Raw genomic sequence first — 72089 nt, forward strand, 5'->3', positions numbered from 1 at the left:
CAACATTTGTTGTTCTTCCTAAAAACTCATCCTGCTTTTATAACCCATAAAACATGAATGTAACATGAAGCTGTGCACTAAAGCAGTACACTGTGAAGTCTGTAGAGGGATAAACAGTTCCTTCAGCTCTGGGGGCAGTTATTTCTCTTAATTTTATTGGACTCCTTCATCATTGCTTCTATAGTCCACATTCAGACTCCCTGCTCTCTATGAAGCCTGTGGGGGGGTTAGTGACTGAAGGGGTTAATCAGACTGCCAGAGGCAGAGGATGGACATACAATGTCAGAGCTGTAGAGACTGGAATCACAGAGAGGAAGAGACTCCCTGTCACACTTACAACTGTGACACATCTGCATCCTGCTTGTAGGCTGGTGATGTGAGGGCACCACAAACCTAGTGCTGGGTGAGCACTGATTTTATGGATTCTTTAAATGCTATATCTAAAGCTTTGCCCCATTGTGTGATGTAGTTGGGAAATGTGACCATGTTGGACATCGCTGAGCCTTATTCATGGTGTGATATTGTTGGGTAGATTTCTGTGTATAATAGATCATGTAGTCTTAATACTATATATGCTACCAGGTTTTTTGTTTTTCTTTTGTGTAGATTTGTGTAATTCCTCCCTCTGGTTTATATAGAAAGTTTACTTCCTGAAACATTGAACTGATAAAATTCTCCTGATCTGAGTTATGCCATGCTTGACATCAGTGTAGCTGACTAGTGTAAATTACTTTGTCATATACTTGTGGTTGACTTCCATCAGATCAAGGTAAAACTTTGTATTCCGTAGATGTGTGAATGGGGTGTCTGGCATCATCCTCTTTAGTGATGATCTGCTGCTATGATGTGAGTGGTGGATGTGTGTTCCTTCAGGATACCACAATGAAGGTTTCTGAAGAGGAAAATGTGATGTGTGGTGCCAAATAATAGGGACCTGATTAATTTCAGGTAAATATGGTTTGTATTTACACATGGAGGTTTTTGGAGGAGGATTTGAGGAAGATATTTCTGCAGTTTTTTTCACCCAATGCTAAAAGGAATCAAAATTATAAAGGAGGAACATCTACTTTTCCTTACTCCTGGATCCACTTCTGGCTTCGGCTGAAAAACCTGCATGAAAATCTGCCTCAAAACCTCCCCCAAAAAACGGTTTGAACTTGCCCCATGTACCACTGAGCAAGCTGTTACTGGTGTCTTAATATCGGATGGGTTTGTGAAATGCATCTTCTCGTTTAGCATTCTGCAAATCTGAACCAGTAAAGAAGCCTGGTGAGGGGAGGTGCCCTTCATGGTGTGCCTAGATCAGAGCTGATCTCCAGGAGAATAATGCTGGGAACATCTGTAATATACAGAAAGCCTCACACTGATGTATTTGTGGTCCCAGCTCCCTTATCAGATACCAATACTGATCCTCCTCATTATGACCATTTCCTAAGACATATCTGAGTTATAGTATGTGTTGCAAACCAAAAAGTTCTTAAAATAATATATTGGAATGATCTGATGATGTAGTTATGGGTGCATCGATCAGACCTGTTCCTGATTTCAACCTGTTCAATGCTTGGTTTCCTAGAGAAAGAAGAGCTACCAGAGGGGCTTTTCTCTCTGTAGTAAATATGCAGACCTGGCTGATCCGAGCATGTTTATGGGATAGTCAGGGGTCAAAATTGAAAGTCTTAGTGCTCATTCAGACGGCCATATGTAATTTGCGGTCTGCTAATATCTGTTACCGCAAAAAAAAAATATTGGAATGTGTGTTTCCGTATCTTGCAGATCCGCTAAAAAACAGAAGAACCATAGACTTAAATGGGGCCACAGTGTGGGCGGACAAGTATAGGAGATGCTCTCTCTTTGATGCTGGCATACGATGTGCTATCTGTAGATTTTGCGGTCCAGTAGAATTGAATGGGTCTGCATCTGTTTCGCAAAAATACAAAAAAAACTGATGCGGAAAGAAAAATACAGAATGGGTCCTTATTCTTAATGTAAGATCTTTTTGTAGATTGTACAGCGCCATCATTTATCGCCTTACGGCTTTCCATCATCAATGAAATGGTGGTGTGGGGCCCCATAGGTCCGTGTTAACGCCCCTGAACACCATGACTGACAAGTTTGTGGGATACATTTGTAAAGTGGTAAACCTCTGACTGCAATGTTTTGGCACATAAACCAAGCATGACTTATTTCTTAATATTTTGTGTGCAGGATGAAATTTTTTCAATTTCCAGCATCATCTGCCAGTTTTTTATGTTTATCCAGAATATAAATGGAATGTGGAGGTTAAAAACTAATCCCTGAGATCAATCCATTGCTCAGTGATTGAGAGGCTGCTCTCTGCCGTCCTGCCGTCTATTGTGAATATTCTCATTTTTCATCCGTACCCCTGAATGTTCCCACTGACCAGCATTCCTGAAAGAGATCCTAATATGAAATGCCTGTGTGTGCCACCCGTATGATGTTGGTATCCACTTAATTACTTAATAGGACAGAAGGAGCTCTTGTCATTTCTGCTTCACTTGGCGTTCATTGCTCTGTCATCACATCAAGAATATTGAGCAATTGCGTTACGGAAGAATTATGAGGACTATGCATGTGCAAGTGATCTCTATGGGCTTTTTTATGTGTCTGACAATATATTTTGTATCTGGTTTATTAATCCCATAGTTTGGGTACAGGGCCTTTAAAAAAGTATTCATACCCCTTGAACTTTTCCACATTTTTTTTCACGCTACACTTACAAACTTAAATGTATTTTATTGGGATTTAATGTGATAGACCAACACAAAGTAGCAAGTATCTGGGAAATGAAAAGAAAATTTTAAAATTTTTAATAAATAAAAATACAGAGTGTGTGGCATGCATTTGTATTCAGCCCCTCTGAGTCAATACTTTGTAGGACCACATTTTGCTGCAATTACAGCTGAAAATATTTTAGGGGTATTTCTCTGCCAGTCTATAACTTAAAATCCCAATAAAATACATTGAAGTTTGTGGGTGTAACGTGAAAAAAATGTGGAAAAGTTCAAGGAGTATGAATACTTTTTCGGGGCACTATATGTGACTGTAACTGGTTGTCTTGTAAGAGAGAAAGTCCGTATATTGTAATGTTAAGCTTTCAGTAGTTCCAAATGGGATTTTCTGTGGTATGACACTATATCTTAGTTATTCTATGATGAACAGATCTACAACTTTTTATTGACTGTGCATTTACCATTTTCAAGAACAGTTTGCGGTCTGTGAATGAAGGCGTCTTGTGTCTTCATCAGTTGGACATGGTCAAGCCATGCAGTCTCTTGCTGTAAACAGCATCTTCATTTAAAGACAACCAGCCAATATTTAGAAGATATTGAAAGAATACTATATTATATAATCGTAGAACATTTCACAAATTGCCTTTTTATTCATCTAGTCTTCTGTACAAATAAAAAAGGTTGTCCTAGGTGTATATTAGGAGGCCTCACTACATGTAAAGCATGGAAACATCCATAAATCTATATGTTCTGCGCATCATATCAATTTAATGATCGCCTCCTCTACAATACAGTTGGTGTGGGGTTATTTCATGTTTGATAAAATGAATTTTTTGCTCCACCTCTGATTTGGATCTGGACTTTTCTTGTAATGGAGAAATGTAGTTACCTCCTGACATCTCAGGAGTGATTATGTTTGAGAATACATTACAAACTGCTCAGAATCTCTCTGATATAGTCATCATCTACTATTGACTCTGACACCATGAGTAAAGAGATTTTTGTGTGTGTAATGTGTGTCACAAGATTTTTTTAATGAGTTTTCCTTTTCTCTTACAGCAGTTACACACCCATCATGGCAAGAGACTTAAGAGTTTCCATGGACCAGGACCTAGCAGTTGACATAATTCCCAGGGAGCCTAAAAAGTTACCTAAACAGGCTCGAGAAGACCCAGCAATGAATGAGGACTGGTCCTATCTGCCTTATGAGCACAAAAAACCACGGCAGAGGTACATGGAGAAAGATGGCAAATGCAATGTTCATCATGGCAATGTCAAAGAGACCTACCGATACTTCAGTGACCTCTTCACCACATTAGTAGACCTCAAGTGGCATTTTAGCCTATTCATCTTTACCCTTGCATACACCGTCACGTGGCTGTTTTTTGGGCTTCTTTGGTGGTTTATTGCTTACGTCAGGGGAGATCTTGAACACGTAGATGACAAAAGTTGGGTCCCTTGTGTGGAAAATCTTAATGGTTTTGTGTCTGCATTTCTTTTTTCAATTGAAACTGAAACCACCATTGGCTATGGATACCGGGTGATAACTGAGAAGTGTCCTGAAGGAATTGTCCTACTGTTAATTCAAGCCATTCTAGGCTCCATTGTGAATGCCTTGATGGTTGGTTGCATGTTTGTAAAAATAAGCCAACCTAAGAAACGAGCTGAGACCCTCATGTTTTCAAATAACGCAGTCATTTCCCTCAGGGATGGGAAACTGTGTCTTATGTTCAGAGTTGGAGATCTGCGAAGTTCCCATATTGTGGAAGCCTCAATCAGAGCCAAACTCATCAAATCCAAACAGACAAAGGAAGGAGAATTCATCCCTCTCGATCAAACGGACATCAATGTTGGTTTTGACACTGGAGATGACCGTCTCTTCCTTGTCTCTCCTCTGATCATTTCACATGAAATCAATGAGAAGAGCCCATTTTGGGAAATGTCTCGCTCCCAGCTGGACACTGAAGTCTTAGAAGTAATTGTAATTTTAGAAGGCATGGTGGAAGCTACAGGTAAGCAGTACTTACAAAACAAAAAAAAACAACTTGATTAATACAACTTTATGGATGATTATAATCTTGATCATTTTTTTTCTGGCTATAACTTTTTTATTTTTCTGTTGTGGGGGTGCACTGTATATAGGGAGTATCCTGGCTGTATATAGAGGGGGTATCCACTGTCTGTTTTAAAATTGGTCTTCATTACAGATATGGAAAGCTTTTTTTCCTTATCATCCACCATGACGGCTACCATAGAGAGATGAACTTTGTCCTCTATAGGGGCAGGAACACAGAGTTTAAAAGGCCACCACCCACTCTCACCATCAGTGTTTTCCTGTCCCTATGGAGCACCTACATAGAGCACCTCCGGTGGGAAGTATCGTTTTAAGAAAACAATTGTTAGGTACCTGTATTGTGCGGTATCGTTTCCTATCTCCCTCTGCCCTCCTGCGGTATATTCCAATGCTGGGCAGAGGTGTAGCACTTGAGGGAACTCGTCCCTGTTATCGGGGGCCTGTTTTCCCTCCATATCCCGGGGTCTCCCTTCTCTCCAGTGCGGAAGCAGACCACCGTGAGCACGGCACGCCGGCATCCCTACCTGCCGCAGGTCCGACGCTATGGCATTTCCGGGTGGGGGTGGAGCTAGGCTACAGTGGAGAGCACGTGCGCACGCATACCAATGACGTCAGACACCGCTCGGCATGTAAAGAGCAGCACATTCGAATAATCCTTGCCTCCACTGTGAAGTCCTGTCAGCTCCAGGAGATGTCTGCTCCAGATACCCCGGAAAGCCTCATGGAATCGGCAGACCCCCCCCCCTCGGCCACTCCAACAGTGAGTTACCCTGTGGGGGATAAGAAACAAATTGTTTCTTTCTATGTGCCTTATACTTGCCTAATGCATAGTTGCTCCTCTCTTATAGGGGGCAAAAGCTAAGATCAAGGCCAGAAACGCAAGATGTGCTACTTGTGCTAAAAGGCTACAGGAAGGCTATACAAAAAAATTCTCTGTCTTGTATTAATAATCTGGTAAAAGAGGAACAGCCGTCTATCCTCATGGAGGTTAAGTCCATGATACAGAGCAAAATTAAGTCCTCCTTGGCCTCGCTTAAGTCTGTTTCCTTACCTCCGCCCAAAAACCCCAGAATATCTATTCCATCCTCCTCTGATGATGAGGACATGGACTTGGGTGCCTCCGACTCCAGACAGTTTGATCAAGACGAAAACTTGTCTGAGGGCGAAATTGTGGAGGACGCAAGAAAATTTTATTTTTCTTCTGAACACATTGATGACCTTTTGGGAGCCGTACGGTCTACTATGGGCATCGAGGATGTCCAAAAGCCCAAATCGGTTCAAGATGAAATGTTTGGGGGACTTAGAACAAGAAAATTTTAAGTCTTTCCCGTAAATGAAAATAGAAGGGACATGATCGTAGACGAATGGAGTGATCCTGAAAAGAGACTGGGGGTCTCTAGAGAATTTAGACAAAGATTGTTGTTTGACCCAGCCGAAACAAAAATCTTTAATGAGACACAAAAAATCAACGTTTAGGTCGCAAAGGTGGTAAAAAAGACTTCCCTCCCATTTGAGGACTCTTCACAATTATCTGACCCAATGGAGAGGAAAGCCGATTCTCTGCTACGTAAATGCTGGGAGGCCTCCATGTTGGGTATTAAGACCAACATAGCAGCGACATCAGTTGCCAGAACTATGTATATCTGGCTTAATGAGCTTGAGAATCATTTAAAAAACAAGACTCCCAGGGAAGAAATCCTAGGTTCCATCCCCCTTCTTAGGTCCGCCACGGCCTTTTTAGCTGACGCCTCTGCGGAATCTGTCAGATTCGCGGCGAAGGACGCAGCTCTTTCAAACGCTGCAAGAAGGGCATTATGGGTTAAGTCCTGGGGGGGAGACAGAGCGTCGAAAGCCAAACTGTGCTCCATTGCCTTCTCTGGAGAGTATGTGTTCGGGCCTGTTCTCGACACAATCTTCGAAAAGGCAGCGGATACAAGAAAAGGATTCCCAGAAGAGAAAAAGAAAAAACCTTTTCGTCCCTACTCTTCCCAGTCAAAATCCTATAGAGGTAAAAGGAAGACGGGATGATGGAGTTATCCAAAAGGAGGCAAAGGCAGGGGTTTCCTCCTTAATCCCCAGAATAAACAGTCCGATAAGCAATGACGCCAGCATCGGGGGAAGATTGAGGAATTTTCTATCGCCATGGCAGAAGGTGACCCAAAATCCTTGGGCCCTAAATATAATCCAAAGCGGATACGGCATAGAATTTTCCTCAAAACCCCCAAAAAGATTTCAGGTGACATCCCACAGCCCAAGCGTGTTAAAAAAGATCTGGCAGGGAGTCTTAGACTTAAAAATTTCAGGCGTCATAACAGAGGTCCCAAAGCCAGAAAGGGGGAGGGGGTTTTACTCGAGACTATTCCTGGTCCAAAAACCCGACTGATCCTCTCGTACCATCATAAATCTCAAAGAATTAAACAAGCACAAAACCTCAAGATGGAGTCGATCGTGTCCATAATTCCCCTAATCAAAAAAGGGGCTTAAAAGACTTCCATCGACCTCAAGGACGCATACTATCACCTCCCTATACATCAAAAATCGCAATCCTACCTCAGGTTTGCGCAAAAAGACCAGAAAGGCATAATAAATCATTTTCAATTCACAGCGTTGCCCTTCTGCCCCAAGGGTTTTTACGAAAATTATAATAGAAATGATAGCATACTTCAGACTAAACTGTCTAAAAATGTTTCCTTATTTAGACGACTTCCTCGTTGTAGGAGAGTTGATAACATCCAGACTGATCGACTATGTCATACAAGAGATGTCAAAACTGGGCTGGCTAATAAACACGAAAAAATCTTGTTTAATACCAGACACGAAAAAAAAAATTCTGAGGGTATTACTAGACTCAGTTTCCCAGTCGTCATCCCTCCCACTAGAAAAGCTAGAGGCTTTCAGGGTAAGGATACAAAAATTCCAGGCTCAGAAAAATTGCTCGATAAGAGGAGCAATGAGCATACTGGGGTCGATGACATCATGCATTACGACCGTAGCTTGGGCCCAAGCACACTCCAGAACAACACAAACCTGGGTACAGCGGAATTGGGACGGAGAGCAATCCTCCTTAGACGGAAAACTTTCAATTCCTCACCATGTAAAACTAGATCTAAATTGGTGGAAGGAAAGAAAGAACCTATTAAATTGCGTAACCTGGGAGACAGTCCCAGAGATCCAAATCATAACGGACGCAAGCGGCCAGGGATGGGGTGCGAAAGTGGATGACTCAAACTGGCAAGGCAAATGGTCAGACGAAGTAAAAACCAGATCGTCAAATTACAAGGAATTGAGAGCCGTGTGGGAAACCATAAAAGTATCTCACAACTTATTACTCAAAAAACACCTAAAAGTATTTTCAGACACTACAACAATGGTAGCCTATCTAAAACACCAGGGGGGCACAAAATCTCCAGATCTAAAGAAGCTTGCAGAACAAATCTTCCGGTGGGCAGAAGTAAATGTTCTTTCCGTTACAGCTGTCCATTTTAAAGGCTCTGAGAAAATAGAAGCCGACTACCTAAGCAGGAAGACTCTAGACCCTGGGGAGTGGTCTCTGTGCCAGGAAATTTTTCTGAAGATCTGCAAAAAATGGGGAACACCCCAAGTAGACCTCTTCGCGTCAAAACAAAACGCAAAAGTTGATAGATTCTGCTCCCTAAATCCCAGAGACCATCCTTGGGCAATAGACGCTTTCTCCGTCAAGTGGACGTGGGATCTAGCGTACGCCTTTCCTCCCTGGGCTCTAATTCCCAGAGTCTTGCAAAAAATATCGAGGGATCCCGTATCAGTAATACTGGTTGTCCCATATTGGCCCAAGAGAAGCTGGTTCTCCATCCTAAAGGAGCTAGCCATGGGAAATTCCATACCAAGTGAACCTTTTATTTCAAGGTCCAATCATACATCAGAACCCCAGCCTATTCAGATTATCGGCATGGATCCTGAGGGCGAAATGTTGAAAAGCAAGGTCCTTTCAGGAAAGGTTATTAATACTCTGAAATCCAGCCGTAAGAAAGTCACCATGGCTATTTATCTTAAAATATGGAAGAAATACTGCTCCTGGCTAGGGGATGCCTCTCCCAATAAATCTCCCCCTTGCATTCAGAAAATTTTAGATTTTCTCCAAAGGGGCCTGGACATGGGACGTAAACCAAGTACGTTAAAAGTTCAAATTTCCGCATTGGGAGCTTTCTATGACTCTGACCTATCCAGCCACAGGTGGATTAGGAGGTTCATACGGGCAGCGTCCAGAATAAGACCATCCCTTACCCCGAGGGTACCACAATGGGACTTAAACATAGTATTGAGAGGTCTGACGAAGCCCCCATTCACACCTTTGTCAGACATCTCTATCAAACATCTGTCGTACAAGACGGCATTTCTAATCGCCATTACATCGGCCAGACGCTTAGGGGAAATCCAGGCCCTATCCTGCCGAGAACCCTACCTTTCGGTATTTCCAGACAGAATTGTACTTAAATTAGATCCGGGTTTCCTTCCCAAGGTGGTATCAAACTTCCACAAGGACGAGGAAATCATTCTGCCATCCTTCCCTACAGACATTATTAGCCCAGATGAGACACAATTCCATCTCCTGGACGTAAGAGAGGCCATTATCCTGTATCTGACAGTCACCAAAGATTTTAGGAAAGATAATCTCCTAGTTCAGTTTGCAGGGCAGAACAAGGGGAAAAAAGTTTCCAAGGCCTCTATCGGGCACTGGATTAAATCTACCATCTCATGCTGTTACTCCATGGTAGGTCTGTCTAGCCCGACCAACATTAGAGCCCATTCAACCGGGGCAATGGCATCCTCTTGGGCAGAGAAGGCTGGCGTTTCACTAGATACCTTCTGCAAAGCGGCTACCTGGTCAAGAATAAACACGTTCATAAAACACTATTGTGTTAATGTTTCAGCTGGGGCAGATTTGTCCTTTGGTCAAAAAATTCTGCAAGCTGCTATTAGCCCCCCTACCAAATAATGTGGTAGTTCTTTATGGTAGCGGTCATGGTGGATGATAAGGAAAACCGTAATTAGACTTACCGGTAATTTTGTTTCCTTGAATCCACCATGATGGCTCGGTTATTCCCACCCTGTACATATTTAAGATCTGTGTATGACGTAATACTCAGGTTCTTTGCTCGAAATTATTTTTTATATATATATATATATATATATATATATATATATATATATATATATATATATATATATATATATATATATATATATATATATATATAATATATTTTATTTTTGGGTGGATATATATTTATCACTTGGTCTATACCTATTTAGATAAGCTTTATTTTATAGACACTTAGGCTGCACCCACTTTGGCAATTTTGTAAAACACTGAGGGTGAGAGTGGGTGGTGGCCTTTTAAACTGTGTTCCTGCCCTTATAGAGGACAAAGGTCATCTCTCTATGGTAGCCCGTCATGGTGGATTCAAGGAAACAAAATTACCGGTAAGTCTAATTGCGTTTTTTTCTGTACAGGAGATAGAATTAGATAGAATCTGAATTTTCTCTCTGCTCCCTCAGCCAGCGAATCTGACAGATTCCTCATCTCTGCTCTTTGACCTTATAAACACTCATTATGGCTCTGTTCTTATCTTACTGATAAGAATGTTGCTTAAGGGCCCTTTACAGGGACCGACAATTGAACAGATCATCGTTAACCAGAGTTATTAGTAACAGCCGTTAACGATAATCTGGTGGTGTAAATGCAAAACGCTTCTTCATCGGGTAATTGTATCTTTTGTGCAGCACGAAGATCATAGTTTCCCACTACAGATCACTCCTCCCCATCAGTGGCATACCGCCAATGGCAGCAGACCACGCAATTGCAATGGGGCCTGTGAGGTTGGGGGCCCGGCCAGGCTGAATGTCTCCGCCCCCTCACTTTCTCATCTTGCAAGCCTGTCTACACAGCAGCAGGAAGGAGGTTTTGTATGCTAATACCCACCGCTCGTACTGCTTCCCTGCCTGTAAGCCAGATACGGCTGGCCAATAAGCAGTGATATGCCCTGATGCTGTCTCTGCTTATTGGCCAGCTGTATTTCAGCATCACCACATCTAGACTCTGGCGCTGCAGAGGCGTGTCTCCCACTGCCGGCGCCATTGCAGTGAGGGGACAAGAGACCCGTAGTTCTTGAGGATAAAAGTTTTTTGAAATCGCCCTCCAGTATGACAACCACAGCCATGTCCAGTAACTGCCTCAGTGACTGGCACATCGTCGACCTCAGTAAGTAGGAGGCTGCAGGCCTGGTGCAGCAATCTTAATCACTTTGTGTGTGACTGTACTAGTGTAATAGTCAGTCACACACTGTGCTGCAATGTGTAGGGAGCTATACACTGTGGACTCTAGGTGGTATATATATCTATAGTACCTTTCATAGGCCTAGTACTGTTAGTACAAGCCACAAAAGCTATTAGTAATAGGACAATGAGAGGCAGAGAATGAGACCCCCTTAAATTACTGCATTTCCCCCATAGACATATGCTTTAAGTTGTAAGGGGGGGTTCAGTCTCTGACCCTCAGTCCACTATTAAGCTAATAGTCTTTGTGGATTGCACTAAATAATAGGACAATGAGAGCTTATATATATTGATCCTCCCGTCCCGTGCATCTGCATGCTTGGCTCGACCGAGCATTGTTATGTAGTGAATCGGAGGAGAGCAGAAAGTCACTGCCAGACTTGTCTGGCAGCAGCTGATCTTCCCGTGAACAAAAGAATCAGGCAGTTGAATCCAGTATGCCCAATCCTTATCTCCCCTTACACTGGCCATTGAGGAAGAATCGGGAGGACACTATAAACTTTAGTTGTCCAAATCCGCCAAAATGGCGGGTTTGCCCGATATGCATCTAATGTGTATGGCCAACTATAGAAACAAATTTATGACTAAGGAAGGAGAAGAAGGGAATGACGTGATGTCAATTATATAGATCACTGCAAAATCAGGAAACCAAAACAGTGATCAGTTAATAGCTTAAAACATAACTTTTAATCATGTAGTATTAAAATTATAGACCCTTGGATAATAGTTATAATGGAATAATCAAAAACATAAGCAGCAGTAGGTAAAGACTATAGTGCACGGCGGCACCAGAATCAGTAGATAAAAATAAAAGTGCACGGCGGCACTAGAAAGAAGCAACCATAGTCCTATCGCTCTGTCGTCAGGATCCAGGAAATGGCCCGTGTCCAGATATCTAGCTTCTCTTCAGTGGGACAGTTGACTGCTTGGGGTCACAGGATCTAGTATAACCCTAATAAAGCCCTGTGGTAAAGGAACAAAGCTGACCCTAAATTCTCGAAATCGGAGCAACCTCACCACAGGGCACTCGTCCTTAGAAGGGCGACCCCGTCCGGAACCTTTCCCTGTATACTGGCTTTGGTATAGCCCTATCCTAATCCCAATCCCTACATGCACGTTTCATGTTCGGATACAAAAACAATCATCAGGGGAAATCAGGATTTCTTTTTACAGAAGAACAAAACTCAGGGAACTGATAAGTCCCTGATAAGGATTGCCATTCCCTATATGGGCGGTCGGGTGATAGCAGTTATAACACTCCCTTGTGACCATCTATTAGAGATGCAAGGAGGAGGGAAGGGGAGTCCTAGATACAGCTCCCTAACCTCACGCTTACGGGGGCGTAGTAACAGCCGTGGGCAATGGATCGCACCCGCACTGTGTTTAGCGCCAGCTTTTAAATGCTCAATAGCCCCAAAACCAGGCCGTAACCGCAGCGTGTCCCACGTCATCACTCTCTCACGCAAGACTTCTGATGTCAGTCCGCGCATGCACGAGAGCGCCTGGATAGAAGACGTAGTGACTTGACTGACATATATGATGATGTCAGAGCGCACTACACAACAGTGTGATCAACAGTAAGATAGGTGCCTCCCCAGCAACCGGCACAGTCTTTAATACAGACCGTGTACCCTAAAAGGAATTTAAATCGTAGATATATACTCAAACTTGTTAAAGGGGATAGGTAAATCAACTCGTGTTGTATATACCTGTGAGAGATGTATCAAATCAGGTAAGTCTGAGTTCAGGAAGTGTGATCACTCTCCAAATATTAATTAAAGAGACCAGTATTCTTAACTCCTAACTGAAGATGTGTTTTTTTTGGGGGGGGGGGGGGGGGGGATTAGAGAGGTATATTAGGAAAGGGGATTATCAGATAAAGCAGCTAAAGTTTAGCTGCTCGTTTAAGCCAGTTGGTGAAAGTGCGCAATAGGAAGATCCATCGAGCCTCACGCTGCAGTAGGATAGGATCCCAGTCCCGTCCCCCCCTCAATAGGTGGTTTGACCAGTTCTATACCCACTACACTGATGCACCGCGGATCTCCCTGATGATGTTCGTGTACATGTCTCGACACTGCTGTCTCTGTTATTGGCAATATCACAGAGATGTTCCCCTACACGTCTTCGCAGTTCTCATTTCGTTTTGCCTATGTACTCGATTTTACAGTCACAGGTAATCTTTTACATTACGCCACGACTACGGCAGGTTATGACGTCGCGTATTTAAAACGAACGTTGTAAATTAGTACTGGAGAATGCTTTGGAAGTCTTCATCGTACCACAAGCTACACAGCCACTACACCTGAAACAACCCAGTGGTTTGCGATCTAACAAAGTACCAGGAGTGGGCCCTTGGGAGTAGTGGCTGTGGACCAAAACATCCCTGAGACTTTTGCCCCTTCTGAACGTAATATGTGGATAGTCATGTAAAACCCCATAGATGTCCGGGTCCATAAGAAGAACTGACCAATGTTTCCGCAGTACATTCCTTGAGTACGGTATTGATATCGCTTTTCGGTATTGCTTTTAGGTATTGATATCGCTTTTCGGTATGCCTATCGCAATACATTATTAGGATAACCTCTAGAGAGAAACCTCTCCCTAAGGTTTTGGGCCTGCCTCACAAACTCAGTCCTCAGAGCAATTCCAGCGTAGACGCAGATATTGTCCGCCTGGAATACACTTCTTAAAAGTTATAGGATGACCACTGGACCAATGTAGGACTGAGTTTGTAGAAGTAGGTTTTCTGTATATTGTAGTACATAATTCATCCGACTGACCCCTACAGATACAGATGTCCAAGAATGGTAAAGTATTTGCGTCCACCTCATAAGTAAAGCTTAGGCCAATTGCATTGGAACTGAGTTTTTCAACTAACTGTGAAAAGGCAGATCTACAACTGTTCCAGATAATAAAGATGTTGTTGATGTACTGGGCCCACAATAAAATGGCCCCGGTACTCGACAACAAAACCTCACTGAAGACAACAGTGGACTCCCACCAGCCCAGAAGTAAGTTGGCATAAGATGGAGCTCAAGAGCAACCCATCGCTGTACCCCTGAGCTGGTGGTAGATCTTGCCATTAAAAAAGAAATTGTGTGAGCAAGTATTGCAGCAGCCTAAGCACAAATTTATAATGCTCAGAGTACTGCTGACCCCTCATACTCAGTGTTGGACTGCATTCAGGCCTGCCTCGTGAGGAATTGACGAATACAATGCCTCCACATCAATGCTAGCAAGCATCGAATGTTTGCCAATAGTAATGCTCTTGTGTGCCATATTATGAATCCTGGTAGATTATTATTCCATTTACTATTAGTTGAGTTGCCCTATTTACACCCTTTCATTTGGTCTCTTTAATTATTTATGATTTGTTTTTCCCCATTTTATTTGGCGAGTGATCACACTTCCTGAACTCAAACTTACCTGATTTGATACATCTCTCACAGGTATATACAACACATGAGTTGACCTACCTATCCCCTTTAACGAGTTTCTGAGTATATATCTATGCTTTAAATGCCTCTTAGGGTACACTGTATGTATTATGGTGCTGGTTGCTAGGGATGCACCCTGGTTAGCCAGCGACCTATCTAACCGTTGATCGCACTGTTGTGTAGTGCGCACTGACGTGCTGACCTCATATGTCAGTCACGTCACTACGTCTTCTATCCAGGGGCCCTTGTGCATGCGCAGACTGACATCAGAAGTCTTGTTAAGAGAGTGATGACACTGGACACACTGCTGTTACGGCCTCGTGTTGGGGCTATTGAGCATTCAAAAGCTGGCGCTAAACACAACGCGGGTGCGATCCATAGCCTGTGGCTGTTACTACACCCCATAAGTGTGAGGTTAGGGAGCTGTATCTAGGACTCCCCTTTACTCCTCCTTGCATCTCTAATAGACGGTCACAAGGGTGTGTTATAACTGCTATCACCCGACCGGGTCAGCTTTGTTCCTTTACCACAGGGCTATATTAGGGTTATACTAGATCCGGTGACCCCAAGCAGTCAACTGTCCCACTCCTAGATATCTGGACAGAGGCTGTTTCCTGGATCCTGACGACAGAGCGATAGGACTATGGTTGCTTCTTTCTAGTGTCTACTGATTCTGGTGCCGCAGTGCACTATAGTCTTTACCTACTGCTGCTTATGTTTTTGATTATTCCATTATAACTATTATCCAAGGGTCTATAATTTTAATACTACATGATTAAAAGTTATGTTTTAAGCTATTAACTGAGCTATTAACTAGTTCTGTTTTGGCAACTATAGAAACAAACTGCAACCTTCCAGTATTTAGTTGTGTACTTTTGTGCAGTACATCAGATCTATACGCTAAATGAGAAGTGAACAGAGCCTACAGTTCATGTATATACATGTCATATGTAGAATATTATGTCTAAACTGGCATATAAATATAATACTAATGGGCGACTTCTGTAATATGAGGCAGGACAGGTGGGACAGGACAGCCAATTGAGACGTTTAAGCACATGGACACACCCCAAACCCTATAACAGAACCCAATCTGGCAGCCATTTTACATTATTTGTTTTGCCAGTGTAGGGAGAGGTTGCATTTTGGAGCAGGGACAGTTAGGGACACAAAACGCTAGCTAATAGGGCCACAAAAGTCCTTTTAAGGACTGGTATAGGTGTGATATACTTATAATATACTTTCTAACATAGAAATTCTATTATAGTGCATTTGTATTGTGCAGCAGTTGTGTGTGGTTATGCTGCGATACCGCAGCTATACAGAGGGACAAACTCTATTGGAGTAACTAATTGCAACGGGTGTGATATACCTGTTGCCGCAAAAAAAAACAGATACCTCAGACTGATGCCGTACAGTGGTGTCCGTTCACCATACAGTTCCATTGTAAAAAAACATTTTTTTATGGACTCTGCAGGATACAAAAACGTGGATGCTGCACATTTGTATACATCAAACTGATATGAAATAAAAAATTTCTAGGCTCCAGCAGGGCACATTTGAGAGTTTCCTTTTAAGATGCATAATAATGGCCCCTGATTAAAATACATATTTTTTGTAGGAATTTTTGCTAATGATCCCCCTCTGGTATATTACTATCCATGTTGTGGGACTATTTGTGTACTTCTAGTAAGTGTTTGCTGGCTGCAAATATGACCTGAAGGTTTTTTAGGTTCGCCTGCCATTAAAGTGAATGGGGCCCGCCGCGAGCATGCAGTTTGCGAACATTGGATCGCGAACGTGCGTTCGCGAATCATCCCGGCCGATGTTCGTCAATCACTAGACTTTACTCTGTCAGGGTACATTCACTGACAGTGGAAAGAAAACAAAATGGGTACACTGTCAGTTTTTCATGGCCATTTTGCATCCTTATGTGCATCTATTTTCTGGCCTTGTATATGTTTTTAATGTCCGTTTTGCATCTTTTTTTTAACAACGATTATTTTTTAATCATTGTTGTTTTTTTTTTTTTTTTTTTAACATCCCAACCCTGCAGTGCCTTCACAGTATACATAGTGCACCACTGACATCAAATGGCCCCCATAGTGCCCTAAGTATGATTAATGGCCGCCTTCAGGGCCGGACTGGGACAGAAAATAGGCCCGGGCATTTTTGACTGAGCAGCCCAATCACATGAACCCCAACAGGCCCCACCCCCTTGCAGTCTATGGGCGGAGCCAAAACCGGAAGCACAATTGAGAGGCAGGGCTAGCCACCAGTAAGATAGGAAGGCTTCAGCCAACACACAAGCTTCTTTGGGGGTCCCCAGGTGACATTAGGGGTCTTAGTACGATCCGGCCACCTAATCCGGCAGAAAATGCAAGGAATCGACTGGACACAAAGCACAGCATGCAGCGGTTTATGTCCCGCTGATTCTCTGCATTTTTCCCAGATTGTGGCCGGATCTCTGCCGTACCCCATTATAGTTAATGGGGCTGGCGGGCAATCTGTCTGCATCCAGCAGTGCCGGATCCAGTGAATTCTCAGCTGGAACAGCCTGCCAGGATCACTAACGCAGATGTGAAAGTAGCCTAATACAGCGCCCCATACCTCTTATATCCAGTGACGTCTCCTCTGATGTAGATGTTCTCTTTCTTCATCTTCTCCATTCAGACCAGACCACCGTGATTACTTTCAGCCATCTCACGTCTCTGCAGAGTTTGACAGACATCTTAGTTTCCTACTTTTCCATCGTCGTCCAATTAACATCCCATCATGCACCCCCAATACTGAGAAGCTGTGCTGCCCAGAACTATACTGCAAAAAGAACTGTGCTAAGCTGATGCTGTGCCAGGGTGCCCCCAAAGTAATGGGGCCCCCAAAGTCCCAACAATAGTAATTATTTCTTTGCCGGAGTGCATTTAGTAGTAATAGTGCTCCTACAGTGCCCCCAACAGTAATTGTGTCCTACAAGTAATAATGCTCCCATAGTCCCCCAGTTGTAATAAAGCCCACCATAATGCCCCGATAGTAATAATTCTCTTTATAATGTGTGACAGTAGACCCCCCCCCCCTTATAATGTGCACCAGTACAAAAAATGCCCTGTTTTGTGGCAGTAAAAAAAGAAATACCTCCTCTTAGTGCCCCCAGTAGAGCCAATGTCCCCAGAGTGCCCTCGTGTTCCAATGACCCGTACTGTGTGCCACTACAAAAAACACTTAGTGCCACCAGTTGAGCTTAGGTGCCCATAGTGACCTCATAATTTGTGCCAGTATAAAATACTCCTATATAGTCCCCCAGGAAGATGCCGCCATAGTGCTCCTTCCCAGTCTCCATAGTGCCCTCCATAATGTGGCACTATAAAATTCCCCTATAGACTGCCCCACATAGATACCCCCATAATGCTCCTTTCCTCCCTTCCCCATAGTGGCATCAAAATGGGTGCCAGTATTAAATGCCCCTATATAATGCCCTCATAGTGCTCTTGTCCCCCACTTCTCCATAGTGCCCACCTATAATGCGTGCCAGTATATAGGGCCCCCAGTAGATGCCCCATAGTGCTCCTTCCCCTCTTCTGCATAGTGTCCCCCCCATATTGTGCCAGTATATAGGGCCCCATAATGCCCCCCCATATTGTGCCAGTAAATATGGCCCCATAGTGCTTCCCCTCTTCTCCATAGTGCCGACCCGCCCCCTATATTGTGCCAGTATATAGGGCCCCCACCCCCCTTCTTGCCACAGTATAGTATAAAATTAAATAATAAAAACAATAAACTCATATACTTACCTCCATGCTGCTGTCAGCGATGTGATGCAGGCCTCTTCCGGCCTGTGTCCCGCGCTGTACGGCTCGAGCGGCGCGCGCGATGACGTCATCGCTCCGCCTGCATCGGCCTCTGATAGGCTACAGGCCTAGTGCCTGCAGCCTATCAGAGGAATGGGCAAGGGAGACGCCTCTCCCCTGCTCCATTCATCTGTATCGCTGTCCTGAGGACGGCGATACAGATGAATATGGAGATGAGCGCTTCCACAATTGAAGCGCTCATCTCCACTCCTGCCCGGCTGCTGCCACATTAATAAAAAAAAATAAAAAAACTCAGCCGGCGGCCCGGCTGATTGTGTTCGGCCCAGCCCACCGGGCAAATGCCCGGTCTGCCCTATGGCCAGTCCGGCCCTGGCCCCCTTTGTGTCCCCAGTATGATTAGTGCCAGTATGATTAATGTCCCCAATGATTAAAGATCCCTTTAGTGCCCCCAGTATGATTAATGGCCTTTTATTACGATTAACCCCTTAGTGACCACCCATACCCCTTTTTACGATAGTCAACAAGGGGCATTAGGCTTAGCCACCGCCTTTTCGCGGTAACCCAGTCTAAGGCTCAGCTCTCACGAGAGCTGCGCTCCGGCTCTAACAGCACCGACCTGCAGAAGTGCTGATCCAGGCTATTTAACCCCTTACATGCTGCCGCCAATGGCACCCGCCGTATGTAAACAGTGATAGGGGGAGTGGACTACCCCTGTCTCCCATCAGCACCCCAGAAATGAGATCACAGAGTGCCGATGTGTGTGTATAGGCAGGCTGGGAACTAGTATAGGCCCCAAGCCTGCCTTGAGCGTTCTCCAGCAGGCTGCGCCTCCCTGGCACAGCCTGCTGGTCAATGTCAGCATAACACTGACACTAAAATGCAATGCACTAAAGGAATAGTGCAGTGTATTTTAGAAGCAAAATATGGCCTGTTATAGCCCCCTTATGGGACTATTAAGCGGTTAAAAAAAAAAAGTTTTAAAGTTATTAAATTCCAATAAAAACACTTTTCAATGAAAAAAATAGCAAAAATAAAATCTCCCCCACTTCTTTGGTATCGCTGCATCTGTAATGACCCGCACTACACAGATATCATGTAAATTATCCCTTACGGTGAACACTTTTCGGGAAAGTTGCGAGGTCAATGTAGAAACGGCACAATATTTTTTTTACACCACAATAGTCGTGTATTCAAATGATAAATCACTGGTAACAGGAGTCATCCCAAAAGATTGGAAATTAGCAAATGTTGTGCCCATTCACAAGAAAGTTAGTAGAGAGGAATCAGGTAACTACAGGCCAGTAAGCCTGACATCAATAGTGGGAAATTAATGGAAACCATACTTAAGGAGAGGATTGTGGAACATCTAAAATCCCATGGATTAAAAGATGAAAAACAGCATGGGTTTACTTCAGGGAGATCATGTCAAACTAATCTTATTGATTTTTTTTGATTGGGTGACTAAAATTATAGATGGCGGAGGTGCAGTAGACATCACTTATCTAGACTTTAGTAAGGCTTTTTATACTGTCCCACATAGAAGGCTTATCAATAAATTACAGTCTTTGTGCTTGGACTCCCATATTGTTGAATGGATTAGGCAGTGGCTGAGGGACAGACAACAGAGGGTTGTAGTCAATGGAGTATATTCAGACCAAGGTCTTGTTACCAGTGGGGTACTTCAGGGATCTGTTCTGGGACCCATATTGTTTAATATCTTTATCAGCAAAATTGCAGAAGGTCTCGATGGTAAGGTGTGTCTTTTTGCTGATGACACAAAGATTTGTAACAGGGTTGATGTTCCTGGAGGGATACACCAAATGGAAAAGGATTTAGGAAAACTAGAGGAATGGTCAAAAATCTGGCAACTAAAATTCAATGTTGATAAGTGCAAGATAATGCACCTGGGGCGTAAAAACCCAAGAGCAGAATATAAAATCAGTGATACAGTCCTAACCTCAGTATCTGAGGAAAGGGATTTAGGGGTCATTATTTCAGAAGACTTAGGCTGAGTTCACACGGGTGAGATTTCCACGCAGGTGCAATGCGGGAGGTGAACGCATTGCACCCGCACTGAATCTGGACCCATTCATTTCTATGGGGCTGTGCACATGAGCTGTGATTTTCACGCATCACTTATGCGTTGCGTGAAAATCGCAGCAAGCTCTATATTCTGCGTTTTTCACGCAACGCAGGCCCCATAGTGAATGGGGCCACGTGAAAATCGCAGCATGCTCTATGGGGCCTGCGTTGCGTGATAAACGCACAATATAGAAGTGAATGGGGCTGAGTGAAAATCGCAAGCATCCGCAATCAAGTGCGGATGCGGTGCGATTTTCACGCATGGTTGCTAAGATGACAGTCTATTCACTGTATTATTTTCCCGTATAACATGGTTATAAGGGAAAATAATAGCATTCTTTAATACAGAATGCTTAGTAGGTGGTCAATTAAAGGTTAAAAAATAAAAAATAATTAACTCACCTTCTCCTCTTGATCACGTAGCTGCCGGTCTCTTCTTACTTCTTTAATCATGAGCTGCCGGCTAAAGGACCTGTGGTGACGTCATATCACATGGTCCAATCACATGATCCATTACCGTGGTGATGGACCATGTGATCTGACATCACCACAGGTCCTTTAGCCGGCAGCTCATGATTAAAGAAGTAAGAGACCGGCAATTGACCACCTACTAAGCATTCTGTATTAAAGAATGCTATTATTTTCCCTTATAACCATGTTATAAGGGAAAATAATAACATCTACACAACACCGAACCCAAACCTGAACTTCTGTGAAGAAGTTTGAGTCTGGGTACCACAGTCAGTTTTTTATGACGCGCGTGCAAAACGCATTGCACCCGCGCAATAAAAACTGAACAATGGAACGCAATCACAGTCAAAACTGACTGCAATTGGGTACCTACTCGCGTGGGTTTGCCGCAACGCATTCCGGACACTCTTGTGTGAACTCTGCCTTAAAGGTAGGCAGACAATGTCATAGAGCAGCAGGAAATGCTAGCAGAATGCTTGGGTGTATAGGGAGAGGCATTACCAGTAGAAAGAGGGAGGTGCTCATGCTGCTCTACAGAGCACTAGTCTCTAGGCTAGGCCCAATCTCTGTTTCTATCCATCTCTCATTGATTTCAGTGTAAATTCCAGGACAGAATAGTGTGGTGTCTCCGCTGTTCTGTCCTTCAAAAAATAGTTTCACGTTTTCCCATCTATAGTCTATGGGTGCATCAAGCAATATGTTTCAATGCTTTTTTACCGCACTGAAACATATACGCTCAATGTAAAGCAAAACCAAGACATGAAGAGCCTCGATTAATTCTCGCCATTTTTCTCCATTACTCTATTGGTACTTTTCCATTATTGTTGCGGTGATGATTGTGACTTCGATACTAACGTGTACCAGAGAATGGGTTCTGCAGTGATTTTCATATAACATTGTTTGGCCACAAGAACCTATAAATCATTACTTGACCCCGGTGAGGCTGGGGTTAGCTTTAAAACTAACTTTATTCCCTGTTTCAAGGGACATTAAGCAGGGCAATAAATAACACAAGCCGTTCAGTAGCACAAGAGCAGCAGTCTGCATGCTTAACCCCTAGTTTACAGGCAGAAAGCAAGATGCTTGTTAAAATGTCACTGGAATCTCTTAAAGGGAATGTGTCATTAGAAAATGACCTGTTGTTGAAATCATAGATATATATAAATTAATTAATTTTTTTAAAAGAATTTTTGACCACGTTTTCAATTTTCCATGTATTACATATATTTAAGCAAACAAAAACAAAAAATCCTGGCGTTTTCGCACTGGGCACAATATCTAATAAGTGCTGCCACTTCTTGGTCTGTACAGATCACTTCACTGCAGTTAAAAGGGTTATCCCCCCCCCCCCCATATGCCCAGGCCCCTCACACACAATGTACTTGCCTCACTCCCCGGTACCTGTGTCGCTTCTGAAGCCCGCACGCGGATGAAGACATCTGGTGTCGGGGTGTAGGCAGCCAATGGCAGGCGGTGATGAGGACGAGCCTCCCTAGCATTGCGGGTGACACTAGGGAGGCTTGTTCCCGTCACGGCCTGCCATTGGCTGATCCCAACTGCCTAACCTCCCCCCTGTCACCGGATGTTTTCATTCGCTAACTGGGAGGAGAAGCAGCGGTGGCTGTGCGGACTTAAGTGACGCATGTGCCAGGGAGCGAGGTAAGTACATTTGCATGTGAGGGGCCTAAGCATATGGGGAGAAGGGGCATTTCAGAATTCGGATAACCCCTTTAGCTCATTCTAATAATCCTGTCTTTAATAACACCTCTGTGTACAGATAAGACAAATCTTATCTATTCTTTCCTTGTACAATGGCCTCTGCACAGGAAACTCTCCCATAGAAGTCAATGAGGTCCCCTCCTGACCATTGTCTCTATGGCCCATGGGGCTGCCATAAAGCAATTTTCTTAAAGAGGACCTTTCACCACTCCTGACATGTCTGTTTTAATAGCTTCATACATTCCCCATGTAATAACAATTCTGGAGCATCTATTCTTATGGCTCTATGTTGTGCCGTTCCTTTATTATTTCTACTACAAGTTATTAATGAATTGCTAGCAGTCTGCAGTAAGGGTACAGAGGGGTGGTAACCAATTGGGGGGGAGGGGCCTGCACAGACTCACTCTATCCAATCAGTGCTGCCATTTTCAGACTGTGCAGGTACACATCTCTAACTGGTTACCTCCCCTCTGTACCCTTACTGCAGCCTGCTAGTAATTCATTCATAACTTATAGTGCAAATAATAAAGTAATGGCACAACATAGAGCCATAAGAATAGATGCTCCAGAATTGTTGTTACATGGGGAATGCATGAAGCTATTCAAATAGGTATGTCAGGAGTGGTGACAGGTCTAATGCTTTCTAAATGCTGTTAAGGACAACTCAGGCAAGATGGCTGCCCCTATAATAATGTTTAGAATAACAAAATCTATAATCAGAAAATAAAAACAATTAGAAAAAACAGATGTGTTAGTATCTGATTTTAACTGGCAGATAAACTTTTGGTGACACATTTCCTTTAAGATGTAGGTGGCAACGATATCCATGTAGCTGGTTTTGTGCATTGTCCCTTTCATGTGTTTGTTTTTTATTATCCTTGTAGGAATGACTTGCCAAGCACGCTCCTCCTATGTGGATAGAGAGGTTTTATGGGGACATCGGTTCACCCCAGTCCTTACGCTGGAAAAAGGATTTTATGAAGTGGATTATACGACTTTTCATGACACCTATGAGACCCCCACCCCCACTTGTAGTGCCAAAGAGCTAGAGGAATTACAAAGAGGGGATCGACTCTACACAGCACATAGGAACCAGGGAACGCTTAATGGAGCCCCCAGGTCAGAGAAGAACATCATTGGGGTACAACCAGATTAAACAAGATGACTTGTGTTGCAAGATGTTGCATATCTCCAGCTAGAGGCAATGTGATATGATTTGATTTCTAGGCCCTGACAATCTGTCCTGATAGAAATGCGGGAGAAGACTTGTGGGTGGGATGAAGTAGGCAGAGGAACTTTGGGTCTGCTACTGAGTCTCAGAAGGCAGGTTACATCCTGCGGTCCATGGTGACACCGTTCAGCCTGTGGTGACTTAATTTCCTTTGCAGAGGGAGGAATAGTCTGTTCTGCTTCACTCACCAGCACTCAGAAATCCAGTATTCTGGTCCAGGTATTTTTCACTGTGCAGTAATAGTGGGATGTGTATACGAGGGGCATTTTCACTACTGTTATAATAAGCATCTAAAAATAAAGCCTTCACCCATTGTAAAGTGTCTCCTGTGCTTTGCTAGTGCAGAATGACCTGGATAGGACTGGTATCCAGGATGCTCAGTATGTGTTCACATAGCACATCAGTGCAGCATGATATTTAAAAATTAAGGGCCCTGTTATTGTCTGCTGTTTTGAGGCCCCCCCCCCAAACGATTAATTCGGCGTTCCTGATACTGTATGGGGATGAATGATTTGTTAGTACAATTGTTTGTCCCCGTACAGGTCAGCAGCACATGCTCTGTTTAAATGATGGGATGTGCTTCAGAGAGAAAAAAAATAATATATGCCCATATAAAAAGTGTGATCAAGGCAAACAAGCTGATGGCTGGACTTGTTAATATGAGGCAGTGATCGGGAATAAGTGTTTGTTTGTTCTCCCGATCATCAGAGTCTGAAACAGTCAGGGACACCCCTCCGGTCTCATTATTGTCAGTCTGGGACATGCTTCCTGGCTCATTATTGGCAGTCTGGGGACACACCTCTTGGCTCATTATTGGCAGTCTGGGGACACACCTCCTGGCTTATTATTGGCAGTCTGGGGACACACCTCCTGGCTCATTATTGTCAGTCTGGGACACACCTCTAGGCTCATTATTGGCAGTCTGGGGACACACCTCCTGGCTCATTATTGTCAGTCTGGGACACACCTCTAGGCTCATTATTGGCAGTCTGGGGACACACCTCCTGGCTCATTATTGGCAGTCTGGGGAAACACCTCCTGGCTCATTATTGGCAGTCTGGGGACACACCTCCTGGCTCATTATTGGCAGTCTGGGGAAACACCTCCTGGCTCATTATTGTCAGTCTGGGACACACCTCTAGGCTCATTATTGGCAGTCTGGGGACACACCTCCTGGCTCATTATTGGCTACCTGGGGAAACACCTCCTGGCTCATTATTGGCAGTCTGGGGAAACACCTCCTGGCTCATTATTGGCAGTCTGGGGAAACACCTCCTGGCTCATTATTGGCAGTCTGGGGACACACCTCCTGGCTCATTATTGGCAGTCTGGGGACACACCTCCTGGCTCATTATTGGCAGTCTGGGGACACACCTCCTGGCTCATTATTGGCAGTCTGGGGACACACCTCTTGGCTCATTATTGGCAGTCTGGGGACACACCTCCTGGCTCATTATTGGCAGTCTGGGGACACACCTCCTGGCTCATTATTGGCAGTCTGGGGACACACCTCCTGGCTCATTATTGGCAGTCTGGGGACACACCTCCTGGCTCATTATTAGCAGTCTGGGGACACACCTCCTGGCTCATTATTGGTTCAGTCTGGGGACACACCTCCTGGCTCATTATTGGTTCAGTCTGGGGACACACCTCCTGGCTCATTATTGGTTCAGTCTGGGGACACACCTCCTGGCTCATTATTGGTTCAGTCTGGGGACACACCTCCTGGCTCGCAATGCGAATAATATAACTTGAATAAATCGCATAACGATTTTAACTTGTACCTGGTTTACAATGGTTGGCTTTCTTGAATTAGCGAAGATGGAGAGTATTTTGTTTTGACTAATAAATATATTCGTCATCCTCGCTAATTTAAAGTAATTTAGTAAACCAGGTCTAAGTTGAAATCTCAATGCGATTAATTCAAGTTATATTAATTGCATTGTGATTTTAGCTTGTAGCTGCTGCTGGGTCTCTAATGGAATGGGTCAGCTTGCTAGAATTAACAAAGTTAACGAATATGGAATCTAGTAGTGCTAATTTGTAATCGCAATGCGATATTTGCTATTATTATTAACCGCATTGCGAATCCAACTTTTATAATCCACTATTCTTAGATATAGTACTATATTTGTTATATCCGACCGTTAATTCTCCCAATACCACCATTATCAAAATCGCCTAAGTTGTAATCGCAATGCGATAATATTTGCTATTATTAACCGCATTGCGAATCCGACTTTTATAATGCACTATTCTGACATACAGTACTATATTTGTTTTATTAGTTAATTCTACCAATACCACCTATAGCAAAATCGCCAAAGTTGGAATTGCAATGCAATAATATTCGCTATCTTCGTTGATGTAGAATACTTCTATCTTCATTGATGTAGAATACTTTGCTATCTTCGTTGATGTAGAATACTTTGCTGTCTTCGTTGATGTAGAATACTTTGCTGTCTTCGTTGATGTAGAATACTTCGCTATCTTCGTTGATGTAGAATACTTCGCTATCTTGATTCTTTTATTAACAAAGACATAGAATATAGCGCTCTATTCGTGTTAAATCTAGATCTCCAAGATTAAAGAATAGGAAAGTTGCCTTATTATTAAGTTATAAGGCAATTAAAAGTTATAATTTATAACTTCTAATTCTAAGCTTAAAAATCGCAATATGTGAATGATTAAATCTCATATTAATCGCGATAAATACAATAATGACAAATATTCAATTTCGATGAATATAAGACGAATATTCAAGCGAATATTCGCGAAATCAAATATGGCACCTCCTGCTCAACACTACCCAAGAAGACTGAGGGCCACAATTCTTAAGAGATGTAGAAGGACATATAGGATGACTGCCATGCCTGAACTGGGAGGAATGATTCGTAGTAAAGGAGGAGCTTGGTAGTTATACAGATTTCTTCCTCTACTATCGAACAACTGATTCATACAGATATACAGTGTGTGTGTGTGTGTGTGTGCTGAATATGTATCCAGGTAAAGATGATGGGAGCTGTTGAGCAGTCCGACAGTAAGGCCGTCCGCTCTAAAGGGTGTATTAGACAGCCCGATTTAACAGGCGATTGTTAGGAAGGAAGCGTTCCTTCCCGACAATCGCCTGCTCGCTAGCGGAGGAGACTGCTGCCATTACATGCAGCGATCTCCTTCTCAGTATAGGGAGGAGCAATAATTATACCATCGCTCTTCCCTATACTGAATCATTGTGATTAGATATTACTGTAGGGGCGTAACTAACATAGCGGCAGGCTGCTATAGGGCCTAGTCTTGTGATTATCTCCTCTTCTACTGGAGGTGAAAACTTGGTCAGGACTCTGCCCTCTAAAGGAACAACTTTTAGCAAATGAGGCAGAGGAAAATTGGCACAAGGGTCATTGAAAGGGGTTTAGGCAGAAACCCTTCTGTGCTGTGTGGGGGGCCTGGTTTGATTCTTGCTATGGGGCTCTTGCTTCTCTATGTACGCTAGTGCACGGTGTGCCATCTGAAAACTATTTTTTAACCTGTCAAACATTTGGATTGCCCAATGAACAAGCAGTTGGTGGCAGTATTATGCCTCATTCACACATTAGTGTTTTGGTCAGTGTTTTCCATCGGTGATTGTGAGCCAAAATCAGGATTGGAGTCTCCACAGATATAACGTGTAAGGGAAAGATATGCACCTGTTCCGTGTAAAGAGCCGCATCTGGTTTTGGCTCAGTCACTGATGGAAATCACTGACCGAACACTGACTGTGTGAATGAGGCCTTAGACTGCCAGATGATCGTTAACGAACGCTGCTATGAACGCTAGTTAGCGATCATCTGCGGAAAAAGGTAATACATCATTTATGGTCCTGCTTGACATTTAGAAAGCTATAGATTGTGTCGTACAATAGCAAAATTTTCTACTTAATAGAATTCTATTGAGAAGCTGAAGTTTTCCGTCTAAGGCCTCTTTCACACTTGCGTTGTCCGGATCCGGCGTGTACTCCACTTGCCGGAATTACACTCCGGATCTGGAAAAACGCAAGTGTACTGAAAGCATTTGAAGACGGAACCGTCTTCCAAATGCTTTCAGTGTTACTATGGCACCCAGGACGCTATTAAAGTCCTGGCTGCCATAGTAGTAGTGGGGAGCGGGGGAGCAGTATACTTACAGTCCGTGCGGCTCCCGCGGCGCTCCAGAATGACGTCAGAGCGCCCCATGCGCATGGATGACGTGTCCATGCGATCACATGATCCATGCGCTTGGGGCGCCCTGACGTCACTCTGGAGCGCCCGGGGAGCCGCACGGACGGTAAGTATGCTGCTCCCCCGCTCCCCACTACACTTTACCATGGCTGTCAGGACTTTAGCGTCCCGGCAGCCATGGTAACCACTCTGAAAAAGCTAAATGTCGGCTCCGGCAATGCGCCGAAACGACGTTTAGCTTAAGGCCGGATCCGGATCAATGCCTTTCAATGGGCATTAATTCCGGATCCGGCCTTGCGGCAAGTGTTCCGGATTTTTGGCCGGAGCAAAAAGCGCAGCATGCTGCGGTATTTTCTCCGGCCAAAAAACGTTCCGTTCCGGAACTGAAGACATCCTGATGCATCCTGAACGGATTTCTCTCCATTCAGAATGCATTAGAATAATCCTGATCAGGATTCTTCCGGCATAGAGCCCGACGACGGAACTCTATGCCGGAAGACAAGAACGCAAGTGTGAAAGAGCCCTAAGCAGACAATTGTCATCACCTTTTGTGCAAATTACCCTTGAGAAACAATGGATTCACTTCACCCCCTCTTCATCTCTCCCACCTTTGTTTCTGCATTTAATGGTATTGATCCAGACTGTCACCTAGACCTATTGTGTTAATGGGAGCACTTAAATAAAGGGAGCGGTAATGACCCTCATCCCTGCTGTATGCATGCGAGAGCACAGTGTTTGCTGTGGCGATTCCAGGTCAATGCTGTGCGCACTGAATGTATGGTAGGGTTCCATAGAAATGGCTATATGCAAAGCTGGAACAGCCTCAAGCTGCTTTGTGAGCACATCACAGGCCCAATGTGTCAGAATACAATGGGGAAAATGTGTTCATTTATCAGTCACCATATTTGTAGAGCCAAAGCTCCACTTTTATAATGTAAATGAATGTGTCAGAAAAAGTGGATTGGGCTTTAGTCACACCAAGCACAATGTATTAAGGTTATGGTGCACTTTGGAAGATTTAGGAAAATAGGGCAGCACTGAGGTATCCCATGTCCTTTAGGGGGTTTTCCAGGCTCCTGATATTAATGTTCTATTTTCTGGATAGGTCATAAATATCCAATCCAACACCCCACATCTCCACTGATCAGCTGTTCCCTGCAGTCTCTGGCACCGTAAAAATCACTTTGAACAGAGCCAGAAAGAAGTCCTGGATGTAAGTTTTTAGCTTATCAAAGCCGTCACAGGTAGGAGTCCACCCCGCTCAGCTAATCCTGGCATAGCACATTGTTACAGGGTACCCATGTGCTATGTCAGCATTTAGCCAACCTCAGGGGGCACAGGCATGAGCAGCGATGTGTGCTCCTGCCCGTAGTCCGTGTGCTGCGGCCCCATTGATACAATGCAGTGTCTGTACTCTGTACACCATTGACAAGTCAGGGATGTGCCAGAATAGAGAATTTAAAGTGTGGTTGAAATCAGGGCTTTAGGTGGAAATTTCTTGAGTAAAAAGTCTAAATCAATTAATAAAGTATATTAGAAAAATTTATTTTTGGGGCATTTGGGACATTTTTCTTAAGTTTATTTGCTCTTTAAACAATAGGTAATTTTCTGATGACACCTTTCCTTTAAGCATCTGTCGGACATTACTGCTTTAGGCTACTTTCACACTAGCGTTCGGGTGTCCGCTCGTGCGCACCGTTTGAAGGGGCTCACGAGTGGCCCCAATGCATTCTCAGTGGAGGCGGATCCACTGAGAATGCATCCGCCTGCCAGCGTTCAGCCTCCGCTCCGCTCAGTGAGCAGACACCTGAACGCTGCTTGCAGCGTTCGGGTGTCCGCCTGGCCGCGCGGAGGCGAGCGGATCCGTCCAGACTTACAATGTAAGTCAATGGGGGCGGATCCGCTTGAAGATGACACCATATGGCTCAATCTTCAAGCGGATCCGTTCCCCATTGACTTACAATGTAAAGTCTGAACGGATCCGCTCAGACAACTTTCACACTTAGAAAATTTTCTAAGTTTTAATGCAGACGCATCCGTTCTGAACGGATGCGAACGTCTGCATTATCGGAGCGGATCAGTCTGATGAAACATCAGACGGATCCGCTCCGAACGCAAGTGTGAAAGTAGCCTTACATTGTCTCACTCATATCCACATAAGAGCAGTCATTACCTAGCCACAGCCAATGGACTTTAATGTAGATTTTTTTTTACACTGGCTATGTCACATAATGCTTTACATTAATTCTCCCAGGGGACATGCCTCTGTATTCTGAGGTCATCCATATATAAAACATACGTGTGTGCGTGAATACATCATTGCTGAAATAACGCTTCAGAAAATGATTTTACTGACTGCCTGCTTGTCTGAGGCTTCCGGTAGACATTTATGTGTGGATGAAGTTTAACCCCTTCCCGACTGCCCACTGGGTATATACGTCCTACCTGCACATGCCCCTTGCAGATAGCACGTATATGATCTTTCAGCGCTGGGATTAAAGCTCCTGCTCCTACAATCTGGCAGGAGCAGGTCAGGTCCCGGCTGTGAGACACAGTGGGGACCTTGAGGAGAAGACAGGAACGGTTTATTACCGCTTCAGCCTTGTCCTGTGACGGGAGGACAGCACTGCACAGGCTCATGGGGAAGAGGGAATCAAAGAGTGAAACAGGTCAGCACTTCACCTTGTGTTGCACGCTGCACAGGAGAGGAGCAACCTCCGGTGGATATAGGTAATGAATCCCAGCAGCTGTGTCTGTTCTAAAGTACCGTAAGTTTCTTTTTATTTCATCAAAGCAAAAAGTCCTACAACCATGACGCGTTTCAGCATGCGAGCCTTTCTCAACAGGTACATCCAAGAAAATAAATCAAACTATATATAGGGTCTAGTACCGCCCATTAGGGACGTCTCCACCCTTTTCAGTGGGTGGTGTTTTGAACAATTATCAATCAACTAACGAAACAAAGTAACATCAAGTGAAACAAAGTAACATATGGCAGAGATTATTTTCTACCTTATTGGAGAATCTATAAGTCCTTTTCATCACAAGGCAGAGGTCTAAAGAGAATACATAAGAGGTATATTAAACATTTATATATGTTTTAACATATTAACAAAAATCGCACAAATGTGTGACCTCATAATCCCTATTCAGGCCCCTCGGGTGCAGTGTATCTAGGGTATGTATCCAAAAAGCTTCTCTTCTAAGGAGAAGCTTCTTGACATCTCCCCCTCTCCTTGGTCTCTTCACCTGTTGTAATACTTGAAATCGCAATTGCGCGATAGTGTGTTTGAATTTGTCGAAATGATACGGAACCGGTAACATCAGTTTTTTTTGTCCTAATATCAGATTTATGCTTACTGATGCGATCCCTTACTGCCTGCATTGTCTCACCCACATATAACAGGCCGCAAGGACATTTAATAAGATATATTACATTTGCCGAATCACAGGTAAAAAAACCTTTTGCTCCAAAGCTTTTACCAGTGTGTGGATGATGAAACAAAGGGCCTTTAATTACGTGGGAGCACTGTAGACAATGCAGGCAGGGGGATGTACCCATCCGTGGCGTGGTTATCCGCTGTTGTTTCAATATGGCTTTTGTGCTGCCCAAATCTGCATATACCATTTTATCACGATAATTGGGATTCTTTTTATTGCAGATGAGGGGTAAATGCTTGAATTCATCAACCTTGGGATACGCTTTATTCAACAGGTGCCAGTGTTTCCTGACTATATTATCAATACCCACATTAAATGGATGAAACTTGTGGATAAGAGCAATTCTGGACAATTTACCTCCATCTTGTGAGACGCTTTCACCTTCTATCCCTTCTCTAGCTTCTTTTAGAATAGTCTGCGGATAACCACGTTCCAAAAATCTGTCATTTCTGTCCTTGTATTTTGTAAAACCGGGTCTGAGACTATTCGCTTTACTCTTTGATATTGCGATCTAGGGATAGCTTTTTTAAGGGACAAAGGGTGGGCACTTTTGAAATGTAGTATACTATTTCTGTCAGTGTCCTTGCGATGAATATCTGTAGATAAACGACCCCAGGGTCCTTAATGACCCTGGTGTCCAGGAAACTCACCATATTAGTATCAAAGGTAACAGTGAACTGTAAACCATCAACTGCGGTATTAAGATGATTCATAAAATCGGATAAGGTCTCACGGGACGCCGCCCATATGCAAAAAATGTCGTTGACAAATCTTTTCCAAATAATATTTTTTGGAAATAACTCATTGTTGTATACATTGTTTTCTTCGAATGCCGACATAAATATATTTGCATAGGGCGGGGCCACGTTCAACCCCATCGCGGTACCACGCCTCTGGAGGTAAAACGTATCCATAAATAAAAAATAATTTTTATAAAGGACAAGATGTAATAACTCGCAGAAAAATTCTTGTTCCATTATTGTATAATTGGTTCCACTAAGTGCGGCTGAAACAGCCTGTATACCCTCCTGATGACCAATGGAGGTATACAAACTAACAACATCAATAGTCACCAGGAGGCTCTCAGGGGGAACAGGACCCAAATCAGCTATAATCCTTAGAAAATGGGGTGAATCCCATAAGAATGATTTTGTGGATTTTACCAAAGGGGTTAAAACTTTTTCTAGGACAACAGCCAGTCCCAGCGGTCTTGTAACACACCAGAGTTGTGTTACTACACGCCTCTACCCTGCTACCATCTTCTAAGAGCTTTATACTGTCATCTGATATGATTTTGCTTATGTCCTCCACAAATGTGCATACAAAACCATGTTAAATGTAATTGTTCCTGTAATTTGCCTGGTTACCAGTAGGTTGCAGCAACACTTTGGCAAGGTACAAGTCCCAGTTTAGTGTATCTAGGCTGGAATGGATTATTCCAGCTTAGCTCCCCCTCTATTACTCTTACTATCACTACATTCAAATTTATTGTAAGTGAGCCAGCCGTACCCAGGTAGGAGACACCATGACACAATTACCACTACTCTACACAGACCCTGTAAGCCATTACACCACTATGGAATTCCTAATCTGGGACGTGCGTTAGAACACCTTGGAAGGGCCATGGGATAGTACCCTGTGCACGCTGCAATTGGCGTCCTGACAAATACAGAATATTAACAACCCGTATCTTGGCCATTGAATAAAGTGGCGTCACGAACAGGATCTGATTGTGTGCCTATCACTGCTACAACAGAATCGAATTGTGTGTCTAACACTACTACAAGGCCTAAGAACTGTGTTGAAACCCTGGAAATTGACTTTATTGCTTTTATTGCGGTGCCAGACAGTGCTAAACCAGCACTTCAGGTGGTTAATTCACCATGTTTTTGTAATGGCGCCGCTTCTTCATGCCCTTTGGAAGCGGGAAAACACAGGAACGCCCTCTCAGGAGCGCAAAAATGATGACTACGCCCCCCTAGAAGCGGGAAAACTAAAGCCTGCCCACCAAGAACCTTGCAATGTGAGCCAAGGGAGTGAAGACTTCTCCCCATGGGCTCCACCCTCACTTCCTGCATTCAGCTTCATTGAGGAGCTTTCAAAGATGGTGCTCCCAAAGCCCAATTGGGATCAAATGTCTGTGCGAGGAGAACCAGTCTATGAGACTCGCCCACCAGAGATCCCGGTCTCCTAGCTTGTAAGGAGAGCTGGCCCCAGTACCTTCGGATTGCCCCCAGAGCTGGTGGATTCCTCGTCCGGTGGCGAGACTGCCGCCTCTGCTGATGTAAAAATGTCCACTGTTCTCAAACCTGCTCCTGCAGAAGATGATGTCGATACTGCAGTATGGACCCCGGAGGCTGTGGATCCCTCTGCGATGGCTGAACTAACAGACCAGACGTCCACCAAGATGGCCGCCATGCTCAAGCCTGCTCCTGCGGAAGCAGTTGACAAGGCCACATAAGTCCCAGAGACATCACCGTCAAGCGATCTGTCGTCATCGCCAGCGACCGACGTCCCGGCCCAGGAATCTGCTGAGTCCTCGGAGGAGTTGACCGCCGTTCCAAAGATAGCCACGACCGCCCTTGATGACCAGCAGGAGGAACCGGCCGCGACATCAGCTAGTAGCAGTCCCGCTCCCTGAGGCCCCGGTCCAGCCAGTAGCTGCCCCTGCACTGCGCCCGGTGGTACCAGACTGACTTACTAGGCGCAGAGAGGCCTCGCTCCGCATGCCGGCTGGCGCGGCGGAGGCGGCAGAAGTTTCCACCGCCGCCCAGCAAGACCGAACCCAAACAGAGTCCTCTGAACCCCGAAGTCCCCCTCGAAATCTCTAGCCATGCCCAAAGTCAATAGGAATATAAAACGGCAGTGGAGGAATGGGTGAAGCAAGTCCTGGACGACCCCCAGCAAGGCAATCCTAAACTCGAACGGCACACCAAAACGGTGCTGTGGTTCTCTGTGGAGAGAGGAGTGGGCTTCCTGCAGGACAATTATTCGGGAGCTGAGTTATTTGTGGGCCGCCGCTCTGTTAAGCGGAACTATCTGCCGCAGGCCCGCCACAATCTGTCGGGGATCAGGTAGAATATACCCCTATGCTGTAGGTACAAGGCCCCTTTGCTGCAGGAGTGATCGTCTTGGCCAAACCATTAACCCCTGCTTTTACCCCAGAGACCTGGCAGGAAGACCCAGGCTCTGCTGGGAGAGTCTGGTGCTTACAAGAGACCCCGGATAGACAATTGCATTTTTAGGCAACGGGCACAACCTGAGCCAGAGCCCCTCATCCCTGACCTGGCAGCACCCCTAACACTATGGGTGGGTCAGATTAATAACTCTGTCCTAACTTTTAATCCCAGGGTGCAACCCTATGTTCTACCACGGAAGCTTCTACAGTCCCACCTGGTTGAAATTCCAGAGCCCCTTCAGCCAGAGGTTTTGCCCACCTCTGCATCGGCTAGGGATTCTGGTTTGCAGCATGTGGCAGCTGCATTCTCTAAACTAACTGCTCAGCCAGTACCAAAAAAAAAAACACAAGAGGGCAGTGGCGCACCACAACAGCTGTGACATTTAATTATCAAAAGCAGGAGCGCCCTCTAATGAGCTTTAGCAGCTCAAGCAGGGAGGGGGACATGCAAGTCCTTCTCTAAATTCCTCCTTGTCCTTAAAAATAAATAACTATTGGGAGAAACAACATGGACTGCACTTGATGGGTGAAGATCTGTTGGCAATTTGTTCTGTGTGTTGCCCTTGTTTGCTCTTCACCAAGGATGGACATGGTTTGTAAGGACTCTCCCCATCTTCAAGTCTTTACATCCAAGTTTGCGTATTGTTTTATCCCCTTTCTCAGGTTGAGAGCCTCATGGAACTATGGTTCTCACTTTTGCTGCTATTTTATGTGCTTTTATCTACTGTTTTATACTGTTCCTTGGATTACAAATATACCTTCTATTGGATTACAATTAACTCTTTTGTTTCCCGTGGATTACAAGTGACTTTTGTGTGTTTCCAGAGGATTCCAACTTTAAAGCACTTCAAGAAAAAGGACTCAAGTCATATATGAGCGCATTATGATATTGATTGCACTAATAAATGCATAATATATTTGCACAGTTTTTTCCCAAAATGTTTACAGGTTATGCAACGTTACAAGCCAGCACCCAAAGAAAAGACACTAACGTGTTCCTGAACTCTTTGTGACTTGTACTGTTATATTTTTGCACTAATTTTACTTCAATGTTTACAAGTTATGCAACGTTCAAGCACTTTTGACCATTGTGTGTATTCTTTTCTAGGTGCCGCAATGTGAATCCATGCACTTGTTTGTGAAATTGAACTTAACTTTTGCACTTAGCCAGATCAGTAGCACCTTGCTTCTGTGTGCCTTGCTTTATAGCTCTGTTCTCTTTTTATACGGACTGCCTCTGCAGACACTGAATACTAATGGCCTACCCATGGTGTGCGGGTAGGACAAGTGGTAATTCCCAGGCAGGGTCAGAAACTACAAGGGTAACCCTGCTGCTTTGGGAACGGCTAGGGGAGTAATATACCCCTCCTTCCTGTTTTGTTATATGTGCCAGGATTGGTAATGGGACTACTAAACCCCCATCCTGGTATGTCTTCCAGGAGTTTCATGGGATTATTATACCCTCCTCCTGTGACACTGCCAGAAGTGTTTGGAGAAGCTGTTACCTCCCCCTTCTGTGCCTTTGCCTAAGGTATGGCGACTCCGCATTAGAGCCGTTTAGCTACCCTTAGTCACCATAGTGATTGTGCTATAAGCCTTAATTTTGACTTTGGTGCAGGGAAGGGAATACAGGATAAAGCCACCCTTCTATTTGTGGGCAGTTCATTACACAATGGTGGGAATACAGAGTAAAGACACCCCCATGCTTCCTTTGGTGTTTACAGAGCTCAGAACACTTCAAAGTTAGTCAGTAGTGATTGCTCAGTGCAGACCTTTGGTTCACTGGGTATACCAAGAGGGAAACTGTTAATTAGGACACCCTACTCATGCGGGCAGGAACCTTAGGGTAGCGGTTTGTATGTCTTATATGTACTTCATGAAGCACTTTGTATTAAATTTGGTACCCCAGAGCTCATTTCTACCATCCTAAGCACAAGCCGAGGGTGGCTTGACTCAAAGTAAGGGGGAATGTAACACACCAGAGTTGTGTTACTACACGCCTCTACCCCGCTACTATCTTCTAAGAGCTTTATATGGTCATCTGATGTGATTTTGCTTATGTCCTCCACAAATGTGCATACAAAACCATGTTAAATGTAATTGTTCCTGTAATTTGCCTGGTTACCAGTAGGTGGCAGCAACACTTTGGCAAGTTACAAGTCCCAGTTTAGTGTATCTAGGCTGGAATGGATTATTCCAGCTTAGCTCTCCCTCTGTGAGCAAAGTGGGCTGTTTCCACATCCTGCAGCATGGGTGGAGGAAGTTAGTCAGTGTAGCCCACCCCCTGCTAGGGGTAGGGTGTGTGTGAGGAGTTCCCCTCATAGTGAAGACAGCAAGGACCTGGTCTCGTCTGAGACTTGGTGATATTCCCAGTCTGAGCACCTTCAGCCTCCGCTGGATGAAGAAAGCAGAAACTACAACCTCCAGAGTTCCAGGAAGAAAGCATCCCCTGAGAATCTATCTGTGAGTGAAGTCCAGAGACCTAGAAGAAGCCATTCCTCCTCAGCTAGTCTGTCCCTCATACAGCAGAAGTTGCAGAAAAGTGCAGAAGATTAATTCCTGTCACATTTACAAAGCTACCAAGCAGACTACTTATCATGCAAGCTCCAAATTTAAAGCAGAAGTATTCATTCCTGCCAATGATTGCTAAAACCTGCTGGGACCAAGAGACCAAAGCTGTATACTGTTTGGACGCAAGTTACTTCAAGTAAAGAAACGTTTGAATTTCATCTAAAGGTCTGGACATCATTTCTTCTGCAAAATTTCTCTATTACTCCTACTATCACTACATTCAAATTTATTGCAAGTGAGCCAGGAGTCCAGCCGGACCCAGGTAGGAGACACCGTGACACAATTACCACTACTCTACACAGAGACACTGTAAGCCATTACACCACTCTGGCATTCCTAATCTGGGACTTGCATTATAACACCTTGGAAGGGCCTTGGGATAGTACCCTGTGCACACTGAAATTGGCGGCACGACAAATACAGAATATGAACAACCCAGTCCTGGCCACTGCAGTCACGTGACCGCTGGGGTGTCTGGGTCAGGGGCAGGAGCAGAGTTGCAGGGTCTAAGGGGACCCTGATCACCTCTTTTCTGTGTGTCATGCTTCTATGGATGTCCCAGTTACAGTTGAAACATTGAAAAAAAAAAAAAAGTCGTTGTCCTCCAGAGGTCTTTTAATAACCTCCTGGGGGACATATTATGTGACAAAAATAAAAGTAAAAAAAAAATAGAAGTAAAAAAAATAAAATAAAAAATACAAATAAAAAATGTAAAAACATTTTTTTAAATGCAGTCGCTAACGGAAACCGTCGCCACGTTCGCTCAAACCTATACATGTTATATATGAAACCGATCGTCACAAAATAGGAACCCCATTACAATAATTAATTTTTGGCAGTTTTAATATTTAAGAAATAAAAAGCTATAATAAAAAAAAAATACTTTTAAATTAAACCTAAAAAAGGAAAAAAAATCTCTAAAAAAAACCCCATTCTAATAAAACATTCCAGAACTGCAGTGGGCCTTAAAATTTATTAGATGACATTGACATAATGCTGTTAGTGTCATCTAATACATTCCAGAACTGTAAGGGTTACATAACATCATAAATCAATATAATGCTATGTGACCCCCGTCAGTGCTGGGAGGTCAGGCCGTGAGGTGCGTTGCAGACTGGCAGCGTGACAAACGCTAGTCTGCAAGGGGCCTAAGTGTTAAGTAAAAAAAAAAAAAAATTAGCAAAAATTATTTTGGAAGGTTTAATCACTTTATAATGGAACTTTCTAAAACACTGCATACAGAAAAAAAACCATCCAGCATACCTAAAATCTCATAGCTTTATTGAATATGTCCAGAATATAAAGGTGGTGATCACTTGCGCGTTTCAGACCTTGGTAGGTCCTTTGTCACTTCTAATAGACTGTTTTAAAATCCCTACTGTTTAAGAGATCTGCTTACTATCTATGAATGAGGAGGTTCTTATTCACATTGATGGGCTATAGATTTACCCTGATCTGATTCACACAGCTACAGTTTGTTACAATGTATCAGTGGAGGTAGAAGCTGTTTCATGAAGATCCATGGAAAATACGGGCTGTTATGGAAGCTGATGTGCAAGGTTATGTTATTTGGGAATTGCATTTTTCTATGTTTCTGATCATATATTTAACACATAAATTGTGATTTTGATTCTAAAGTTTGTTCAGTTATAGCCTCATTTCTTCTAAGGGAATGACCCCATGATGCAACTGGCCGCATGTAGGCAAGCTATGCTCGCCCATAAAAGCCAGTGGCCACATCATTTCACAGCATAATGTGATTATGTAGACTGTATGTGGGACATTTGACATTATAGGGAGTTTATATTGCTCATATACAGTATTTGCACATTCTTGCAGTCCCACACCTTCCATGCAGTTACAGCTGCCGCCTATTGTTTCTGCCAAGTGCGGTGTCAGTGAGGAGTTGTGGCAGCAATCCTCTAGACAGATCTGTCTAGTCTTCCTCCCACCTCCTAGTCAGCAAGAGGTGTCAAACTTATCTGCAAGACTGTTAAGAGACATGAGGCACAAGTGCTGGCAGAATGGAGGCAACATTTTCTCCAAGGTTTTCTTGTGTTCCTAGATTTAAAGGTGCAGGCGCACGCATCTAGACGTTTTTAGTTTTTTATGAGGCAGAAATAGATCTAGGTGTGGTGCCAGCAATCATTGCGATACAACATGTAGGAGCTGCAGAGGAGGCCATCAGCCCCTCTGCCAAGTAAGAACACACCAGTAATCTGAATGGAGCACGGTAGGTGAGGGCCCTGTGACACATTTTGCATTAAGGCCAGTAGCTTCAGGTTATGCCTTTGCTAATACCAGATATTAAAATGATAGCATTTATTAAGAATAATGAAACCTCTGAAATTGAGGGGATTATTATTGGGCATAGTATGTGAGTGGACTGCAGTCTGGCTGGAAGTCATCCAATTCCACGTAATGCACCGTAGGGACCAGGGCTTATCATGAGTTATCACACGTTGCCGGTTTTGGTCACATGCTGCACATATTATTTTTTTTTTTTTGCAGAACCGCCCCCCCCCCCTCCTTCCCAAATTTTTTTAATAATTCATCTTTACTAATGTGTGGATTTTGTTAAAGGGGTTTTCCTATTGCAATAACTTATCCCCTATCCTGTTGGGAGGTCTGACCGCTGGGGTCACCGCTGGTGAAGAGGACAAGGACCACCATCTACAGTTACTTAGTGCCAGTAGTACTACGGGTGAAACATATTCCATTAGGGAATTTATAAATTGTAAAATATAGAGGGTCATATACCTGGGCAAATGTACATGCCCACGTAACTATGTAGGGAAAACTGTATGAGAACTCTGCACACGTGCTAGAGAACGTATTTCCTTAGTGGTGATACCAAATCCAATACTTTTTGTAGGGATATCAAGAATACTCCCAAATACAAGAGGGGGAGACTGGGATTGATTTACTAAAAGTTGAATCCTGATGGATTTTTTTAATTAAAGGGATTATCCAGGTAAAGATAATGATGACCTGTCCTCGGGGTAGATCATCATTATCACATCGGCGGAGGTCCCTGCACTTGCCTGTTTCAGGGAGCCACTGCGCTCGCCGGAGTTCTGGCGAGTACTGTATGTTGTCCACACATGTATTTCAGCATAGGGACTGTCGCGTAATCCTGACAGCAGAGCTTCACCTCCACTGAGCCAGTTGTCGGGTAGGAACACTTCCTTCCTAATAACTGGCTGCTGGTCAGAGCGTCCATAGAGAAAGTACTTAAATGAGAACCTTCCCCATGTCTTTCCTATACTTCTCCTCCCTGTGCTTCGCCTCTTCCTATGAGCTTGCATTATATTGATTTAGTCTTAAGTCTTTATGCTTGAATTGCAATAAAGGTCACACAGTGCTTGTCTTTCCAAGTCAGTGATCTTTACTGCTTCCTCGCCTGTAGGCATTTGACCTGCTCCTGGAGCTTGGCGACTTGCTAATACCCTCAGCACTGGACTGGTTAAGTTCTAAATGGCATGTGTCAGGATGTCCTTGACTGCGTGACAACTAGCCAGACCTTAGAGGAAGTACACATGTTTCCATGGAAACTCATTGTCTGTAAGCCCAATACTAAAACTGCGATTCGCTCGACTTCTTTCAACTTTATTCACTTTATTCCCAAAGAGGAAAGTTTGTTTTGCAGGTTGAAGTGTGCTCCGTTGGGGGGTAAAACTAGTATTCACAGAACCTCAAGGAACTCCACTAGTCTCCCTGGTTGTCTGGTTTGATAACTCTGCCTGATTCAGGTACATACCAGACACAACTCACAAAAGTATGTCTGGAAAAAGCAGGAATTGTAAGACCAGCCTTCCTTCACATACAGGGGAGTGTTGAGATACATCCATTTCACCTCATCCGATAACCAAACTCTGACCAGAGTGCATTTAGATTTTTGGGGTTTAAAGCTCACCCAAAAGCGATCTTCTGATCTTTCTGAATCCCAAAGGAATGACTTGGGTTTAAAATAGTAAGATACTTAACTTGTCACCGATATCCTATCATCAGCGATCTGCATAGGCTATGATGATGATTAATTTGTAGTGACATCACCATGGAGGTGCGACTGGCTACCACAGGCAGATGACATGAAGTCACTATGGATGGCACATCTTTACACATCTATCCTAACAAGTAGTATTATGCGAGAAATGCTGAACTCCTAAATGTTCCATCTGCTAAAACAGACTATTACACTTACTAGTGTTGAGCGCGAATATTCAAAAAGCGAATTTTTATCGCAAATATCGGCAATTTGAGAATATTTAGAATATAGTGCTATATATTTGTAATGACGAATATTATATATATTTCACAGTACACATCAGGTGATTATCCCTCCCTTCTAGCTTGTGGGCCAATGAGAAGGCTTTGTCGCAGCCTAGCAACATCCCTAGCAACCAATAGAAAAGTTGCCTACCCCTTACTATATAAGAACCTCCCCAGCAGCTATTTTCTAAAGTTTATTGCAGTTATGAAAGAGACAGCAGTGTCATTGCTGTGCTCTGTGTTATTACATTAGACAGTTAACATATAATATATTTCAGATAGTTAGGGGGAGATAGTCAGTGTAGGTTAGATTGATCTGTAGTGTAGCTGATGGGTTCCAGTGCAGGATGTTAGGCAGTGTGATAGGTTCTGCTGTCCATACGTGACGTTGGTAATGGTTACTGGTCTGCCATCTTGCCACACCAATTGTTACCTTCTACTACCCACACTTAAAATCCACTATAGTGTCTGAGTTTTATTTATCGGCCACAGCATCCGTTTTATTCAAACATACAAAAATATAAATAAAACAACCGATGAAGGAAGGTCCTTGGAGCCTACATAATTAATTAACTTAAATTCGAATTCCTCCTTGCATCCAGCTGTTGATCACCAGCTCGGAAACACCGACTGATGGACCCCTCAAATCTGCCACCAACCAAGGGAGTCCAGCCCCAACCGTGGAGCCCTCCCCTCCTCAGCAACCAGGCAACTCCAAGGACCTCCCACCGCCACCAACACACAGGCTTGACACCTTAAGCCTGAGTGTCCCTCCACATAGACAACGCTGTCTCAATTCCACCTTGCAACCCTGAGCACCATAAATCCATCCCTACCGCATTCAGATGAACCCCATCCCGCCTCCAAAATTCACCGACCCCTTGCTCCAACTCACGATGCCGCAGTGCCATTCCTAGCCAAAAAAAGGCCCACATCTATTTACTTTAATTCTGGCTTTATTTATGCGCTCCACCGACCTAGCGTCCCTCCATACCTTCCGAGGCACTACGTCGGACTATACAGTCACCATCCCTGGAAACAGTGACCACAAACGCAACAAGTCAAACTTCACGTCCCTGATCAATTCGCGACACGGCCTCAATCCCAGGTCATTCCCCCCCAATATGCAGCACCAATATGTCTGGGGGGCGATCCAGCCTAACAGATCTATGCACCTATGGCAAAACCGCACTCCATAACATACCTCTCCGACCCAACCAATGCAGCTTTGCTTCCTTCCTGGAAAACCCCAACTGACGTCCCTCCGGCCGCACTTCTGCCCTCAAAGCTCCCCAGAACACGAAGGAATGACCTAAAATGCATACAAGGGCCGGAGTAAAACCTGAAAAGAGAAAGCAAACAAGAAAAAACACACTAACCACTGAAAACACACTGCCAACAAGCATCCTAAACTGCACCCACATTCTGCGACCCGCCCAGTCGAACATAGGACCAGAACCTTACTGGCTCCCAACGGCCTATTCTCCGAATCACATTCTCCCCAAGGCCCAGGCGGGCAGCTTCAGTAGCTACCCCTATCCTAAACGAGTGCCCTGTGTAATCCTCTGGATCAATCCCCAACAACCACAAACACTGCCGGAAGACCGCAATAAACTGGAAACGGGACAAACATGTCCCATCCCTGTGAACCAATAAGGAAAGAGTATCCCTACGCTCCACTGCCCAATAGTCTGTTAAACACTTTACCGGACACATATTGCAACCTGGAACTGAAAACAGCACCACCATGCAACCTCTACCTTCAGGATCGGTCTTCAACTTCCGAATCCGGAACTCCACCCGATCCCTGTACTAATCCACATCCTCCCCAAACAAACCACCTGGACGATTCACCCTATCACTAACTGTCCCAACCTAAGGGGCCCAAAAAAAAATGCCAAACGGAACAACTTACACTCAAAATCCGAAAAGCAAACCTCTCCCAACCCAACCCCCAGATCAATTAACAGCTGAAAAGAAACCGGCCTGCGACTATCTTCTCCTGAACGCAAACACCCTTTCATAGCCTGCGACACCAAAAACTATTTTGTGATATCCGGGAACCCCTGTAACTTAAACCCAAACACCAAACCCGCCACGCACCTGTTCAATTTTGCAACCGACCACCCTTTGTCCCTGCAATTGCCCAAAAACATCAGCAAAGGAATCTCTAAATCTCCCCCACACACATCCAATGCATCACACCAGGCATGCTCAACCTGAGGCCCTCCAGCTGTTGAAAAACCAACTCCCAGCATGCCTGAACAGCTATCAGCATACAGCAAGGCATTGTGGGAGTTGTAGTTTTACAACAACTGGAGGGCCGCAGATTGTGCATGCCTTCATCACACCAACCTTCCCAATACCTCCAAGCCGATGAATACTCAGCCCACATGCCTGGCGCTAACGACGATCAAATAAGAGTGGCTACAGTTCTTCCAGCAGATCCCACAGATAATTCGGACATCCCAAACCCACGTCGTCTGCCTCTGGTGCCAACTGCCTGAACCGCTCCCACTGCAAATGAGAGAGCGCGTCAGCAATGCAATTTTGAACTCCCAGCACATGCACCGCCACCACCCACGGATTGATCGATAAACAAGAGAAAACTAAATGCTGTAACAATCTTACCACCGGTGGGGATGAGGCAGATAACTGGTTAATTGCCTGAACCACACCCAAATTGTCAGAGTGGAAACAGACCTTCCGGTCCTGAAAAAGTTAACCCCAAAGAACGACCGCCACGACAATCGGGAACAGCTCAAGCAAAGCCAAATTACACACCCTACCTCTTGAGACCCACTGGTCGGGCCAGCGGTCCGCACACCATTGACCCTGACAAAACTCTCCAAACTCCACCCAACCAGCTGCATCTGAATACAACTCAAAATTAAATGAATCCACAACTCCAGCCATGACCAATGCCTGCCCATTAAAAGTCTCCAAAAATTAAGCCCAAACCCACAAATCCTCCCTAAACTCCCTACCTAACCGAATAAAATGATGGGGGGGAAGCCACCCCAGCAGTAGCCGCTGCCAATCTCCTGCAGAAAATTCTCCCAATCGGCATAATGCGACAGGCAAACTTTAGCTTACCCAGAAGAGACTGTAACTCCCGTAACCTAATCTACCTCTTCAGAACTGCCCCTGCCACTTCTTTCCGCAACCCACACAACTTGTCCTCTGGTAAACGACACTCCATTCTTTCAGTGTTGATAACAATCCCAAAAAAACTGAGCTCAGTGGTCGGGCCAACCATTTTTTCCCAATGGAACACCAAAACTCTTAAACACCGACTCCAAAGAATGCAACAATAAGGAACACACCCCAGAATCCGGAGGGCCCAAGCACAAAAAATCATCCAAGTAATGGATGATGGATGAACAACCCGAAACATTGGACAGGACGCATTCTAGAAACGTGGCAAACGTTTCAAAGTACGCGCAGGACAATGACCACCCCATAGGAAGGCATCGGTCCACAAAATACCCCCCTCCCCCTCCCAGTAACAACCCAACAGATGTTAACTTTCCAGGTGCACCGGAAGCAAACGAAATGCTGCCTCAACATCAGTTTTTGCCAACAAAGCCCGACCCCCAACCGCCTTACCCACTCTACTGCCGCGTCAAACGAGGTATAAACCACAGAACAAAGCTCAGGGTCTATACCATCATTGACCGACGTACCCCTTGGAAATGACAAATGATGGGTCAAAATGTATTTGTGTCCTTCGGCACAACACCCAAAGGAGACACCCTTTAAATCCTCAAACGGAGGCAAAGTAAACGGACCCGCCATCCTACCCAATAGCACTTCCTTTGCAAACTTTTCCGAAACAACCCCTGGATGTTCCCTTGCTGACGGTAAATTTCTAGTGCCCAAAACTGGCCCTGCCAGAACAAACGGAATCCGGAACCCAAACTGAAAACCCTCCTGCAATAACACCGCCGCTTCCTGATCGGGATATCTACTTAGGAACGGCTTCATCTTTTCCAGCCGTACTGGCATCATTCCCTTTTGCAGCAGCGTCTCCCCATTTCTGCTTTCCCCCTTTAAAACATCTATTGGCGATATGACGGCCCCTGCAAGTGGAGCACTCGTGCCTGAACTTGCGCTTTGCCCCAAATTTACATCCCCCTTCATTGAATAGGAAACATAACCCTTTTGCAGATGCTGCTGCAAAACTAGATTGACCCGATCCGCCACCCTCTGAACTACCCCGACCTAACTGGCGTGGTCACCTTCAGCCACAAAGCAATATCCTTGTGGTCCCACCTAATATTCTGGCGCACCGCCTTCCGCTGCCTGAATTGCTAATCATAACGCAACCAAGCCTGCCCCCCATAAACCCTATAAGCCTCCCCGATAACGTCCAAATGAAACAGAGCCGAACAATTTTCCGGCGCTTTCTCCCCCACCACGCTATCAAAAATAGCGAAAGCCTGAAGCCAATTCGAGAAGGTGCGAGGAATCAAACGAAATTGCCTCCTCTCCTCCTCATCCTTCTTGCTCTCATCCTTCTTTACCCTATCCAAATTAAACCGCTCTAGTGGGAGCAGGGAAAATATATCCACATACTCCCCTTTCCAAACCCGCTCCCTCACTTCTATTTTCAAGTGCGTCCCTAACGGCCCCTCGAAAAAGACATAGACTTCACCCCTTGCCGCATCATCAAAGCGCGGACCCTCATCCAAGGTACCCCCCGCTTGCGTCTGCACAGACACAGCCCCCCCTCACTGTTGTTGCCACAGCAAAGCTGACCCCACGGACACCCCAGTACCCCCAGCCACCAATCCGGTCCTGCCAGACCCTCCAGCACCCCATGCCTGACCCATGCCTGACTCGGCGATGGCTGAGCGACCCCAGCCCCTGTTAACAAACCCAATAAACCCCCCAACAACTGACCTAACCCTCTCCCCAATTCCCCAGACAGCATTCCCACCCCACTATCTCCCGGACCGGCTGCCAACTGCAAAAATTGACACATTGCGTACTCGCCAAGCTGCCGGGGTGCTGTGAACCCCGCAGCCGCAACTCCAGAATCCAGACGCGACGGGCCGCTGACTTCTCCACCTGAGCTTCTGTGGACTTGACATTGCGAAGTCGTCTCAGGGGATGAAGGTCCAACGCTGAAGGAATGGGCTCCAAGAAGATGAACTTGAGCCCCGTGCTGCCCATTCCCGACTGCTAGGCCTGAAGACTCCTCACCACCTCCTGCTTGGATCCTTGCAGGAGTGGTGCCAATGTCACTCCCACGCTCGGCAGGCCCCACAGAGGGTGGAAAACATGCCGCTCCAGCTCCTGCACCATCGATGCCTGCTGCTCTGGAGGGGGAAGGGGAAGCCCCCCCCCCTCCCTGGGTCCCGCTGCACAACAGGATTCCTCCCACACCGGGGAGGCCTAGAAGAAGGCTGGCCCCTAGTTCCCTGGTGCGGAGGATCCCCGGAGGGGCTCCTAATCTAGCGCCGGACCCTTGGGGGCACATCAGCCCTCCGCGGCCGTCTTGCTACCTGCTGCGGGGAGGCATCCACCGCAGAAGCCCCCAGCACACTCTCAATCTGCCCCAGAAGCCACTCAGGACCCAGGGATTCAGCTGCTGACCGCAGCTGCTGAAACAAAGCTTCCAAGTCAGCCATGGATAAAAGGTAATGGGATGGGTACAAAGTGTTACAGGGCAGGTGTGGATTGTCCCTTTCACTACCCAAAATGGCACCTCACTGTCCCCCTTGCCTCACTTTTTGACCCTAACACCCACCCCTCTTTAGCCTGCCCCACCTCCCCATTTAAATCCACCACTCACTATCCGGCATGCTTCCCTTAACCACCCCCCATCATGCCGGCCTCCCCCAAAGGCTTTGCCTCCAGTCCGGCCTTACTTACATGCTACAGACATAGTGTTGTGATGTCACAAGTTGCACGTATTGTGAAAAAATATGCGCATCATTAATTGCCGAAAATTTGCAAGCGCAGATATATTGGATCACTCTATCTGCATATAAAGCTATTCTAATGTTCTGCCGTGACAACAATTATCTCCTGTCTCAAGAAACTTGTGCTACATTTTTCAAGTTGATATAAGTGACCCACGCATGTATTTTGCACAAATTACGCAAATAATACATTGCCAATTTTCGCAATCAAGAATATAATCTCGAATTCTCAAATATATGACTAATATTCTACAAAATATTTGCGAAATATCGCAAATTCTAATATTGCCCCTGCCGCTCATCACAAACACTTGCCAGCAATGGTTTTCTGAGCGTCTCCACGATAGCACCGCTGACATTGCCCATGCCCTGTAAAGACAGGAAAAACATATGCAGAAAGGTTAAAAGACCCCTCCTCATCCTCCCTCTTGATTTATCAAAAACCTCCAAGGCAGAAAAAAATCTATTAAAATAATACTCAAAAACAAATAAAATAAAACAAAACATGGGGGGGGGGGACAATGGGTGCTGTAGAGGAGATTCTCTGAAAATTATAACAGTAAGGGCTCATGCACACGACTGTATGCCCTCCGAGACATACGGTCCGTGAGCGGGTCATATGTCCCGGAGTGGCATACATTGTGCGCATAGAATCATAGGTTGCTATGATACTGTGCGCATCGGGCCACCTGCGAGACTATTGTCCTGCACTCATATGATCATATGAGTGCAGGACAAAAGTCCCGCGGGCTTCCCAACGTGCACAGCATCATTGTAATCTATGATGCTGTGCGCACGATGTATGCCGCTCCGGGACATATGGCCCGCTCACGGACCGTAAGTCTTGGAGGGCATATGGCCATGTGCATGAGCCCTAAGTGTAATTGACTGTCAGTTTGTGTACACAACAGCACCACTGAGAGATACTGAAGAAATAAATATAGGGAGAGACCAACTAAAAGGCAAATAGACGCTTAAAAGATACTTTCTGAAGTAACCAAAGGACACAGAGGCCGCAAAGGCCATGGCACATCGGCAGATGGTCATAGCACATAACAAAATGCAACTGTCTAAGCGCAATGGCTGAAGGCCAGGGCACACATGTGTAAGAGTCAGCCTTATATTCACCAAATTACATTGCACTGACATCTCTGGTGATAATGCTGCACACAGGCTGTGATATCCTCCTCCAGCCACAAGAGGCTGCTATGGCTTGGAATAAGGGAAAGGACAAGCTGAAAGAAGATAATATAGTTTTTCCCGGGCTGTGCTAGAAGTTGCCGGTGTTCCGTGATATTTCCCCTACCCGTGAAATTTTCCTACCTTCGTCACTTCTTGTTGTGACGCGGCCGCACCGGACACGACGTTCCCAGCTTTGGAAGGAGGTGTGCGCTTCAGCAGTCAGGGAGATCTCTTATACCGAACATCCATCTGATCACCGCACCTGCGAAGTGTGGGGGTAGGGAGATATGCTGGCCATTTGTTCTGTTAAATCTGCCTACCACTCACTGCGCACGTGCGGTGTCTGATCATCTGGAGACAGCTGAGAGGTAAGGCGCAAGCGCATTAGATGGCACCTTCTCCCCAACACTGGTGTGAAATTTCCCTACCCTGTCATGTGCGCCTGCGCGGCACACCTCCTTCCAAAGCTGGGAACGTCGTGTCCGATGCAGACACGTCACAACAGGAAGTTACGAGGGTAGGGAAATCTCACGGGTAGGGAAATATCACGGAACACCGGGACTGTCTGGAGAGGGAAAGAGACTGGCTGCTGGGAGATATAACAGCAAGAAACTATAGGAGGTGATTTCTTCCTGACAGCTGTGGAGCAGAATACAGAGACTGCAAAGTGTGTTCCAGAGGAGTGAGATCGTGTCATTCAAAGACCAGTAACAAGCCGGATTCTTCCTGCCAGAGCTGAAACTAGGTGAAGACCTGCATCTGCTGTAATCCAACCAGAGAGAAAGAAAGACCACGCTGGGACAAGCAAGCGACCGGACCTGGAGCCAGACTGCACTTTCCGTCATGTACCAGACCAAGGAGAATCTGCAGAACTGTGTGGCACCGGTGCTAATCTGCGATAGGTTGTAGAGTAAGAGAATTTAGTCAGCGCGCTATAGAAGCGTCTCCTGGGTAGCAGGGCTAGATAGGAAATTATTAGTGAGAGTAGTTAACGCCACAGCATATAGCGAGGGCGTTTTTGACTGCAGATACTGTTGGCAGCTCATGTGTTAAATCTCTCATGTCTTCTGCCAGCATTGTGGTTTCTCCTGAAGAGGGGGGGCGTTTCCTTTAGCACTGTGCCTGCCTGTTTGAGTATTTGGTTCACTCCCTTATTCCCCCCTCCTTTTTCTCTTGAAGCATTTCTGCCAAGCTTCAATCTGAGGGACCAGGTTTCTTGTCCCTCTTGTGGGCTGGATTGCAGGAGCCCCATCCTGCTTCACCAGCATCCTCCTCGGTGAGGTGCAGGGCGTACTCGCCCTCCATGTCACCTAAGCCCCAGCCATATTACTCCCCTTTCCTCCCTCGACACATTAACTCGTGGGTGCAAGCAGGGGGGCGCTGTATCCAGCGTGACTGCTGGGACCTCAGCGGTCCTGCCTGCAGCTCGTCCTGTGGCCCCGCCCCCTGCTACTGTAGCATGCACTCCCGTCCCGGCACACACTGTAGTCAGTGTCCTGGCCGGTATCTATACCCCTGCCACCACAAGCAGCATCACTCACCCCTGCTGGAAACTCTGCTTCCCTTCCAGCAGCCTGTTCTGTGCCCTTCATGCATTGTGTGCTCCTGCTCTGGCACACTCTGCAAGCAATACCCCAACAATTAACTTTACTGTTTTCCCTTCACATATCCACAGCCTCCTCCTTTGCTGAGGAGCTCTCAGTTAACCCTTCCCAGGGTTTGCTGAATGCTGAGCAACTATGACCAATGTACTTTTCCCAACTCCTCTGCCCCCACCCCAGGTCCTGTGTCTCAGCAGCCTGAGACCCCTGCTGTCCTCATTCTCCCTGGGCAGCCAGCTCAGCTTAACCCATTCAGGCACTCTCCCTCCAACTCTCCTGGGTGATGCTCCGACCGCCACTCTTGGCACAGGTCGGTATCAGATCGGCATAGCTGTTCCTGTCACCACTCACGACCCTCGCGGCGGATCCGCAGAAATGTCCGCTCCAGGTCCTCTCGTTGGCGGTCGCCTTCTTCATCGGAGGTTAGCTCCTGCAGTACTTGTTCTGGCAGGTCACATTCACGCCGGAGGCGGAGAGCCACTCACTCGGCCAGAAGGTCGTCCCGTGGGGCCAGTTGGGTCTGCGCGGTCCAGGAGTCGGATCCTCCAGTCGTTCCTGCGAAATCTCCTACTTCTACTGGTGGTAAGTTTAATTTTAAGGGGGCCTGGGGTTCTGCATATATGGGTCAGCAGCTAGTTTCAGTCCTTAAGGTATTGCTGTCACAACTGCACCCGGGGGGGTTCTCATACGCACCCAAGCCTACTGCTGTCTAAACAAATAGAATAGTGGTTTAGATGACTGCTTATCAGGCATTGTTCTTGGGTTCAGAACCCATATCAGTCTGTAAAGTTTTTCCTGGTATTCCTCCGCCTAGGGCCAGGGATCACAAACAATCCTTATTTGCGGCCTCTCCCCTCTGGGAGTGCGTTTAGATATTGATACTAAAGATAAAATTTGGAACAACCAGTATGTCGATATTTGACCCGTTGTTCACAATTTGTCCCCCCCAGACCCTCTAGAGGGAAAGACCCCAGTAAGGCTGGTTGCGATGTCCCTATGGCTCAACTAATACCCCATTAAAAATGCTGCAGCTCAGCAGCGATTTGGCTTTTCGTTACGGTTTTTCATCCCTTTGTATTTTTTATATTTACCTTCTGCCAGGCGCTACCCAGATGTTTTGTGAGATGAAATTCGCAAGGAGGTAGAATAGTTGGCCCATTTACTTTGCCTCCCCTTGCAACATCCGAGTTTCCCCTTGGGACTTGTTCCCAGGCGGGAGTCCGGGGTGTTTTTTCCTGATTCACCATCTCTCCTTCCCTTAGGGTGCCTCGGTTAACGACTGTATCCCAAAAAACGACGCCTCTGTTTCCTACGTTCCTTATGATAGGGCGGTTACTTTAGTTCAGGATTAAGCGGGCAGGGGGGAATTGATGGCAAACTCGGACAATTAAGCTGATTTCCGCCTGCTTCCTGTGCACCCTGCTTGTTATTACATGCTGGGTTGCGTGGTAGATGGGCATTTCCTATACAACACGTGTCTCCCCATGGGCTGCTCCATTTCCTGCCATTTCTTTGAAGTATTTAGCTCCTTCCTACAGTGGGTCATCCGATATGAAACTGGTTCCCGCTTCATCATTCATTACCTGAACGATTTTCTTTTGCTTCCCCAGGAGATTCCTCCCAGCATCAATTTCTTTTGAACTCTTTTTGTTTTCTAATGTCCAGGTTTGGCGACCCTTTTTTGTGCTCATTAGACCCTGGTCCAGCCACTTTATCTTTTAGGTATTGAGATTGACTCATCTGCAATGGTTTTTCGACTTCACCAGGTAAGTTGTCTAAGCTCTTCCCCCTTATTGAACGTTTTGTGTGGTGAAATCTGTCATCCTCCAGCAGGTCCAGTGTAATCAAATAGCTTAGAGGTTTAGGTGGTTGCTTACCTTTCAGTGTTCTTGGGTTCAGACCCCATATTATTTTTCTTTTAGTTTCCGCTTGCTGGGTTATGCCCATGACGGGGTCTTCTCATGACGCTTATCCATGGCAACACGAGGCGTCTCTAACCCCCATCACCACATCCGTTTAACCCTGCCATTAAAGCCTGACCTATATGGGTGGCGTGACTTCCTCCAGTGTATAAACGGCCACGCGTTGGCAGCTTCCTGTAATCTCAACCCCCGACCTGTCCCTATGTACCGATGCTGCGGGTTCCTCTGGTTCCTGTTCCATTTTAGGCACGGACTGGTGTGCTGCCCCCTGGCCATCCCACTGGTGCACCGCCAATCTTTGCTCTAACATTACTCCATTTCCCATTATAGTCGCTTTGAATTATGGGGTTTCAAATTGCAAAATGGGCGTGTTTGTTTTGGCCTGATAATATGGCGATTGTACATTGCATTAACAAATTGTCCTCTTCTTCTCTCCCAGTTTTGTCTGCTACGTCACCTTGTACTTAGATGTTTGCAATTAAACATTTATTTGGGCCTCACATGTTCCAGGTGTTGTCAATGTTGCTGCCGATGCTCTCTCACATTTTCGTTGGCAGGAATTCCAGAAATTGGTGCTCTTCTCACCTGTGGCACATACCAATGAACAGCTGATGCCCCTTATTCAAGCTTCAGTGGCTCCGCGGACCTGGTCTGGTTATGGTAAGGCGTGGGCGGACTGGCAGCGTTGTCGGCTGACCATCCAGTTCACACTTCTGTTGCCGATAGGCTTCAAGTTATTATTGATTATATGTTCAATTACGGTCCGCAGGGGTTTCAGCGGTGGTTTCCCAGCGCAGGTTGTCGGGTATTGGTTTCCACTTTAGTCTTCGGGGCTGGTCGGGCGTCACAACATTTTCATAGTTTGCCAAGCCCTTAGAGGGTGGCGGAAAGAATATGTTCGTAAGGAACGCAAGGCGCCCCGTTTCTTATCAGCTTCTCACCCAGTTAGTCCAGTCATTAGTCAAGGTCTGCTCCTCTCCTGCTGAGGTTTTACTTTTCATGCCGCTTTCTGCCTCGCCTCTTTTCGGCGCGTTTAGAATTGGCGAGCTGAGGTACCGCCCAGATGGCCTTGCTCTTGCTGATGTCTCTTTTTCCGTTTCGTCTGTGTGAGTTTGTATCAGTCGTTCAGAAACCGATGTTTTGCTCATGGGCCAGGTTTTCTTTGCACTGTATTTCGGGTCCAGTTTTCCCTGTCCGCACTGTTGCAGATTTCATTGCTCCCGTGTATATAGCACTCCGTTTTTATGCCATGCCTCCCCCTCACCCGTTTCCAGTTTTGCTCCGTTTTCCGCCGTTGCCTCAAATCATTGGGTATGCCTGTCGCAGAGTATGGCTCTCATTCGTTTCGTATTGGGGCAGCCATGGAGGCTGCAAGGGCAGCTTTACCGGATTCTGAGGTACAATGGATTGGGAAATAAGTCAGCATGCTTTGTCTATTATGTTTGCCCTGAGATATAGTTATTTTCTTCACAGATTCTCATAGCCACGCGGTTTGTTTTCTGGGGCATTCCTACATTCTCTGGGCTGGGCAGAGTGGAGTTCAGGCCTGGTGGACGAAGCCTGGTTTCCCGGCTGTTTGAGGTCATATGGCGTGGCATTCGCGGTCTTCGTTGGTCGCCAGTGCTGCCGGAGGCTTTTAATGTCAGTACAGTGATACGATCCCTGGTGGTTTTAGTAACTCATGCTGGGGTAAATGACCTCTGCATGCTCACGGTGGCGGAGCTCATAACCCTCATTAGAGACAATCGGGAAAGATTCCCTACTTTCTTTCAGGAAGCTATTCTGGTCTGGTCTGAGATGATCTATAGAGTTACTTGGCAGGGTGCCAGAGACTGAGGTGCCAATGAGAGGGTATGGCACACAGTTCATGCGAGGATCTTTCACTTTGTTCGTTATGTGGTAATGATATAATTCGGTGGTAAGTGTGTGGTTATCATCAGCTGGAAGGACGACCAACACCTTATGCAACCTGAATTGGCCTGGACATTTTTCTTTCCAGACTTCAAAAAGCTATGGAGCAGGCCTTGTTTTGTTGGGTGGGGTTCGGAGCGCCGTGTAGAAGTACACGGGCTCCTCCGTGGAGGTCGGTGGAAATAAATTACTATGACCGGAGGAGAAGTCGGACTTGCCCACTGTGGTTTTCGTGGGGCATATCGCTTCTCATACTCCTGGAAGTGGTTTCTGGTGATAAGAGTTTGGTGTTTTTGGTGAAGAAAATGGTTAAAAAAGATAAATAAAGCTGTGACCGATCCTCACTCCACAAAACATGTGCCTCTGTCGTTATTTGGTTTAGGCGGGGAAGACATGTTAAGCGGTTGGGTTTTAGTTATCTGCAGTCTAGCTTGTAAGCTTTCTGTTTGCTGTTTAGCTCATTCCATTTTCTATGCAAAATTCCATTACCATTGTTGCTAATTTATGTACACCTGTTTATACCATTTTTGTCATTAACCCATTGTGCCTCTGGTGCTGTGGTACTATACTGTTAATCCGATTTTCCGGCTGTTCCATTTTGTTCTTTAATAAAGCCAGTGTATGCTTCAGCCTCTTTGTCTGCTGTACTGTATTTGAATCCTGCCTTGTGGTCTCTTCCTCCTCCGACTGCTACACATGCTAGAGGGCAAAGCACAGAACTGTAACAATTCTCTAAGCCGTAAGCAAAAACTCAGAAGCTGTAAGCCAAAGCTTAGAGGCTGAAGGCACACCATTCAGAAGCCAGAAGCCAAAAGCTTCTAAACTCAAAGCCAAAACTCAGTGAGCAGCAGCAGCAAGTCTACCAAGCTCCACGTCAACTAGAGCACAGAACACGATCAGGAGTCCTCGCTAAGGTATCATTTTGTTAGACCTTCAGCCATGGGTGTGGTAACATAATCAGGTTAGGACCTGTGTGCATGCTGGGAGTTGTAGTTTCACAGCAGCTGGAATGCCGACGGTTGCTGATCCCTATGCTAGCTATACCAAGTTCCTCTTCTTTTTCCCATAATGTCCAGCTGGATCCATCTTCTGTTCATCAGGACTAAGTAGTGCAACGGGCGGCCTCCCCCCAGGGCCCCTCTCTATATAAAACACGCGTCCCAGGTGTAGGAAATGCTGAGTGGTATGTTGCAGCTTAAAATGTCTGTGTGTCACGGTGCTCCTACCTGGATACTGCTGGACCCCATGTTTTGGGTCCGGAGCAATAAATAGGGGGAATAATTGAGGAATAAAATAATAACTTGAGTCCAGACCTTGAGATGAAGTTCAATGGCAGCTTTACTTGAATAAACATTTCTCCAAAACAGTTTACAGGCTTTGTCTTGGTTCCAGCAGGCTTTAGCATCAAGACTGGCAGGCAAACTCCACTCTGCTTTATCTGTTTCTCTCTGACACTGCTGTACTGATAGGTTGTCTGTATAACTCAGCTTCTTCTGTATGCTGCACTTTGTAGTCTGACTCTCTAGGTTATGCCAGGAAACTTTCCTCCTGGCTCCTGAGGCTTCAAGCGTTGGCCTCCATGGCCAGCAGAGCTTAAGGTGCTCTGGCTGGCGTGGGCACGTCCAGCAGAGACATGCCCCAGCACACCCTTCCCCTAGCTGGGTGTGAACTAGACTAACTCCTCTATAGCTCTGCCATATTTGCTGCCACCTGCTGGTAAACCAGGCACATTACATGAACAGTTACATAACATTAGAAATGCACAGTGTGGAGGACCTGGAATAAATGCATAAGATGACATGAGGTTAGACCAATTAAGATAGTAGCAAGGTGAAGAAGTGGTAACACCACTCTGGGGTGTTACAGAAGCCCTGACCTCTCTGAAGCTTTTGCCTTGCACAGAGACAGGAAATACACTGAAGGAGGAGGATGGGGAGTGGCCTTTTAACCTCCCTGCATTTGTTTTCCCTGTCCCTAAACAGTGGGGTAATCTCAGTGTTGATGTAATGGAAACAAATCGAGAAAATGGCTGATTTTCCATCCTGTCATCAGTATTTTTGCAGCATTTCATTTGTCTTTTTTTTTTCCTCCTCCACATAGAATCAGTACCATTATCAATTTTTTTTGCATCTGTAAAAAAATAAAAAAATAAAAATACATCATTGGACACAATTGTCACAAATTGTCCCAACCCCTGTCCTACCCAGGGTTACTTTTTCCTATGTCAATAGCATGGGACACAGCCGGGTGGAGCTGTAGAGAGTAGGAGCAGGCTGAGGAGGCTGTTCCCATCACTCTATGCCATGCTGCCATTAACTGCTCATCAGGGGCCCAAGCCCCAATGAAAATGGCCAGTTCTCTAAGTTGACCCTCCCCCCGCACACTGCATTTTCCTGTACTCGCTAAACAGCAGCACATACCTCTCACATCCAGGGCCTTCCAGGTGATGTCTCCTCTGATGTAGATCTTCTCTGTCATCATCTTCTCCATGCAATCCGGACAACTTATTTTAGCAGCGCCTCATCTCTGCAGAGTGTGACACATAGACATCTTCTTCACATTTTTATCATCCCCCACCCTTGTGTCCCCACAGTGTTATCCTACTGCTCGCTGTGCTCCCCAATACCCCCAAATACTACCCTAAAGAAATATTAGTGCCCCCCATAGTAATGGTGCTTCTCCAAGTCCAACCAATAGTAATTCCCTTCTAGAGTGTCCTCATTAGAGATGTCGCGAACATGAAATTTTCCGTTCGCGAATGGCAAACGCGAATTTCCGCAAATGTTGGCGACCGGCGAACCGCAATAGACTTCAATAGGCAGGCAAATTTTATAACCCACAGGGACTCTTTCTGGCCACAATAGTGATGGAAAAGTTGTTTCAAGGGGACTAACACCTGGACTGTGGCATGCCGGAGGGGGATCCATGGCAAAACTCCCATGGAAAATTACGCAGTTGACGCAGAGTCGGGTTTTAATCCATAAAGGGCATAAATCACCTAAAATTCCTAAATTGTTTGGAATAACGTGCTTTAAAACATCAGGTATGATGTTGTATCGATCAGGTAGTGCAAGGGTTACACCCGCTTCACAGTGACATACCAAACTCCCCGTTTAACGTACCGCAAACAGTCCATTTGCACAACCGCAAACTCCCCATTTGCACAAGGTTGGTGTCACGGATGGTGTACAGGAAACAAGACAATACCATATAAACAATGTCTCTCTGGATCCCCAACTAAGGAACAAAGGGGGACCCCTGCAATAGACCTGCCGCTCTCCCTCACTGCTCAGCCTATGCGAACACCCCAAAGGTGGATGGCCGCATATCCACGTTCCTCGGCTATCTATTACCTGAAAACCCTACAATAGTGAAGGGACACGACCACCGGCTCCCTACACTGACACGGAGGGAGTTAGGGTCACCTGGATCCAGAAAAGACAAAATCATAAATACATAAACAGCACTTATCTTGCAGACGAATGACGACTGACGACTGGGAACAGGGAACTGGGAACAGCATGCACACACACTCCAGGAAGTTGTATCAGCCGCACACTACTGCATTATGGGGAGGAACTTAAAGGGTAGCGATCAGTCGAACTGCATGACAGCTGAGATAGGCTAACGAGATGAGAAACTAAACCAAAACAAAGAAATTCAAGGAGGATCTGAGAAGCTCCTGTGAGCGCTTCTCAGCTGTCTGGCTGTGACAGTACCCCTCCCTCTAGGAGTGGACTCCGGACACTCAGGGCCCACCTTCTCAGGATGGGACCTATGGAAAGCCCTGATGAGACGAGAGGCCTTAATGTCCGTCACTGGGACCCACATCCTCTCCTCAGGACCATAACCCTCCCAATGAACGAGGTACTGGAGGGAACCGCGGATAAGACGAGAATCCACAATCCTAGAGACCTGAAATTCAAGATTTCCATCAACCATAATCGGAGGAGGGGGCAAAGGCGAGGGTACAATAGGTTGAACATAAGGTTTCAATAAGGACTTATGAAAAACATTATGGATCTTCCAAGTCTGAGGAAGATCAAGACGGTAGGCAACAGGATTGATGACAGACAGGATCTTGTAAGGCCCAATAAACCTAGGACCCAACTTCCAGGAGGGAACCTTCAATTTGATATTCTTGGTAGACAACCACACCAGATCACCAACATTCAGGTCCGGACCAGGCACACGTCTCTTATCCGCCACACGCTTATATCTCTCACTCATGCTCTTTAGATTATCCTGAATCTTTTGCAAAATAGATGACAAAGACGAGGAGAATCTGTCCTCATCAGGCAAACCAGAAGAGCCCTCTCCCGAGAAAGTCCCAAACTGCGGATGGAACCCATATGCACCAAAAAATGGTGACTTATCAGAGGACTCCTGACGACGGTTATTTAAAGCAAACTCAGCAAGGGACAAAAAAGAACACCAATCCTCCTGATTCTCCGCCACAAAACAGCGCAGATATGTCTCCAGATTCTGATTGACGCGCTCTGTCTGGCCATTTGACTGCGGATGGAAAGCAGAAGAGAATGACAACCGAACCCCCAAGCGAGAACAGAAAGCCTTCCAGAATCTGGAAACAAACTGCGTGCCCCTATCAGAGACTATGTCTGAAGGAATCCCATGCAATTTGACAATGTGGTCAATAAATGCCTGCGCCAGCGTCTTAGCATTGGGCAAACCAGGAAAAGGGATAAAATGCACCATTTTGCTAAAACGGTCCACCAGAATCACAGACTTCCCCGAGGAACGAGGCAAGTCCGTTATGAAGTCCATGGACAGATGTGTCCAAGGACGGGAAGGAATGGGCAAAGGAAGGAGAGGACCTGATGGCCGTGAATGAGGGACCTTGGCACGAGCGCAAGTCTCGCAAGCTGCCACAAAACCCTCAACCGACTTACGAAGCGCAGGCCACCAGAATCTCCGAGCGATGAGATCCAGTGTGGCTCTTGCCCCCGGGTGCCCAGCAAGGACCGTGTCGTGGTGTTCTTTAAAAATCTTGTGTCTCAAAGCGAGAGGCACAAACAACCTCCCATGAGGACAAAGATCAGGAGCTTCTGACTGGGCTGCCTGCACCTCTGCCTCCAATTCAGGAAAAAGAGCAGAGACCACCACACCTTCAGCCAAAATGGGACCCGGGTGTCACGGATGGTGTACAGGAAACAAGACAATACCATATAAACAATGTCTCTCTGGATCCCCAACTAAGGAACAAAGGGGGACCCCTGCAATAGACCTGCCGCTCTCCCTCACTGCTCAGCCTATGCGAACACCCCAAAGGTGGATGGCCGCATATCCACGTTCCTTGGCTATCTATTACCTGAAGACCCTACAATAGTGAAGGGACACGACCACCGGCTCCCTACACTGACACGGAGGGAGTTAGGGTCACCTGGATCCAGAAAAGACAAAATCATAAATACATAAACAGCACTTATCTTGCAGACAAATGACGACTGACGACTGGGAACAGGGAACTGGGAACTGGGAACAGCATGCACACACACTCCAGGAAGTTGTATCAGCCGCACACTACTGCATTATGGGGAGGAACTTAAAGGGTAGCGATCAGTCTAACTGCATGACAGCTGAGATAGACTAACGAGATGAGAAACTAAACCAAAACAAAGAAATTCAAGGAGGAGGATCTGAGAAGCTCCTATGAGCGCTTCTCAGCTGTCTGGCTGTGACAGTTGGATACCAAGCTAGCCATGTCCCGTTCCTTGTCCTCACTGACGTCCATTGAAGGTCTCTTCCTCCACCCAGCCACGTACAACACCAAGGGTCCCTGAAAGGTGACAACAAGCCCCCTGGGACGCCTGCTGTGGTTGGTCTTCCACCTCCTCAAAGCCACCTTCCTCCTCTGACTCCTCTTCTTCAGACTCCTCTCTCTGCGTTGCCGCAGGTCCAGCAATCGACGACGACAAGGCTGCTTCTGCTGGTAATGGTGACCACAACTCTTCCTCTTCATGCTCATCTACGGCCTGATCCAGCACTCTTCGCAGGGCACGCTCCAGAAAAAACGCATATGGGATGAGGTCGATGATGTTGCCTTGGGTTTGACTGACCAGGTTTGTCACCTCCGCAAAAGGACGCATGAGCCTACAGCCATTGTGCATGAGCGTTCAGTAACGCGGCCAAAAAATACCCAGCTCCGCAGAGGCTGTCTTTTTTTTATTTATTTTTTTTATTAAAAAAATCTGTTCTTACCAGTTTAATCTCTGTTTTGTCCCCTATCAGGGGCCGGTGTGGTGTATGGAATAGATTTTATAAACCGGGAGATGGAAAAATATGCTTGGTCGGTCCTCTTACTTCAAATTTGGGGCACTGCGCGTGCAATGGACTGTGCTACCCTATATGAGTGGTATGTTAAGTAGTACTATTCCTATCAGTTTAATCCCTGTTACGTCCCCTATCAGGGGACGTGTATCGAATAGAGTTTAGACAACCGCAAAGAGTTGTCAATAGTTGACACACTCATGACATAAATTTTATTCCTCTATGCGTCAATCTTGGTGTAGTGATGACTGTGCTCGTGCGCACGTTTGGGAGATTGCAGGCGATGGCGAGGCCAGAAAAATTAGGCATGTACACATGCCTGAAAAATTTGATATTGTTGCAGCCACTGCTGTAGCAGCGGCCGGAAAAATTGATGTTTTCCAGGCAGAAAGTGCACTAAAACATTGCGGCTTGAACCCTAGTTGGTGGCGGAGAAGTCACGCAAGTCATCCGGCATGCAGAGATTAAATACAGCAGCGTGTGGACCATTTTTAGCCCAAGGCATCTCATCAGGCCTTTTTTAGTCAAATGCATCCCCCACTGTCAGTCCTTTCGGGATCCATGCCTCATTCATCCTAATAAAGGTGAGGTAATCTAGACTTTTTTGACCTAGGCGACTTCTCTTCTCAGTGACAATACCTCCTGCTGCGCTGAAGGTCCTTTCTGACAGGACACTTGAAGCGGGGCAGGCCAGAAGTTCTATCGCAAATTGGGATAGCTCAGGCCACAGGTCAAGCCTGCACACCCAGTAGTCAAGGGGCTCATCGCTCCTCAGAGTGTCGATATCTGCCGTTAAGGCGAGGTAGTCTGCTACCTGTCGGTCGACTCGTTCTCTGAGAGTGGACCCCGAAGGGCTGTGACGATGTGTAGGACTTAAAAAGCTACGCATGTCCTCCATCAACAACACGTCTGTAAAGCGTCCTGTCCTTGCTGGCGTGGTCGTGGTAGGAGGAGGATTACTTTCACCTCTTCCTCTGTTAGATTCCCGTTGTGCTGTGACATCACCCTTATATGCTGTGTAAAGCATACTTTTTAACTTTTTTTTGGAACTGCTGCATCCTTTCCGACTTCCGATAATTCGGTAACATTTCAGCCACTTTCTGCTTATACCGGGGGTCTAGTAGCGTGGCCACCCAGTACAGGTCGTTCTCCTTCAGCCTTTTTATACGAGGGTCCCTCAACAGGCATGACAGCATGAAAGACCCCATTTGCACAAGGTTGGATGCCGAGCTACTCATGTCCCGTTCCTCGTCCTCACTGATCTCCTTGAAGGTCTGTTCTTCCCCCTAGCCACGTACAACACCACGGGTACCAGATAGGTGACAACGAGCACCCTGGGATGCCTGCTGTGGTTGGTCTTCCTCCTCCTCAAAGCCACATTTCTCCTCTGACTCCTCTTCCAGCGTTGCCGCAGGTCCAGCAAGCGATGCTGATAAGGCTGTTTCTGGTGGTGATGGTTACTACAACTCATCCTCTTCACGCTCATCTACGGCCTGATCCAGCACTCTTCGCAGGGCACACTGCAGGAAGAAAACAAATGGGATGATGTCGCTGATGGTGCCTTCGGTGCGACTGACTAGGTTTGTCACCTCCTCAAAAGGACTACAGGCATTGCGCATGAGCGTCCAGTAATGTGGCAAAAAAATACCCAGCTCTGCAGAGGCTGTCCTAGCACCCCGGTCATACAAATACTCGTTGACGGCTTTTTCTTGTTGGAGCAGGCGGTCAAACATTAGGAGTGTTGAATTCCAACGTGTCGGCTGTCGCAAATCAAGCGCCTCACTGGCATGTTGTTTCGCCGCTGAATATCGGAAAAGTGCACCATGGCCGTGTAGGAACGCCTGAAATGGCCACACACCTTCCTGGCCTGCTTGAGGACATCCTGTAAGCCTGGGTACTTATGCACAAAGCGTTGTACGATCAGATTCAACACATATGCCATGGACGGCACATGTGTCAACTTGCCCAAATTCAATGCCGCCAACAAATTGCTTCCGTTGTCACACACCACTTTGCCGATCTCCAGTTGGTGCAGAGTCAGCCACTGATCCACCTGTGCGTTCAGGGCGGACAGGAGTGCTGGTCCGGTGTGACTCTCTGCTTTCAGGAAAGTCAACCCCAAGACGGCATGACACTGTCGTATCCGGGATGTGGAATAGCCCCTGGGGAGCTGGGGGGTGCAGTTGATGTGGAGCAAGACGCAGCAGCAGAAGAGGACTCTTCGTGGTGGTGTCACCAACTCCTCTGCAGAGCCACGCATTCCATGCTTGGCAGCCGTCAGCAGGTTTACCCAATGCACAGTGTACGTGATATACCTGCCCTGACTGTGCTTTGCAGACCAGGTATCAGTGGTCAGATGGACCCTTGCCCCAACACTGTGTGCCAGACATTCCATGACTTCCTTTTCCACAATAGAGCACAGGTTGGGGATTGCCTTTTGTGAAAGAAAATCTCGGCCGGGTACCTTCCACTGCGGTGTCCCAATAGCTACAAATTTTTTGAAGGCCTCAGACTCCACCAGCTTGTATGGTAAAAGCTGGTGGGCTAAGAGTTCCGACAAGTCAGCTGTCAGACGCCGGGCAAGGGGGTGACTCTGTGACATTGGCTTCTTACGCTGAAACATTTCCTTGACAGACACCTGACTGTGGGCAGATGAGCAGGAACTGCTGAAGGTGAGAGGCGGAGTGGCGGATAGTTGAGAGGGGGCAAGGAGGACAGCAGTGGTTGACGTGGCTGAAGATGCTGGACCAGGAGGAGGATGGTGGCTTTGAGTTTGTGTGCTGCTTGTACTCATCATGTGTTGATCCCATAGGCGTTTGTGATGTGAGATCATGTGCCTTCGAAAAGCAGTTGTACCTAGGTTGGTGTTGGACTTCCCACGACTAAGTTTCTTTTGGCACAGGTTGCAAATGGCATCGCTGTTATCAGAGGCAGACACACAAAAAAAATGCCACACTGCTGAGCTTTGCATTGACGGCATTCTGGTGGTGGCAACAGCATGCGTTGATTGGCGTGCTGTCTGGCTGACCCCTGGCGCCGATACATGCTGTCTGACTGTGCCACTAGCTCCTTGCGACGACCTCCCCCTGCTTCCAACTTGTCTCCTCCTCCTCTCTTTCTCCCCATCTGAACTTTCCCCCTGTTCTTCTTCTCTTCGAGCGGGCACCCATGTGACATCCACGGACACATCGCCATCCTCAACCGTTTCACTTGTATCTGACAACTCAGCAAAGGAAGCAGCAGCGGGTACAACATCATCATCATCATCACACCGTACGTCCATGTGTGTAATGCTGCCTGACTGAGACATATCCCTGTTATCTACATCCTCTGGCAATAATGGTTGCGCATCACTCATTTCTTCCAACTGATGTGTAAATAACTCCTCTGACAGATCAAGTGAAGCAGCTGTGGTGCTAGTGTTGGTGGTGGCGGCAGGCGGGCGAGTGGTAACTTGAGAGGTGCCCGAAGCTGAGCTGGAGGAGGATGGTGCGTCAAGGTTCCGAGCGGAAGCTGTAGAAGATTGGGCGTCCTGTGTTAGCCAGTCAACTATGTCCTCAGAACTTTTCGAGTTCAGGGTACGTGGCCTCTGAACACTGGGCATTATTCTAGGGCAAAGGAAATCACAGCACCACGACCACGACGTCCCCTGAGGGGGGGCCTGCCTCTGCCTGTAATTTTTTTTTTTAGATTAGTGGTACTATACGTGTAAGGTACTGTGCCACCCGATATGAGTGGTGGGCACTGGCAGGGGGCACAGTAAACTCTGTGGGCCTGACACACGCTGTGGGCCTGACACAGGCTGGCAGGCAACTGCAATTATATTACAGAGGAAAAATTGTTTTACTGTTTTAAATGCAAGCTACTGTGACACCAGATATGAGTGGTGGGCACTGGCAGTAGTGGGCACAGTACACGCTGTGGGCCTGACACACGCTGGCAGGCAACTGCAATTATATTACAGAGGAAAAAAAAAAGCTGACTGATGTACTAGCCCTAAAAAGGGTTTTTTGGGGTGCTGTCAGGAAGCTGTCCTTACAGCAGATCAGATGAGTCTTTGAGGACTGGAGTGGACACAGAACACTGGCCTAGCTAACGATTTCCCTATTAAATCAGCAGCAGCTGCACTGTCCCTGCTCTCACGAACACTGCAGCTTCCCGAATGAATCTAAGATGGATGCTGTCCTTGCTTTTTGATAGGAGGTGGGAGGGTCTGGGAGGGAGGGTATGCTGCTGATTGGCTGGAATGTGTCTGCTGACTCTGAGGTACAGGGTCAAAGTTTGCTCAATGATGACGTATAGGGGGCGGACCGAACATCGAATTTTTCGGGACATCTCTAGTCCTCATTAGCAATACTGTACCAGAACTGCCATTTTTTTGTTACCTTGCCTCACAAAAAGAGTGAGACCTCATGCACTATTTTTTTGTGTTGCGGAGGCACGGACAAACACGGTTCCGTGCCTCCTTTCCGCACCATAGCTCCATATTGCGGACCCATTCAAGTCAATGGGTCTGCATCCGTGACGCGGGGAGCACATAGCCGGTGCCCGCATATTGTGGACCCACTGTTTGCGGGCCGCAATACGAGCAACGGCCATGTGCATGAGGATATATATACATACATACACTGCTCAAAAAAATAAAGGGAACACAAAAATAACACATCCTAGATCTGAGTTAATTAAATATTCTTCTGAAATACTTTGTTCTTTACATAGTTGAATGTGCTGACAACAAAATCACACAAAAATAAAAAAATGGAAATCAATTTTTTAACCCATGGAGGTCTGGATTTGGAGTCGCACTCAAAATTAAAGTGGAAAAACACACTACAGGCTGATCCAACTTTGATGTAATGTCCTTAAAACAAGTCAAAATGAGGCTCAGTAGTGTGTGTGGCCTCCACGTGCCTGTATGACCTCCCTACAATGCCTGTGCGTGCTCCTGATGAGGTGGCGGATGGTCTCCTGAGGGATCTCCTCCCAGACCTGGACTAAAGCATCTGCCAACTCCTGGATAGTCTGTGGTGCAACGTGACATTGGTGGATAGAGCGAGACATGATGTCCCAGATGTGCTCAATTGGATTCAGGTCTGGGGAACGGGCGGGCCAGTCCATAGCATCAATGCCTTCGTCTTGCAGGAACTGCTGACACACTCCAGCCACATGAGGTCTAGCATTGTCTTGCATTAGGAGGAACCCAGGGCCAACCGCACCAGCATATGGTCTCACAAGGGGTCTGAGGATCTCATCTCGGTACCTAATGGCAGTCAGGCTACCTCTGGCGAGCACATGGAGGGCTGTGCGGCCCTCCAAAGAAATGCCACCCCACACCATTACTGACCCAATGCCAAACCGGTCATGCTGGAGGATGTTGCAGGCAGCAGAACGTTCTCCACGACGTCTCCAGACTCTGTCACGTCTGTCACATGTGCTCAGTGTGAACCTGCTTTCATCTGTGAAGAGCACAGGGCGCCAGTGGCGAATTTGCCAATCTTGGTGTTCTCTGGCAAATGCCAAACGTCCTGCACGGTGTTTGGCTGTAAGCACAACCCCCACCTGTGGACGTCGGGCCATCATATCACCCTCATGGAGTCTGTTTCTGACCGTTTGAGCAGACACATGCACATTTGTGGCCTGCTGGAGGTCATTTTGCAGGGCTCTGGCAGTGCTCCTCCTGTTCCTCCTTGCACAAAGGCGGAGGTAGCGGTCCTGCTGCTGGGTTGTTGCCCTCCTACGGCCTCCGTCACGTCTCCTGATGTACTGGCCTGTCTCCTGGTAGCGCCGCCTCCATGCTCTGGACACTACGCTGACAGACACAGCAAACCTTCTTGCCACAGCTCGCATTGATGTGCCATCCTGGATAAGCTGCACTACCTGAGCCACTTGTGTGGGTTGTAGACTCCGTCTCATGCTACCACTAGAGTGAAAGCACCACCAGCATTCAAAAGTGACCAAAACATCAGCCAGGAAGCATAGGAACTGAGAAGTGGTCTGTGGTGACCACCTGCAGAACCACTCCTTTATTGGGGTTGTCTTGCTAATTGCCTATAATTTGCACCTGTTGTCTATCCCATTTGCACAACAGCATGTGATTGACTTGGAGTTACATTGTGTTGTTTAAGTGTTCCCTTTTTTTTTTTTTGAGCAGTTTGTGTATATGTGTGTGTATGTGTATGTGTGTATATATACAAACAATGCACAACTACCTCTAGCAAAAGATTTATATACTGCAGCAATAACATATATATATATATATATATATATATATATATATATATATATATATATAATATTTCTATTATATATAATCTAATGGCAGCACATTAGGCCAAATATCAATATGAAGGTGCAGGCAATGTATCTGGCAGCAAATCCAGGACAATATAAGAATTAAAAAAAATGACAGCACTCTCACAAAAAATGAGTGAAAAGAAAAACACTTTATTCACCCCGGTGGTCGCAACTAGGGATGAGCGAACTTGTGTTTCAAGTTTGGCGTACAAGGTTCAGGTTATGTAAGAATTCCGTTATGGATTCTGCTACCACCAGGGGCGTCGCTAGGTTAAAACTTTCGGGGCCTGGGCCCCGGATGTTTTGCCCCAGGCCCCGAATGTCCTGCCTGCTAGATAAAACGACAATACAATTGAATCTAATACCCTGGGAAGAGGCGAAGGACCTGTGGTGACATCACAGGTCATGTGATCAGCAAAACAGGCTGTGATAGGATGACCTGGATGATGTCACTATCATGTGACCAGTGCAGGATTGGACCGGAGTGAAGAGGAGAAGGAGCCTAATGCTGATGTCTGTACATGAGGAGAGGTAAGTGAAGGGAGAGGCAAAGCAATGCTGGGGGTTGTAGTTATTTAACTAGGATGTATGTTAGGGCTGAAGGGAGGGATGTTATTTACATGGAACTGTGTGCTTGAGGTGGCTGGGGGAGGGAGTGATGGTTACATGGGACTGTATGTTGAAAGTGGATGGTGGGGGGGAATGATGTCTATGTACATGGGACTTAATGTTTAGGCTATGTTCACACTTGCGTTTGGGAATCCGCTTGTGAGATCCGTTTCTAGGCTCTCACAAGCAGCCCCAAATGCATCAGTTTAACCCCAATGCATTCGTTCGGCTCTGTATGGCACCCCGTTCCGTTTTGGAGGCGGACCCCAAAATGCTGCAAGCAGCGTTTTTGTGTCCGCATGGCCTTGCGAAGCCAAACGGATCCGTCCTGACTTACAATGTAAGTAAATGGGGACGGATCCCTTTGCATTGACACAAAATGGTGCAATTGTAAACGGATCCGTCCCCCATTGACTTTCAATGTAAGTCAGGACAGATCCGTATTGGGACTTAGAAATTCAAATCTAATACAAACAAATCGGTCCTGAACGGATGCATTTGTTTGTATTATCGGTGCGGATCCGTCCTGTACAAGTACAGGACAGATCCGCACGAACGCAAGTGTGAAAGTAGCCTTAGGGGGTGATGTTTACATTGGATTGTGCGTTGGAGGCGGCTGGGGAGGAGGTGATGTTATTTACATGGGACTGTATGGTGGAGGGAGGATTATAACTGCAGGGGGCACTGCAGATCCAGGGGACATTATAGGCGGTCTTATTACTACTGGGGGCTCTATAGGAGGGTCTTATAGATCCGCCTTTTTTCTACTAAGCGCACTAGGGGGGCCTTATTGCTACTGAGGGGTCTGTAGGGAGCTTTATTACCACTGGGGCAGCAATAGATGGCCTTATTTCTACTGGGGACTCTGTGAGGGTATTATTAATATGGGAGGGGTCTTCTAATAATGGGGGCATTGTTGAGGCGCATTATCACGGTTGGGGCAGTGTTACTAATGAGGGCATTCTAGAAGGGAATTACTATTGGTGGGACTATGAGGAGCACTATTACTATGGGGGGCAGTAATGTTTCTTCAGGATAGTATTTGGGGGTATTGGGGGGGGCTCATGGGCTCTGGTGCAAGAGTTCAGCTTTGGCCCCCCTTCTCTCAGTGCTTTGTGTGTCTTCTTATGCGGCACAAGTGTCTTTGGGCCCCTTCATGCTCCTGGGCCCGGTAGCGACTGCTACCTCTGCACCCCCTATAGCTACAACCCTGGGGAAGGGGGGCACATCAAGCAGCAGGATAACACTGTGGGGACTCCAGTTGGGGGATAATGATAGAATGTGAGGAAGCTAAGATGTCTGTGTGTCACACTCTGCAGAGACAAGGCGGCTGAGAGAAGTTGTCCAGACCGAGTGGAGAAGATGATGAGAGAGAAGATTATGACAGAGAGGAGAGACGTCACCTGGAGGCCCTGGACGTGACAGGTAAGTGCTGCTGTATAGCAAGTACATCAAAGTGCGGGGGGGTGGGGGGATCCAGGGGGCCCAAGTAAATTCTTGCCCAGGGTCCAATCAATATTAAAGACTGCCCTGGAAGCATGGCACCCTATAATGGGGCAGAATCATCGCTGAATCTCCCATTGAAATGAATAGGAAGCTGAAAAAAACAGCTCCATGTAAATGCATTGTTTGTGCATTTTTATGCACAGATCAGCTTTGTATTGAAGTGAACATTCATTCGTTAAAAAGAAAGATGCATCAAAAACCACACAAAAAACTTGTGTTTTTTGTGCTAAAAAAAACACGTAGATTCTGCGCTGATTTTTTAACTTGTTCTTTAAAATCAGTTGTGTGAACTGGCCTGACACATTTGAATATTTTACCCACATAAAAGCAGCAACAGTCCCGCTGCAATGAACCTAGATGTGGGATTTTCACGTGTCAGATCAGAGTTCATGTTGATTTTGGCGCAGATTCTGCACCCACATCTGCGTGAAATTCATATACCAGACGTGTAAAGGGAGTTTGACACAATTCTGGAAATCCATGTTGTGTTGGGTGGAAACGCAGACGATTAGCCCTATTGAATGACAAGGGTTGCGTTCCTGCAGAAAATCCAAGGGTTCGATCCCAGAAATACATGTCTCATCTGTTATATTTCCAGAGCAACCAAAAAGTGGTTATTTGGTTTGATTTAAGATGTTATTTACATGAATTATCTATCTCTAACCGACCCCCTGATGAACCCTAGTGGGGAAATGCGTCGGGGTTAAAAAATACCATTGACATCATATTTAACATATAGGGTTCTACAGGGCTAGACAGGGCAGGTACGGGGACAGGGAGATCCCACCATAAGGGATTATCCCTGGGCAAAGGTGTATCTAGGGCTGGCACAGGGAGAGAGCTACCCCCAGCACCTATTCAAGTGCCCCAGCCTTCCCCTAACCTATATCTATTACCAATCTCATAAGTGCCCGTGTGGAATCTGTACTATCTATACGGCATCAAACTCACCTATTCACGGTGGTAGCTGGGCAGCATCTTGTCCTCACTTTCCTAAGGTCACCCAGATATCACAGGGTGATTTATTATCTTTTAGATAGAATTAATAAAAGCTATATTTTAAAAAGGGTCCAATACTCTAAGATAATACTAAATCAGATACAATCCTCAACACTAAAATTGAAACACCAAGAGGGACAAGCCTTAAAGTTATGGAAATCGAGGAAGTAGCAGGAGTTGCTAAGATTGGCAAATTATAGATTTTTCTAGCACCTAGCTCCAATCTATGACATGTAGGGGAAGGGCATAAAAGCCAGATTTAGAGCAAAGTTTTTTTAGCCCCATGAAACCTCAACAGTCATGTGAGATGATTGTGCGTTGTCTCCTGTTCGTTGACATGCCAGTTAGGGACAGAATCTTTTGAACTGAGAGACTTTGGTTTATCACTCTGGCAGATCACTACACGCCTAGACTGTTCAACGTTGTGTGTCCTGTGGTTGGGTGAATAACTATGAACTGGAATGACAGCAAGAGGTGCACACAGACGAACCGCTGCGGATTGTCTTAAAAAAAAAAAAAGGCATGTAGTGATCCATTCTGTAATGCCAGTGCAATTGGACATCACATCCGAAGCCTAGGGTGGCAAACAGTGTCTGCACAAACCATCAGAAGACGTTTGCACGACATTGGGCTTGGAGCCAGACGTCCAGCTACAGGTGTTCCATGTTGCTACGCTCTCAAATGCTAGCATGGTGCACAAGAAGATGGCAATGGAGGCTGGAATGGATGTCTATCCTCTTCATTAATGAGTCCCACTTTTGTCTTGGAGGCAACAACAGCCTCTGGAAACCATGTGGACAATGCCACGAAGAGGCCTTCACAAGGGAACATCACACCAGTCCCACTGGTGATAATGATGTGGGGTGGCATAATGTATGTAGCGGAACCCTCTAGTCATTATTTCGGATACACCAACAGCTCAGCGTCACATAGATTTGGGTGTAGAACCAGTGGTGCGGCAATTTCTCCAAAGTGCCCCATGAGCTGTTTTTTGACAGGACAACACCAGGCCAAATGTTGCTCGTGTAGCAAATTTTCAGAGAGGATCCCAGCAAATTCTGGGTGGGATTTATATAATCCACACCCAGAAGTAGCCATTCTGGACCTTGTTTGGGGTGTGTCTGTGCATAATGCCCCAAATCAAAACAAATGTTGGTAAGAATGCTTTACTCAGCAATTTTTATCAAAGTGTTACTATAAAAAGTTCCTGCATCACTACAGTGTGTTCTATATACCGGCTCTGATATTTACTCTCCATGTTTTGTAGAAGAATTGATGGTTTTATCTTCTCTTCCACTGTGTTCTTGTATCTCCATTATGAAGAGACAATTCTGTATAAATGTGACCTGGTTACTAACATCCTAGGTACATTATAAGGTGAATGTGGCCCCTGCTGTGATCTGTAGTCATTCTTTACAGAAATCCTCAAATCCTACAGGTATTAAGTTTTTATCTTCTATACTGATGTCCTCAGTTAAAAAATTGCTGAATACAGATGAATATTGGATATTAACCACCTAACAGTTTTGCCTGAGCTCACTTCGGGCTTTGGAAAATGCACTTGAAGGGGTTGTCCAGCCATTATTATTGATGACTTATCAGGATAGGTCATCAATATCTGATCGACACCCTGCACCCTGGTCCATCAGCTGTTAGAAGAGCAGGCGGCGCTCCATGTGAATGCTGCTTCCTCTTCATTACACTGCACTTTGTCCAGTGTAATACAAGTACCCACTTCATTCAAGTGCTTATAATTACACTACGCCACTGCTACAGGGGAAACAAGACATAGTGTGATGACGAGGATTGGCGGGGGAGCCCGGTGTCGGACCCCGCCGATCAGATATTGATGACCTATCCTGAAGATAGGTCATCAATATTAACTGCTGGACAACAACTTTAAATGTTCTGCCCCAGCACAGCTTGAGCAAAACGAGAAAGAGGAGGGAGGACTTATTTAACTGCTGATATCTCTGGATTGTTAGCAGCTGGGCCTGGTCTTGTTTGAAAGCTGGCATTCAAGACTAGAATAACAACATTAACACAACATCAGCAGGAGATGTCGCTGTTAGAAATACAGCCAAGAATAAACTCTGTAAAACGTGCTTTTAGTTTCACTTTCAGAGGCATTCACCGAATCCTTATTTCTAACAGCGATATCTTCCCATGTAGTAAAGAAAATGCAGTGGTTCTGGTATTGTTTGAAAGTTTAGAATGCCAACTTTCAAACAATACAAATATCTCTAGCTGCTACCAAATCAGAGAAAAGAGCAGGTAAAGCATTCTGAAGGAGGAGGGGGCAGT

At 45.9% G+C, this 72089-nt stretch overlaps 1 protein-coding gene across 2 annotated transcripts; it reads left to right on the forward strand.

Moving 5' to 3' along the window:
• The first annotated feature begins 274 nt into the window (after positions 1-274).
• On the forward strand, positions 275-24317 carry KCNJ5 (potassium inwardly rectifying channel subfamily J member 5). Of its 2 annotated transcripts, none has more exons than XM_040431857.1 (3): positions 275-403; positions 3810-4762; positions 23539-24317. In XM_040431857.1, the coding sequence occupies exons 2-3, from the start codon at positions 3826-3828 to the stop codon at positions 23808-23810; spliced, it is 1209 nt and encodes a 402-aa protein (XP_040287791.1). In that variant the 5' UTR covers positions 275-403; positions 3810-3825; the 3' UTR covers positions 23811-24317. The 2 variants fall into 2 exon arrangements, with proteins under 2 accessions (XP_040287791.1, XP_040287799.1); XM_040431865.1 differs by having other exon boundaries at positions 315-403; positions 3813-4762.
• The last annotated feature ends 47772 nt before the right edge of the window (positions 24318-72089 follow it).

The sequence above is a fragment of the Bufo bufo genome, chromosome 1, assembly GCF_905171765.1.
Source record: "Bufo bufo chromosome 1, aBufBuf1.1, whole genome shotgun sequence".
NCBI lineage: Eukaryota > Metazoa > Chordata > Amphibia > Anura > Bufonidae > Bufo > Bufo bufo.

Bases quoted from the DNA above. Each gene is read 5' to 3' on its own strand.
- KCNJ5 (XM_040431857.1), top strand. From the start codon at position 3,826: ATGGCAAGAGACTTAAGAGTTTCCATGGACCAGGACCTAGCAGTTGAC. The intron at 4,763-23,538 runs GTAAGCAGTACT...TTATCCTTGTAG, and splicing joins AGGCATGGTGGAAGCTACAG to GAATGACTTGCCAAGCACGC.